Source organism: Copadichromis virginalis, linkage group LG12 (assembly GCF_057382275.1).
Source record: "Copadichromis virginalis isolate Kocher_CV1m ecotype Utaka linkage group LG12, C_Virginalis_male_GT1.1, whole genome shotgun sequence".
Classification (NCBI taxonomy): domain Eukaryota; kingdom Metazoa; phylum Chordata; class Actinopteri; order Cichliformes; family Cichlidae; genus Copadichromis; species Copadichromis virginalis.
The window spans coordinates 32,615,754-32,675,108 of record NC_140629.1 but is presented as its reverse complement, the minus strand read 5'-3'; the positions used below and the strand labels follow the sequence as shown (position 1 = coordinate 32,675,108).

The 59,355-nt window shown below is 39.3% G+C and overlaps 5 protein-coding genes across 5 annotated transcripts; 2 read left to right on the top strand and 3 right to left on the bottom strand.

The window, feature by feature from the left end:
• Positions 1-1,495: 1,495 nt before the first annotated feature.
• LOC146697417 (gamma-crystallin M2-like) lies at positions 1,496-3,142 on the bottom strand. The gene is made up of 3 exons (XM_085476146.1): positions 2,764-3,142; positions 1,860-2,102; positions 1,496-1,774 (listed from the first exon to the last, which is right to left on the bottom strand). Exons 1-3 carry the CDS (start codon positions 2,794-2,796, stop codon positions 1,496-1,498), a joined length of 555 nt encoding a protein of 184 aa, XP_085332272.1. The 5' UTR covers positions 2,797-3,142.
• Positions 3,143-4,412: 1,270 nt separating this feature from the next.
• Positions 4,413-10,615, top strand: inpp5e (inositol polyphosphate-5-phosphatase E). The gene is made up of 11 exons (XM_085476144.1): positions 4,413-4,501; positions 5,010-5,882; positions 6,562-6,685; positions 6,774-6,871; positions 6,975-7,099; positions 7,682-7,801; positions 7,926-8,033; positions 8,495-8,656; positions 8,960-9,075; positions 9,196-9,332; positions 10,386-10,615. The coding sequence occupies exons 2-11, from the start codon at positions 5,080-5,082 to the stop codon at positions 10,516-10,518; spliced, it is 1,926 nt and encodes a 641-aa protein (XP_085332270.1). The 5' UTR covers positions 4,413-4,501; positions 5,010-5,079; the 3' UTR covers positions 10,519-10,615.
• A 2,861-nt stretch (positions 10,616-13,476) lies between these two features.
• On the bottom strand, positions 13,477-19,486 carry pmpca (peptidase, mitochondrial processing subunit alpha). The gene is made up of 13 exons (XM_085476143.1): positions 19,404-19,486; positions 17,691-17,893; positions 17,514-17,593; positions 17,346-17,428; positions 17,149-17,243; positions 16,965-17,065; positions 16,139-16,402; positions 15,909-16,001; positions 15,711-15,829; positions 15,539-15,629; positions 14,566-14,628; positions 14,335-14,479; positions 13,477-14,252 (listed from the first exon to the last, which is right to left on the bottom strand). Exons 1-13 carry the CDS (start codon positions 19,448-19,450, stop codon positions 14,083-14,085), a joined length of 1,554 nt encoding a protein of 517 aa, XP_085332269.1. The 5' UTR covers positions 19,451-19,486; the 3' UTR covers positions 13,477-14,082.
• Positions 19,487-29,426: 9,940 nt separating this feature from the next.
• LOC146697414 (uncharacterized) lies at positions 29,427-42,528 on the top strand. The gene is made up of 18 exons (XM_085476142.1): positions 29,427-29,586; positions 30,375-30,526; positions 31,249-31,402; positions 31,598-31,790; positions 32,230-32,324; positions 32,482-32,668; positions 32,914-33,011; positions 33,173-33,326; positions 33,410-33,528; positions 34,746-34,913; positions 35,321-35,434; positions 35,863-35,909; positions 36,163-36,277; positions 37,106-38,153; positions 38,263-38,417; positions 39,156-39,225; positions 39,315-39,516; positions 40,787-42,528. The coding sequence occupies exons 1-18, from the start codon at positions 29,442-29,444 to the stop codon at positions 41,276-41,278; spliced, it is 3,708 nt and encodes a 1,235-aa protein (XP_085332268.1). The 5' UTR covers positions 29,427-29,441; the 3' UTR covers positions 41,279-42,528.
• A 4,204-nt stretch (positions 42,529-46,732) lies between these two features.
• Positions 46,733-58,518, bottom strand: ptgs1 (prostaglandin-endoperoxide synthase 1). Its single transcript, XM_085476141.1, has 11 exons — positions 58,404-58,518; positions 58,237-58,323; positions 55,683-55,799; positions 54,947-55,087; positions 54,534-54,677; positions 54,281-54,462; positions 54,094-54,177; positions 52,045-52,291; positions 50,700-50,986; positions 50,116-50,263; positions 46,733-47,523 (listed from the first exon to the last, which is right to left on the bottom strand). The coding sequence occupies exons 1-11, from the start codon at positions 58,408-58,410 to the stop codon at positions 47,174-47,176; spliced, it is 1,794 nt and encodes a 597-aa protein (XP_085332267.1). The 5' UTR covers positions 58,411-58,518; the 3' UTR covers positions 46,733-47,173.
• Positions 58,519-59,355: the final 837 nt, after the last annotated feature.

Below are 59,355 nucleotides of genomic sequence, written 5' to 3'. Positions count from 1 at the left end.
ATGTGCATATTGTTATTATGTAGCTGCTGTATATACACTGTGCTTTCAGGGTGCTTACCTGTATGCCTGCTCTATTCTTTTGCTCTAATGAGAACAGGACTGAGGGAAACAGTCTTGCAGAAACAAACCTAGGTGGTCCAACAATAACATTTGGATCTAATAACAACTCACGCTGAAACCTAACTGGTACAATGTAAATATAATCAGAGAATTTCAGCTATGCAAGTATTTACATGCCATTGTCCAAGTTTACTATAGAAGACTCTAGACACAACTGTTTTAGTTCTACTCAGAGTGAGACTAAACTTCCTTTATTTCAACAATTGCAACTATTGTTTTATAAACAACAAAGCTGCAGATCAGCATCATGTATTATGATTTCTCTGCTATTAAACAAAATGCTTTACAGATAGTTACAGGCCCAGAAATTTACAGTGACTCTAAATGAAGGCCTCCTTCTTACAGCATGCTCAGAAACACTTACTGCTCTTTACAAGCATAAGTACTCAGTGTGTGTTTTGGTTCTGTGGAAAGATAGTCTTCACAAAGGGTGAAGTCTACAAATACTGTAAAAAACTAAAGTATCCTTCTAGAAGAAATCAAAAATGTCATACCAGTAACCTATAAGCCTGTAAGTTAAATCTGTATTCTTTCTAATGGCCAGCAGAGGGCGACTCTTCTGGTTACAAAGAAGACTGTTTACAACCAGAGAAAATGAATGTTCTTACCCTCAATAAACACTTTTCTAAAGTGCTCATGCTCTCAGTCTCTAGCTTGAAGCCTTAATGAATAGAATATGATGTTCATTTTTTTTTTTTAATTTGAGTCCCAGTTAGAGTAGAGGGGTCAAAAAAGCAAACTATGCTTTGGGTCTCTGTTGTATCAAACTGAAATGTCTCAGGGTTTCTCTTATTTAGCCCCCCTGGTGAAAAGGCTAGGCTCAAGACCAGAATATAACTAAACAATAAATGTCTACTTCCATCTTTAATATACAGTCTATGTTTTGGTTTTTTTGGGGTTTGTTTTGCCTTTTAATTTTTAATTATTTTTTTTGATAGATGCAGTGAAGAGTGACAGGAAAGCAGAGGGAGAGAGAGGGGAAGACATGTGGCAATGGTCATATTTGAACCTGGGCCTGCCGATTTCAGCCATTTGGCTCATCCCAGTGAGCTAAATTTGGGCCCCACAGTCTATGGCTATTAATGTAAAAAGATATGAAAAGAAGGTTATAAGAGGTTCACTGTGACAGTGAAGTTGTGGTACATATAAGTGAACATTTTGTGCTAAAAGGTTGCACAAATTTCACTTGTAGTTGATTTTTGAAAGAATGTGGTTTGAAAATAAGAATAAAAAGCAAATGACTTGCTTCTTCTGAATTACTGAAACGTTAGAATTTCTGAATGAACGTAAGTACTCAAAATCTACTCAAAATAATCCATGACTTAAACACACCAGTAGTTCAGTTCATGACAGCTTTATTTAGTGCAAAGACAGCCTAGTAGCAGGAGTCATTGATGCGCCTCATGCTCATGAACCTCATGCCGCTGAATCCCATGTTCATGAAGCTCCTGTACTCTCCAGGCCTCATGTACATCATTCTGCCTCTGTAGTGGGGCTGCTCGTACATCAGCCAGTGGCCATCCATCACATTGCAGGACATGCAGTTGGACATGCGGTAACGGTCCATGATGTTATCACAGTCGTCCATCAGCTCATACATCTGACCACCAAAGTTCTCTCTCTCGTAGATCCTCATCCTGTAGGATCCCCTGTACTGTGAGGCAGAAGACAAATGGATTTAACTCAGAGTATTTTAATGATGTCATCCAGGGTAAATGACGACTGGCGTAAAATCTTACCATGGGGATCATACGGCAGGACCTGATGCAGTCGTTCATCCCCATCATGCTCATGTAGTCAGAATATTCACCCCTCCTCAGGAAGTACTGGTTGCCCATGTAGTTGGTGCGGTCGTACACCATGAAGCAGCCTCTCTCAACCCTGCAGGAGTGGCACCTGCTCAGGTAGGAGGACATGTCAGGGCAGTCGTTCATGACCTCATAGGAACGACCCAGGAAGTTCCTGTCCTCGTAGAAGATGATCTGAGGAGAGAGAGGAAACGAGCACATGTGAGGCATTTAATTTTTGAAGCTGAAAGAATTGGTGAGTTCAACAGTAGTGCTGTTAAGTAGAAAGTTCAGGTGCAGCTTTAAACTTCTAATGAGGAATAAATCAATTTAGACATTTATACCTTTCTGTTAACTCTTAATGTGTCAGCTCCATGTCTGAATGAGCGATCTATGATTTTTCTATAAAGGTAACTAATCTAGTTTTATCAGGTCAGACCCAGCAGCAGTATAAATCATTTATACAAGAAGTGCACACATTTGAATCCACAGAGTCAGATGGGCACTCAAAGCACAGCAAAGTTCTCTTACTGAGCTGTTCAGCTCATGAGAGAAGCTCTTAACAGAAGCTAATATGTACATAGTGACATTTTATCTCGCAAAGTCTGTTTCTATTTTGTTGGCTTAGAATTTTAGAGCTTTTTTACTAGAAGAAATATCTGCAAGCTGTAGTTACTGAACCAAACAAGCACAGGCTCTGGCTGGAAAGCAAAAATAGGACTCAGAGATGCTTTAAAGCGGAGGAAAATTATACGATACACCATTCGTGCCACACCTCATGATTGGTTGCTGTTACAAATATAAATATTATATTTTTATAAACACATGTTTAAGACCTTAAAGGCAATTCTCTTACCCTGCTCATCATGTTCATTCCAGTGGTAGTCATATTGCTGATTATTGGGCTGCTGGCTGAGCTGCTGGTTGAGCTGCTGGTTGCTGCTGATGTTTCTGCTCTTGCACCAAACTGTATCCTACCTGGTTTAACCCTTTCCTTTTATACTAGACCCGACCGCACCAGCCCATTGTCCAAACCTCCTGAGTCAGCAGCTGTGTCATAGACATGCACTGAATATGAAGGGTTTTGTCCACATTTCCAGGGGCCAGCGAGCTTAGAAAATCCATTCAGCTGCGGTTCTCGTACATCACAGGGTCAGGGAATGGGTGAAAGGGTTAACAATCGGAGGTCACACCTTGACATTGTTTATTCAGTGTGACTTACACTGTTTTGTCAGCAGCAGCGTTTTTCTGCCGTTTCTTTGTGCTATTTGTAAAGTGACTGACTTTAACGTGTTGTAGTGAATGGAAAAGCTTTTGTCTTTTCATGAAAACACCCAGACAAGCATTTTTTTTTTCAATCAACTGAGCTAAACTAATGACGGCAAAATAAGTTACTTAAAGAACAGAGGATCTTGGATATTAGCAATGTAGTGCACAATAATATTGAGCGATTGAGTAAATAAAAGTCAGAAGTTTAAGTTCAGAGTCCATAAACGTAATTCTTTATCATCTGACTATGGCCAAATAACTAGTAAATGTATCTGACTGGATTATAATTTAAAGCATTATAATTTATAGCCCCATAGTATGTTTCTTTAAAAAAATCTTTGTAAGCTGACTAATACTTTTAAATACATCATTCAAATATATACTGGATATATATATATATATATATATATATATATATATATATATATATATATATATATATATATATATATATATGATCTAAGCTTTGATCTGAGCAGATCAAAGCTTAGGTCATCTTTAGGTCTACTCGCTGAGAACAAAGGCTATGCTCTTGATTGTGATGTGAGGCAAAGTGGACAAATTGTAAGAGAATTAGAAATTAAATTGTAGCTGCAAATATCTACTCAATCGTATTACACTACACTGATTAAAATAGGCATGTTTTATGACATTTTGATGAGGGGTGGGCATGTTACTTGTGCTTCCTGACCTTTGTTCTCTGTCATTTTTATAAAACACCCATGAGTCTTTTGATGTCAATTATATAACATTTTTTTCTTGGCATTTTAAATGATATATTTAGAGAGCCAAAGCAAAAAAAGTGGTGCTCAAAAGAGGAAGGGAGTAGGAGCGCAGGATGGACTTTGGATTTGAGCAGTGTTGTCAATAACTTTGGTGATGTTCTGAGAGGTGAGTTGCCTTGTCTTTTTGTTTTTTAAGTATTACTAATACTTATCTTTTGAAAATGTGCACTCACAGTGTTACAGAGTTCTAATGCCAGCACATTGAGCTACAGTGTAAATTTAGTAAAAATTAGCCTCTTAGTAGGCTAATTTAGGTCAGATGTCTGTTGCCTGGAGTCCTCTCTCCTCGTATAAGAAGAAGCTCCCTGGAAATTATTCGAAGATGTGTAAGCTGCAGAAATGAGAAAGCAGGTGGTTATCCTAGTAGTTGACGCACAGGTATGGAAGTAATACCCCTTCTTAGCACACAGGGGCGCTGTGATACATGCTGAGTTCAGACTGCGACTCTCTTGGTAACAGAAATCTGTGTTGTCAAGCGTTGCTAAGGAAGTCACGGAGCTACTTTTAGTCAGTCTCCCTGACACCAACAGTGCACAAAAGGTAGCTTTACTTTCAGCCTGATAAAAGAGACATAAATTGTTAGTGCAAACGACAGAAACTACCAAAGTTATCCGTTTGTTAATGTGGTCACAGAAACGTACGCTTTAGGCAATAGTTAGCACAGCTTTAGCATTTTAGCTTTGTTAGCTGCAGCTGCAGGTTGTTATCCAGTGAAGAGAAAAGCTTAACAGATGACATTGTTGTGTATGTAAACGTGATTTAGATGATGGCTTAAGTAGAATTGTTAAAGTAGACTTTAACGGGACTTTTCGTTCAGCATTAAAGTTGTTGAAACAAGCAGTAATTGCGTTAGCTCATGTGCTTTGTCTTTTTTAGCTACAGCTCTTGCTTTTAATTGCTTGAAATCAAAAATGTTTGTTGTTTCCACTGATTGGGTATTTGATGCAGTAACCCTCTGCCGTGGCTGATATCAGAACGTATATCAGACAGTAAAGTGATCGTTTGAAGGCCATGTCAGTAAAACAAACTCCGCCGTGTGTCTGAACAGGTCTTGTGCCACTTGAAAATGAGAGCGCTTCATCCACCTCACCACAGCTGGACTCAGACATGAGAAGAGGATGACTGAGGATGGAGAGGACGGCCCCCTCCATCACTCCTGTGAGGCTCCTGGTAAAGGAGACTCAATTGCCAATGACAGCAGCAAACTCAATACCTCCATAGTAGATGTAAAATCCACCAACGGGCACAAGGATGACCTTAGGCTTAGAAACACAGGGGAAGGGATCAGTCCGTATCAGCCCCGCCCCCCCTTGCTACCCAGACTGTCGAAGTCCAGCAAAAGCATTTCATTGGAGGAGACTGTGAGAACCAGGAGGCTGAGAAACAGCCAAGAGAGTCTGAGCGACCCAGCTGAGACTGGCTCCTCCACAGACTCGCTTAAAGAGGATGAAACTGTTGTAGCTCCAAGTGGGTTCGTTATCCAGGGTACAGCTGCAGTGAGGAATGAGCGGGATCCCAGTGCGAGACCCCATTCTGCTGTTCCAACTGGATCCCCAGCCTTCCGGGACAGAGGGAGTAGTCTTTCTGACTATGAAAGGAGACCCCGCAGCCAGCAGAGCGACCTTACAGTCCAGCAGTGGAGGGCCGCCAAGGTGCGCCTGTCTCCGGTGCAACCCACCGGACCACTGCCTGCTCTGGAGAAGAGCTTTGCGTCAGCCACTTTGAGGGCAGCTAATAGGATTGACAGGGATTGTTTGGATTATGCCATGCCGGCCAGAGAGAAGCTTGGAGAAAGGCTCCACAGGAACCTGAGCGACAGCCGGCTTTTGGAGAACATGGGGTCGGATAGTGCCTCTGTCAACTCCATGAGGTCCACCTACAGCGTACTCAGCCCCATCAGACCGCAGGATATGAGGAACAGGTAGGTTTAGCAGGTAATATAAAGATGCACCTGTAGTCATCATCCTTGTGCTGGATTTGAAGGCTCTATTGTAAGATGTCCTGTAGATTAAAGTAACTGCACTCAGCTTCCTGTTAAACTGTAGTTACTTACCAGTCTCTTTCAAGGGTATTAAGCTAGTGACACTTAAAAACAAAAGAAGTAAGATGGGGTGTGTTTTTGTTTTGTTTTTGTTTTTTTGTCTGGATGAGCCCTTTCTAAGCTCACCCACTTTATACTCATATTACCCTTCTATTTTTCCTTTATTACAGTACACTTTAGCTCCAAAACCCCCACGCTCCCCTGCAAGCTGTGTTAGATTTAATTCATCTTTCATCATTCATCTTTCATTCCTCTTTCCAAACTAAATTTGAAATGTTTACACGTTAGTCTGCGATACTTTGTGGTAAAGAAATCAACATCTGAGCTGCTTTAGCTAAAAATGCACAAATAAGAATAAACAGCCTCCATTACTGGAGCAAAGAAGAACATAGGTGTGAGGAGATTCAGCAGGGTTTTTGACAGGATGAGTGGTAAAATGGTTCTTAGTCCACTGCTTTAATACTTATAAAGATAAATTATTGACCTGACCTCAGAGATAGCAGCCTTACAGCTGTGATTAAACTCGATATATGTGCTGATTTTACTTTTCGTCATCCAGGAGTTTTATGGAGGGCAGCGTGCTGGGTAGTGGTGCCTTGCTTGGGGCTGAGGAGCTGGACCGCCTCTTCCCCGACAGGAGAGTTGGCATCTACATCGCCACTTGGAACATGCAAGGAGAGAAGGTGGGAGGATGTTGTGACCTGCAGCATCTCTCACAAAGGTTTTTCTGATGGAGAAACTGAATCATAACCAAATTCCTGCCATTTTCAGGGCCTTCCAGTCAACTTAGATGATCTCCTCCTTCCAACAGACTCTGAATTTGCACAAGACTTTTATGTTATTGGGGTCCAGGAGGGCTGTCCTGACAGGTGGATCATTTAATGTTTTAAATAAAAGCCGGTTATTATGATGAATTACTCCGTAATGGCTTTCATTTTCCGCTTACTAATATGTAACTTTGTTTGTGTGCAGGAGGGAGTGGGAGACCAGACTTCAGGAGAGTCTGGGACCTTACTATGTCATGTTATATGCAGCTTCACATGGTGTTTTATATCTCACTGTATTTGTCAGAAGAGACCTCATCTGGTTCTGCTCAGGTCTGTCCTACTCTACGTATTAGTTCAGGAGGGATGGTGATTATGAAATGATATTTCTAAATTGCTCATATTTCTGTGGTGACTTGTGTATTTAATAGCATGTTGTCTTAAAGACAGGGTTTCTGGAGGTATTAAATGATTAAAATTGATTTCTTGTTCCTCAAAACAGGCTTTAAAAGGTTTAAATAGTCTTTAATTCAGATAGGTCTTTTATACTGTTGAATTAATTTTCTTAACTAATCAATTATTTGAGCTTTAAAATCTGAAAAAAATAATCAAAGCTAAGCTGTGAATGTTTAGTTTTCTAGATTAAACCTTTCTATAATATACTTAAAATGCTGTTTACAAGTCGATATGAATATCAAAACACTTGAAAAGATCCTTTAGTTTCAACTTACAACTCTCGACTGATATCCTTGTTGCTTTGGATGAAATGCTCCACCTACTATAACTGGCCAGAGGATTGTGACAAGGATTTTGTTGTAGTGACATGTTGATTTGTGTGCACAGACATGAACCACCTGAAAAGCGCTATACAAATACACGCCATTTACCTTTCTTCTTCTTTATTTTTTTGCACAGAGGCGGAGCACGCCACAGTCACAACGAGGATCATCTCGCAGATCAAGACCAAAGGCGCAGTGGGGATTGCCTTCACCTTTTTTGGCACTTCTTTCCTTTTCGTTACTTCCCATTTTACCTGTTAGTAGCAGCTTTTCCAAGTCAGAGAAGCTTTTTTTTACACTGCACATTAGTGTATTGCATTTAAACCCTACAGCCGGCCAATGTTGCACATTTCTAATGTGTTTTTCTGTTTTTCTCCCAGCCGGTGATGCCAAAGTCTACGAGAGAATACTTGATTACAACAAGATTGTCGAGGCTCTAGCTCTTCCAAAAGGCCTTCCAGATACCAACCCGTACCGCTCCACACCATGTAAGACTCTCTGAAGCTACTTTGTGTGAATAATTTAAAATGTTAAAGCTATTTGGATGGTTTATGCATCAGAATACTTAATCTTTTAAAGATGTAACAGTATAAAAGTGGCATGCATTCATTCTGATAAGACAAATAATCTTAAAACATTGCATTCATTTTCTAATTGTCCTTCTTTTTCAATCAAATCACAACATGATTGATTGCAACAACTGTAATTAGATTAAACATTCCTAGACACCTAGGTTTAGGATTATTTGCAGGAGGAAGGAATAAGCGGTCTGGCTAATGTACAGGAAGGTTTTTCTCTATAAATATAACAATCTATTTTTGTATTTGTTTCCATGGCCATCTTTGTACCAGCAGTTACTGATGATCTATATGTGGTTAAAATCTTAGTGCTTATAACACTAATTGCCAGTATTCAGTGAAAATTGATGGAATATAATTTTTCACTGCAGCTGACGTCACTACAAGATTCGATCAGGTCTTCTGGTTTGGAGACTTTAACTTTCGGCTGGATAAAGACCGGAGTGAGGTGGAGGCCATCATAAGCTCCACAGTAGGTGGCGATATGAGCCCTCTGCTGGAGCACGATCAGCTCTCCAAGGAAATGAAGGAAGGTATGCACATAGGAAGCCAAAGCGTCAACATTTGCAAAAACTCAGAAAGTTGATTTTGTTCATCTGGACGTCGCGCTTTCAGTGGGAGAAACATTTTGTCACTTCAGACTGAAAAAGTGGCTTGGCTGAGTGATGAAAATGATTTTCCCACAGGAAATGCAACGACTGGATGAGCAGAACCAACTTTCTTGGATTTTCTTCCCTACATGATTTTTTATGCATCTAAACAGTTGCAAAAGTTTTTATAGAAATAGGTTGTTGTTTTCCATTGATTCTTATCCTGTGAGTTGTTTGTCCCTCCAGGGTCAATCTTTAAAGGTTTCCAAGAGGCATCAATACACTTCTTACCCACGTACAAATTTGACATTGGTCGCGATGTCTATGACACCACTTCTAAACAGAGAACACCTTCATACACAGTAAGTAGAACAAAGACGTGTCGCACATGACAAAAGATAAACGCCTTAAGTTTTTTAAAAACACTTTGTTATTTCTATTAAAGTGGCTCTCAAACACATAGAACCTCTCTGTGTTCACAGGACAGGATCCTATTCAGGAGCAGGCAGGCTAATGACATAAAAACACTCATGTATACCAGCTGCTCAAACATCAAGACCTCGGACCACCGGCCTGTCATTGGTGTCTTTCAGGTCAAACTCAGGCCAGGAAGAGACAAGTGAGTCCCACTAACATTCACACATACACCTTAGTGCTGTAGTCCTTTTCAATTAAATTTAATTTCACATAAAGTTGGAATTTAATAGCCTGAAAGAAGGCATAAGTAAAAGTTGCCTTTTACTATGACCTATTTGACTGAGAGCCTTCACTCTCAGCGGTGTCACGTTTGGGCCTAGCACTTGTTTCTAGAGAGTCACTGGTGTAGGCATGTGTGGAGACTTATTGAGATTAGGCGCTGGCACAGGGTCTAGGGAAAAGAGATAAGAGCTTTTTTTTTGGTTCCCACTCCTGTTATCCCATTCAAGTTTTCAACAAGTAACACAATTTATGAAGTAATATGTTAGATCAGATTCAGATGGGTTTTTTAGTGACACCAAATCACAGTAGTAGTCAGTCTCAAGCTCTTTGTATTGTAAGGTTAAGAGCTCTGCATCAGTAGAAACCCAAGAATCTCCTTTGACTAAGCATTTAGAAAATAAAGGAAGAAAAAGTCATCCCCAAGCAGAAGCAGCCTTGAGAAGACAGAACAGAGTAAAATAGAGAGAGAATGAAACACAAACAGGATGAAACTACGTGCAGCAGTGACATATAAAGGGGGAGAGTAAGAGAGTCCCCCAGAGGCTCCAGGCTTTAGTGATGTAATAAACTGTGCTGTCGTGGATTTTCGTAGGTAGTGCAAAGGTTATCATTGTGAAAGAATCCTGACAATCTTTAGCTGTGGTCACAAAACAGTAGCTCTGTGTCATACAAATTTGATGGCCTACCCAGGTTTATTAAGTTCATGTTGCACTGTGTGGGTTGCAGTTAAATTAAAGTCCATCCATCCATCCATCTTCATCCGCTTTGTCCGGGGCCGGGTCGCGGGGGCAGCAGCCTAAGCAAAGGGTTAAATTAAAGTGTTGCTGAAATATTACAATGTAAAAATCCATGCCTTAAATGATGGTTCTTTTTCACTGGACTGCAATTGATCATTTGGTAAACGATCAGTTGTGCTTTATGCATTTTGACTTTCTAACACCTGTAATGTTGTATTTGCTTGTATTTTTGTCAGCATTCCTCTGTGTGCCGGACAGTTTGACCGAAGCTTGTACTTGGAAGGTATCAGGAGGAGGCGGATCACCAGAGAAATAAAGACAAAGGAGGCCATGAAGAACCAAAGCAGCACGATCTGCACCATCTCTTAAAACCCATTAAGGAACACTCTGGACCAGATCAGGCTGGATTGGATCAGACCTGTGCCAGAAACAGGAAGGCCAGAAAGGACAAAAAGGAAAAACCAAAGTTGTCTTAACTACACAAATCCCAGCTGTGGTCGAGGTAACTGAGGTGCAGCTGTGTCCCGAAGAAGCTGGCTAGACTCGAGGGCAGGGATCTCGAGGTCATGCAGATATCAGCATTCTGGCCTTTATTTATTCTGCCCCCTGTACTCAAACATAACTAGGGAAGGGGGGTCTCCCTTTGTGGCTTAAAGTTCAGTCACATGCTCCAGTGTGGACTGATAAGACCTTACAGACAGTAACAATACCTATTTTCTCTCTATTTTTTGTAGCCGTTTAAGAAGCATCATATACTATAATACTCTGTTTTTCTGAATGCTATACCAGTGTTCAAATGCCTTGTGATTTTTGTCATGAAGTAATGTACTAAACATAACTACAGCACACTTTTAGGTGTCCGTTTTGTGGGGGAGTTTTGAGGATCAGGTCAAATATAGACTCTGAAGAGCATGTTGCACCTTGTTAAGAGCTACTGTTAAATTCAGGGAAATTACAGTTATTTGATGCTTTTATTCAATATTTCTTAAAGGAACTCACTTGCTATAAAAAAAACGTTTGAGCATTTTAATGATATTACTACTATATTACTACCATTATTGCTACCTTTTGTGTGATTAGGCCAAGTGAACCTTTGCAACACTAAACGCAATGCCTTACCTCTCATCTTATTACTGTGTAAACTGTCCATGTACTGTATGTAGCAGCACATTAATCATCTGCATTCCCAGCATGAAGAGCATTCTGTTTTTTAAAAAAAAGTGCCTGTGGGTATTGTTTTTACATCATCGGGACCTCTTATCCATAACTGTATCTTTTTATGTCACCTGATGTAACATCCCATAATAAAGGTTTGAAAACACCTTTGTTTGTTGGATACATTTTGCCCATAACAGATGTATTTAAGTGTGGGGGAGCACAATGTGTTGCAATGTTATCAACTTAATATAGTAGTTATAATACTGTGTTAAATCTAAGGTGAAGCTGAGCACCAGCTTCCAGAGCTTAAAGATGAAGCCTGTGTGGGAATCCCCAAAACTGCAGTTTCTCCAATGGCCACTTGAGGGTGCTTCTTAAACTGAGTCAAAAATAGTTGTCCCTTTGTCACTAACAAAGGTTAAAGTTAGGGGCATGATGTACAGGCTTACAGCCTCTTGTCAACAATCATGTAGTAAAAAGAAAGTGTGAAATAACTCATGTTTTATAGTCTAGATTCTTCAAAATAGCTATTCTTTTCTTTGATTACTGCTCTGCACACTCTTGGCATTCTCTCGACGAGCTTCATGTGATAGTCAGCTGAAATGGTTTTCCACTTGTTGGCCCTTTTCCCGTCACTCTGCAGTCCATCAGATCCCAACCCATCTAGACTGGGTTTAGGTCAGGTGACTGTAAAGGCCAAGCCATTTGGTGCAGCACTCCATCACTTTCCTTCTTGGTCAAATAGCCCTTACGCAGCCCATAGGTGTGTTTGGGGTGACTGTCCTGTTGAAAAATAAATGATGGTCCAACTAAACGCAAACCTGAGATGGGATGGCATGTTGCTACAAAATGCTGTGGTAGCCAATCTGGTTCAACGTACCTTCAGCTTTGAAAAAATCCCCAACAGTGTACCAGCAAAGCACCTCCAATCCATCACACCTCCACGCTTCACAGTGGGAACCATGCATGTAGAGACCATCTTTTGATCTTTTCTGTGTCGCAGAAAGACACAGCAGGTGTAACCAAAGATCTCAGATTTGGACTCGAGCAGTCTCCTCTGAACAGTTAATGTAGAGATGTGTCTTCCACTGACTCTGTGAGGCATTTATCTGGGCTCTAATTTGAGGTGCTGTTAACATGATTTTCTGAGGCTGGTGACGCAAATGAATTTATCCTCAGGAGCAGAGGTGACTCTTGGTCTTCCTTTCCTGGGGTGGTCCTCAAGAGTTTCATCGTAGCGCTTGATGGTTTTTGCGACTGCACTTGGGGACACATTCAAAGTTTTAGCAATTTTTCGTACTCACTGACCTTCAGTTCTTAAAGTAATGATGGACTGTTGTTTCTCTTTACTTAGCTGACTGGTTCTTGCCATATTATGAATTTTAAGTTGTCACAGCTGTTAGCTGTGTACAAACCTTACTTCTGCACAACACAACTGATGGTCCCAAACCCACTGAGAAGGCAAGAAATTACACATATGAACCCTGACAAGGCACACCTGTGAAGTGAAAACTATTTCAGGTGACTACATCATGAAGCTTATTGAGAGAAGGCCAAGGTTTGCAGTGTTGTCAACAAAGAAAAGGGTGACTACTTTGAGGAATTAGGGTGACCAACCATCCTCCTTTTTTGCACTTGTTGACTTGTAAAAGCCTATATGATATTTTTTATTTTACCATTCATTAACGGCACAGAGAAGGCATTGTTTTCTTTAAACAAACAGTATTATTAAAGTTCTTCATGACTGGGCCAAGTGTCCACTTTTTGGGAAACCAAAATATGGTCACCCTACTAAAATATAAAACATATTTAGAGTTAATTATCTGCATTTCTTTGCTTCATAATTCCATATATTTTGTTTTATATATTTGATGTCTTCAATGTGTATCTACAATATAGAAAGTAGTAAGAACAAAAAAAAAACATTAAATGAGAGGTTGTGTTCAAAGTTTTGACTCTTAGATTGTGCGTTTCTGTGAGAATATCCATGAAACACAGACAAAAAAATAATCAAGTCAACATATGTAGACAATCACTGCAGGTCAAACACTCAGACTATAACCTGCTTTTTCTATTCTTTGCCCTTATGTGGTCGTCACACAGCTGTGGCTCTTCATAACCAATGTGATTTGCAAAGCATTCAGCGTAACAGTAAAAACAAACACCACACTTGTTTAACCATCTTTTTACTGTACAATACACGAATCACAATTTCAGTCTGGAGGACAAGCAGTCAAGTCAGTGACTGATCCAAAAATCTCCATTTTGTTTTTAATCATATATTATGTAACTTTCTGCTGTCTCTGTACCTATAAAAGGACATTATGAAGTCTTGTCGTATAAATAACAGTTTAATCCACTGACTCTGGAATAAAGAATTTTTAGAGAGCTGCGATCTGCAAAGAAAGTAATGGTGGAATAAAAAAAACGAAAGAGTTTTAGGGGCATCCAGAACACAGTCTACTCTGAGTGGCTCTGTGACACTCATGGGGTTTTTAAATGGGAACCTTACATGATAATTTTGTGTTTCTTTAAAAGCAAACTCCTGCAAACCTCCCATAAAAATAATGAATTATTGACTTCCTGGCAACAAAACAAAAATACAGTTGTATACAGACTAGGATTACTGTAGAGTACAATGTGTCATTTCTTTAAAATCACCCCTTCTCTCAGAGGTATTTGTCACCCTTCACAGTAAGCTGTGGTGATTTCCGTGTTCGGAGGGAACACTAGTGTAATCTTCAAGTCCAGTTTATGTAAAGTGATGATGCGGGTCTATCTGAAGAGGCGGTATGTGCGGGGCAGACGTCCGTCCTTGCTGGACAAGGCGGCCTGGATGTGTTCGTACGAGGGCAGCTCCATGAGATCTCCAAGCGCTGCGACAGCTGGCTTACTGCGCAGCATCTTGGTGGTCACTCTTTTAATGTCACCAGGTGTCACGCTGCCTGAAAATTATTTGAATATTATCGTCACACAAATTTAGATGACTTGCAAAGAAAATAACACAAAAATCCTTCCAGTACTCACTTATTAGATGACAGAGCTCATGTGGCAGCTTTCTCTTTCCTGTGGAGAGAACCTGACGACCAACGTCTTCAAAAATAACCGGCCGTGATTCAAGGTTCATCATCAACATGGACTTAAGCTGAGTCTTTGCCCTCTCCAGCTCCATCTGGGCACATAAGGGAAATTTATTAAAAGAACTGTGTAATTTTTATTCTGCTAAATGATGATGACAAAGCTTGTGGCGATCATTACCTCTCCTGCACTGCCGCCCATCTGAATGAACTCTCTGGTGATTATTTCCACCATTTCTCTCACCTGGAAATGAATAAATGAAATAAGAAATAAGAAAAAGAACCACAAAAAACATGACAAACTATTCACTGGAGGTGAACTTTTCCCAAATATACACTCAGCTCCTTACAGGGAGAAAAAAGCAAGAGCACATTACCCATTCATCCTCTCTTTACTGGCTTCCTGCCACTTTTAGAATTTAGTTTTAGATTTTCACGGAGAAGCTGCATTCAGCTTTTATGCTCCTTATATCTGGAACAAACTCCCAGAAAGCCTCAGATCAGCTGAAACACTCAGTTTATTTAAATCCAGGTTGAAGACTCACCTGTTCTCAGCTGCATTTGAATAAAGCACCAAATCCACACTTTAAGCTTAAATTTCAAAACTTACATTTAACTACTGATTTTATCTACTGTTCTGATTTTATCTGTTTTGATTTTATATACTGTTTTGTTTGTTTGTTTGTTTGTTTGTTTGTTTGTTTGTTTGTTAATTAGTTAGTTTATTTGCTTGTTTTAATCAATTTTAAATCATGCTTTTTATTTGTTCTTGTTTCTAATGTCTCTGTAAAGCACTTTGAATCACCTTGTTGTTGAATTGTGCTATACAAATAAACTTGCCTTGCCTTGCCTTTATTGCTTGTTCTTAAGTCTTTGACCTTTGCCCCCTTTTTTATCTAAGCCTTTAAGCATCCACCCTCAAGTTAGGGCACTAAGGTTTTCTAATCAGAGGATTCTGGATGTTCCCAGGACAAGGTCAAAAACAGAGGGGATCGGGCCTTTCCAGTTGTAGGCTGTGTCCTGTGAAACCACCTACCCCAGAGCACCAGAGCTGCCAAAGCCTCATCAGAAAAAGTTTCAAAATTTAATTGAGAAATTTGTTACAGAATCCTAACAGATACTCTGCAGCTGTCCTGTATTGAGACTGTACCAACCTGTCTGGGGTCTGCACTAGCATGGATACACAGTAGGCCGCTGTCCTCGTAGCTATGATGGTAGGAGGTGGCGTTGTACATCCAATGATGTCTACAACAGATAACAAAAATTTAACAGTCGGTGACGACTAATTGGAATAGTTTTAGTACAATTTTCTTGTGAGACGCTCACCTGTTAAGGACGTTCAGGTACAGTCGGGTAAACATGCCTTTCCCGGGTCCTCCTGCAGAGAAGGAGCCGCCTCCACCCATCATCATGTTGAGCACAGCGAATGGGATAAAGTCATCCTCCTGTAAAGGGAACATTTTTACCCTTTAACATGTCTCAGGCCCCTGATTGGAGACTTTCCAAGACACTGCAAACACCCACCAGGTAGGAGCAGCTCTCCAGGCCGATCATGATGTGGGTAAGTTCTGGGATGGGGGTGGGGCCGAGGCTCACGTCTGACATATCCTTCTCCATCTAACAGAATAAAACACAATGTCCAACTTTTAAAGATCCGTTAAAAAGATCATTTGCTTTCTCCAGCAGAACGGAGGAATAATAACAAAAACAGGTATCTGCCAAACTTTGATTTTAAACAGAGCCTGGTTAATCACCTTGACGATGCCACCAGTGTACTGTGCTACAGAGAGGTCCACGTTGGGCGCTGAACTCGTTCCCCACACTGGTTTTACGTCCAGCAGGTATTTCCTGGCACTTTCGACCAGCTGCTCGTGCTCGATGCCCACTCCTGCCAGCACCATGCGCTCTGGACGGTAATAGTTACGCAGGTAACTGTGAAGCACATTCTTGTCAATCTTATCCACATTATCTGCAGGACAAAAACGAGGCAGTCCGACTGTGTTGCCTCGATACGCAGCCTGGAAACAAAACAACAAAGAAGGGTCACATATAGATTTAAAGATGAAAACAAACTAGGACTACTCACCATTGAGTTTGACATTAATGAGGTCAGAATATCTAAAAGTAATCCCTCTAACCCAATCAGACTTCAAATTACTCCAAACACTCATTTTCATAATTTTTGCCACTCCTGACTCTGTATGATATCAACAAGAGCGAAGCTCCTTAATGTGATTAACCCTGACATACAGAAGCCTTTTTCACTCCTTGTTCAAATCTTCTGTTTGCACGAGGCCTCCAATAAGAAGAAATTTGGCTTAAAGGAAGGGTGGACTCAAAGAGGGAAGAAGCAAAACAGCTTGGTTCAGACTGTGAGTGAATGGAGAGGCTGCACAAAAGCTCAGCTAAGGCAAATGGATCATTTTGGACTGTGAATCATGCAAAGTTACTCTATCAGAGTAGAAATGAGCATTGAAATTTTGACAGTGGATTTTGGTTTCATTAGTAATTCACTGATTAATAATAAAATGGGATGAATGGCTGGATGGACTAGCTAAGGAATAATGAGGCATAACTCACAGCATGGATCATCTCAGTGAGTAATGGCTCAGGATCTGGCCTCATGTTGAGATCTTCTAACTCAAAGCGCACCGCCATTCTGGTCATCTCGAGCTCTTCATCTGCACACAAAGAAACAGTTTGTATTACCGGTGGAGACTCTTGGACCGTTTGTGAGGACTGACCCTAAATTATATGTCCTTACCCAGCAGGCGAGGCTGCAGAACAGCATCAGACAGAAGACTGACCACTGTGTCCAGACCTTTCACTTCAGCAGACACTGCATACATTGTGGTGTCTCTGCAAAGCAAAACAACCAATCAACACACCTCAAATCAGCTGTGTGTTGTTTGCGTTTATCATTACATCATTCCACACTGAGACGGGAACTGTGTTAAATACCTGGATGTCTGGCAGTCACAGATCCCCCCGTGTTTCTCTAACGTAAGAAGGATTTCATCTTTACTCCCATACTGTGCAGTGGACTAAAGACATAAATGTTGTTGTCAGGTTTATTGCTCGCACCTCCACCTTTTTGGTCTTTTTCATTGGATTTTATTTAATACTTACAGAAAATGCAAGTTTTTCTAAGAAGTGTGCAATCCCACTTGGATACTTTGCTTCATGTCTGGATCCCGAATTAACCAAAACTAACAAAAGGAAGAAAGAGAGAGAATCTCACTTTATCCAGTTCTTGCAGGTGACAAAGAACTGTGAATATATCAGCACATCAAAGACACAACTTACCTCCAACTGTGCAGAATTCACCAAACTTGTTTTGGGAAGCAACTTTGAGGCCATTTTCTAGAGTGGTAATCTTGGTCTCATATTTTTCCTGACCATCCACTGAAGCGAACACTGGTTTGGGGATCCCAGGCAACGGTGTAGAGAGGGAGATATTTGGGTATCCGCCACCACTGCTGTATTTCCGGTAAGCTGCTATCCCATACCTTGGATGACAATAAAACAACTGCTATAAAAAAAAAAAAAAAAAAAAACCTCATCGACTTTTAAAAGCTGAATTTCAAAAGCCAACTTTTGAAAAAACTGCAGCTTATACAACATGACCAATAAATATTAACATTGCTGGGTTTAATTTTTGTACAACCTTTACATTGTACATAGCCCTTCTAGCCACAGCTACTTTAAAGACCTCACCAATTGGTCTTCTGACAAACAATGTGCCAATACAAAAATAAAAACAAACAGTACAACAAACAGCAATGAAAGAAGAAGAAGAAGAAAGTGTACTTTATTGGTCCCCGTGGGGAAAAAGAATAAAAAAGGAAAAGAAAAATCCAGCTTGCATGTTTTCCATACTCTTCAGAGGGAAACAGCCATTTTGCAAAGACATACTATTGTCTGCAGACTTTTTGGTCAGTAGGTGGTGATTTCATTACTGCTGATCTCTAGTCTGGACCAGGTTAGCTTTGCAGCATATTTTACCCAGTAAGAAAATGAAAATCGAATTACTTGATGAATTGTTGCAGCCCTAAATTCTAACAGCTGTAATCCTTTCAGTTTATGCATTTAACCCCCTCAAATATTACAATTTACACCAATTAAGTGAACACACAGGGAAAACTTTCGGTTAACTTAGCCAGCTGAAAACAAGCTTGACATGACTGCTTATCATGATTGCCAGTGTTAGGGTAAATGAATCCAGATAACATCACTTGAGTATACTGAAGTGGCTTCGTAGTACAGAGCCCTGGCCATGGTTAAGCTCCTCTAGCTGTGAGAAAACTCTGTTCTGATTGGCTGTCCATCATAAAAAGAACAGTGTGGGTTTTGTGTTTACAGCCACGCAACAGGGATCAGCATATTCACTGACATCATATAGCACCAAAAGTACGTAAAAACTCTCTGAAAATGACTATTTTCGCCTTTTGACTCAAACAGATTAGGTGCACATAGATACTATTATCGACTTCATTGTCCAAACGTGTTTGGAGCTTAAAAGTTTAACATTCCTCTTATAGCACTTCTATAATATCAGAATCTCAGCCACACAGTGATAAATTCAAAGTCAGCACGTATAATCCTCCACCATCCTCAGGCAAACGCACATTATTAAGTCCAGCAATCTATTCTCTTTTACCCAAATATGTCTCTTCGTATTCAAATTCTCAACAAAAACAGCCTAACTAGCACGTCTATTTAAAATATATTAAAACAAAGCAGAACAATTCTTTATCTCGGACATTACAGAAAGCCGCTAAAATAATGCCAAAGCTTAAGCGAGAGGAGCATTTTTAGCTTCATTAACGGGTTATGATGTAACTTAGCATCATGCTAGCTGCTAATTAACGGTGACGAGGACGTAGAGAATTTCTAAACCCGCAGGGATGAGCGGAAACGTCAGGTGGGAGACAGTGGGTGTATCGGTGCTGCTGCAGTCTGTTCGCGTTAAACTCCACATTAGCGACACTGTAAGAGCGTTTATTTAAAACGTGTTACCTCTGAACCCGACTCCAGGTTCTGCACCTCGACATGTGAGTCGCCATCCTGGATCCTCTGTGACGGATATCAACCCGGATGACGACGAAAGCTACTCGAAGCACTTCCGCTTTCAACCAGCTGACGGTTGTTGAACATGCAGCCCAGGGGCCAAAACCACACGATGTTACTGAATAATAAGAACATCACAGTGAAGTCATTAATAATTATTTAATAATCAGTTATAATTGTTAAATAAAAAACACTGCAATTTCAGCTAAGGGGGACAAACACATGTTTTAGGTTATTGTCATCCAAGTACATGACCCGTCCATTACCTCCTCAGTGTGGTGAAGTCACCCTGCAACCTTAACAGAAAAACAGCCCCGAAGCGTCATGTTTCCACCTCTGTGCTTGAGTGTGGGAATGGTGTGCTTTGGAAAATATTAAGCATTTCTCTTCCTCCAAACACGACAGGTCAAGCTGATGCCAGATAGTTTCATTTGACTACAGAACTTTCTTCCATGCTTTCTCTAAATCCTTTAGGTGTTCATTAAGTGTTTGTTGGGAAACTTAAGATTACCCTGTATATGTCCCTTCTTGGGCAGGTAGACCTTTGGTTGATATTCTGTTTTTCTCCATTAAAATGAAACAACCATAAAAATTACACTTAAAAATTCAACAAACTCAAATCAACATTGAGCAGAAATCCATTTTGAAAATTTATAGCACACCCCTGATCTAGAAGATTGACAGTACCTGTCTGGGGAGATAGTAACCCAGATTATTTTTTCTCTATGTACATTTTATAGATGTTCTGTAAATGCATCACACACAGGCAGTCATAAAGCAGAGTTTTGAAAACAGAACAGCTCCAAGTGTCGGCCGCCTCACAGGGCAGTCACAGCTGGCAGATCTGGGGTTGCAGCTTTCTCAAGAATTATCCATCCATCCATCCATCCATCCATCCATCCATCCATCCATCCATCCATCCATCCATCCATCCATCCATCCATCCATCCATTTTATGACAGCCTATCCATTGTCTTCCACTGGGTAGCAGCCAGAGGATGCACCACCCACCTCCTCCAGCTTGTCCAGGGGAACACCATGGTGTTCCCAGGCCAGCCAGGAGATATAGTCTGTGTGCCCTCGGCCTATCCCGATGGGACATGCTAAGAACACCTCAACTAGAGGTGTCCAAGAGGCATCCTAGTCAGAAGCCTGAAACACCTCAACTGGCTCCTATCGATGTGGAGGAATAGTGGCTCTACTCTGAGCCCCGTCTGGCTGGCCGAACTCACCTTATCTCTAAAGGAGAGAGTCCAGCCACACATCAGTGGCACGAGAAAGCTCATTTTGCTGCTCGTATCTGCGATCTCGTTCTTTCGGTCACTACACAAAGCTTGATTGACCATTTGATTTACCATCAAATGGTAAATCGAGAGCTTCACTTTTACGCTCAGCCCTCTCTTTTCCATGATGGGCTGGTACAGCGTCCGCATCATTGCAGCTGCAGCACAAGCCGTCAGTTAATTTCACACTCCACTCTCCCCTCACTTGTGAACAAAACCCCGAGATACTTAAACTCCTCCATTTGGGGCAATAACTCAAACCTTTTCCAGCTGAGGACCATGGCATCAGACTCAAAGGTTCTGATTCTCATTCCCGCAGCTTCACGCTCAGCTGTGAACCACTCCAGTGCAAGCTGGAGGCCACAACCTGATGAAGCCAACAGAACCACATCAGGTGAGAAAAGCAGAGACGAGATTCGGAGACCACCCAAGTGGAAGCCTTCCGCCACTTGGTTACGTCTAAAAATTCTGCCCATAAAAATTAGAAACACAATTGGTGACAAAGGGCAGCCCTGGCAGAGTCCAACACCCACCAGGAACACGTCCAACTTATTGCCACTGCCTGGGCAGTGTTCCGCTTGGCCTGTTGGTATATATCGGCTGCCTGCGAAGTTCTGCAGGCTAACCAAGCCCAATAGGACTCATTCTTCAGCCTGATGGTTCCCTTTACCTCTGGTGTCCACCATCTGGTTTGGGGGTTACCCCCAGGACAGCCATCAACCACCTTGTGGCCACAGCTCAGTGCAGCGTACCTAAATAGCATAAGTAAATAAAAAGTATTTTATTTATTTACAGGAAACCAAAAGCAACAAATACATAAATAAATAATCATTTGAGAACCAGTTTCGTTTTAGGCAAGCAAAGTAATGAAGAATTGTGAAAGAATTGTCTTTTTGGGGTGAAGGGACAAGTTAAAATTAAATTTATGTTAGGGTAAGATAAAGGGTTGGGCACTTAGCTGTAAAAGTTACAAATATAGCTAATGAGAATCCACAAATCTCACAAAGATAGCCAAATAAAGGAAGACACATTTAAAAGACCCCAAGAATACACTTGCCAAGTTTAAAGTGGATGGGACGAACTGTCATATAGACACAGAGATTTGTCTGACTATTAGTAGGTTTAAGGAGATAACTACTTACTGACTTAATTTCTTCAGTGCACTGCTCAAATTCACAGGTGCTTTTTGTTTTTGTTTTTTTTGTTTGTTTGGTTTTTTTGCTTTAGGATGAAGGTTTATTAACTCCAAACCAGCTCTATCCGTGTCTGTAATTTGGGCTCTAAGATCCAAAACAGAACAATTGATCCATTTGAGTGGGTAAGCGGGCCAAGAGCATTTAACTACCCATCAGTGAATCAATTCTGACACAGAAACAAGTCAGCTGCTCAATAACATTAACACTTCCACCTGACTTTAAAGCACTCTGCAGCTGAAGAGAGATTCAGCAGGACTGTGACCAGCAACAGCACATTTATTATTTGCCACAATGTTCTCCATTATGCATGTCACCGCAGTGCTTTGGATAATTTCTCTGTTTTCACACTCCGGCTCAGCTTACGAGCTCCAGGATACCATCCACACTCTGAAAGAAGAAAACCTCCACCTGCAGCACCAACTGGAGAACCTCACCAGGGCTCTCAGGGATTTGAAACATCTTCTGATTGAGCACTCCAAAGGTAAAAACAGAGCTTTCTTGTTACAAGTGGATAGAGTTTCAAAAATACAAAGTCTTAATAGATACTTTTATCAAATTTGAATATAGCTACTGGTGGGGAGCATGACCCTGAATATCTGCACGCCTGGAAGGAGTGGTCCCAACATGGTGAGCTCTCCAATTCTGGTTTTCAGAGCAGACTTTGTTGTAGCACTTAGTTGTCTCTATCCCAACAAAAAAACTCTGTACTGTGTCCTTTAGGGATAAGTGCTGAGACCCACCAAATGCTGGAGCAGGCCCTGTGTTTAAACGAGCTCCACGATGCAGCGGATCACATCTTCATCACTCCGGTTTTCCTCCTCCTCTCACCTGTTATGTTTCTGGCACTGCTGTCATGACTTTGACCAACAACCCAACAAACATATTAAACTTTCACACAGATATGACACCTTATAATAAGAAAATTTTCCTACATTAAAGTTCAGGATCAAAAATCAGATTGACTTTTAGATCTAAAATTGGACATAAATGAAATAAAGGTAGCCCTTGAGGATATATATGAATGCCTTGTACTAAGATGAATGGACAAATAACCATCTTATTCAACAACCTACACACATCTGCAGATTTACTCAGCTCAGGCTTTAACGACCAAAACAAAAGTCAAATGATGAAAAAAGGGATACCATGGTAACACAGTTAAAGCAGCATAAAAATGATAAGATAAATTTTGATAGATCTAATTTTAGATCTATCTACTGGGTCACACCCCTTTTGGCCTTAGATAAATCTAAAGATTTTAGTTTTAAGGTCATATTTCATCCTCCTGTATTTTTATATAGAAGCAGAGAAAGGGTACTGCACAGGTTGTATTTATTTATTGGTATATTTATTGTGTTTACAAACAGAAAATTACTTAAGAATGATGTGGAAATTTGTTTGGATAACATTTTAGACTAGATACAATCCCCTGCAATGAGTGGTATTTATTTTCTTGCAAATCTAATTGTCATTTGTTTGTGCTATTGTGCCCTTTTGTGTTTTGCAAAACAGTAACTTATGCACTGAAACAATATGGTTTATTATGCAGGTAATATGTGTTGTGAAATGTAATGTGATGTTCTATAGTTGTACTAAATGTAAAAAATACATTAAAAAAATATTAGAATTAATATGTATACAATACAAATTCTATATCTTGTTTGTGCAGACATGCAGTTTGGAAAGAAGAAATCCATCATCCTTCAGTCCTAAGGAAATACAATATATACAATACTTAAGTCAATAGCTCATGTATCAATATGTCATCACTTCAACTGTTATCAACATTTTTGCTCAGTGTTGAGCAAAGTCAGAGTGTCTTTTAGAATCTACATTAAACACAGTTCTGCCACAGTGGGAAAACTGGGACTATGAGAGTCTTTGGTGGATTTATGTGTTTGATGTTGTCCTGAATCCAACAGTGTTACATTTCACCCGCTACGTCTGCTTTGTCTGCTTAATTAAAATGACCCCTCCTGCATAGATTATAAATCGGTGCATTTGTACTTTCATTTCCATTTGATTATGCTGAATGGATTGCCAATTTACATTTGCAAGGACTTCATCTGGACCCAGTATTTGGCTGTAGACATGTCCTTGTGAATAAATGAGACAGAAGCCACCATATGGACAGTTTCTGTGTTGTTCTCCTTTTTTAATATAAAATATTGGTCACTTTGTGGATTAGGCAACATTAATAGTCTAAAGCTATGTTAGCAACTCTTAAGACATAAGTATCCTTTCAGGCTACTTATTCTTTTAAGTTTGAGGTTTAGCTGTTCACCACCTTAGTTTGGCCTGTTAGCATGCTAATTAGCACCAAATTTAAAGCTAAGGGTGATGAAAATGCATTTCCTGACGTATACCACTAAAAACATCAGGCAAATTCAAGGGATTACACACATAGTTAGGACTCAATTCCTTCCAGCTCCAAAATTTGTCTTTAAATCTTGAGTCCATCAAACAATCTGAGCATGTCTCACCAAATGGCAGAACTAATCATTTTAAAGCCATTTTTTGCATATAATATATGGTTGACTAAAATCAAAGGGAATTATTTCCCAAGTACTCAGATCCTCTACATAGGTTGATTGCATTCTGTTGCAACAGTCATTATCATTCTCATTAACCTACATTTAAGAGGGAGCAGTTCAACCACCTCTTGCATGTTAAACGAGCTAAATAGTGCTCTTTATTAAGTGTTGCTGTGACGTCAGCTTAGACAACATTGTGCCAGCAATGCTCAGAACTCAGACAGCAGCAAGCTGATTTCAGCAGGTATCTGAGAAGTGATTTACACATTTACAAAACAAGTGAAAGGCCCCTAGTTAATCTAAGGAGGAGATTAGGTACTGCGGAGTCCCGCTGAAGTAGCTTTAGTGAATCATTGACCTCTTTCTGCATCCCTCCTGGTATTTGGTGTGGATGGTAGCCACATGTGAAGCAAGGTGTTCATTCATTAGAATCAGTCGCTGTATTATACAGACACTGGTATAAGAAGTCAAACCTTTATAGTTGCAACTGATGTTTTATCACTTCAATTCTCTTTGAAGTGTTTTGAAGACAAAGTTGGAGAAGTGAGGTTGAAATGGTTTAGAGGAGGAGGAATAGTAGATATATTGGACAAATGATGTGAATTATGGAGCTACCAGGCAGGAAGAAAATTTAATGGATGGAGAGAAGGAGAACATGCAGAGGGTTGGTGTGAGCAAAGACGATGCAAGTGACAGGGTGAGATGGAGGCAGATAATCCAATGTAGTGACTCTTAAAGAGAGCAGCTGAAAGAAGAAATGGAAGAACAGAGATATAGAGTATTTAAGCTTATTTGGGAATCGACAGCATATTATAGTGGAAAAACTTTTACTTGTGCTCTACTCATGCAAAGTCTTTAAATCTATCCATCTGTTTTAATACCATAGCTACTATTTTTTATAATGTGTGGATATTTTTGCTTGACATTGTTCCTTGCACTAGTGTCATTTTATGATCATACTAATAATTTAAATAACTGGGGTTTTTGTCTCATTATAGCTGATGGCGTTGAATTAGAACACAGAGTATGTGTGTGTGTGTGCCAGATTGTGTGTGTTAAGTGGGTGTGGAGGGTGTCCAGAATATGTGAGCTGTTGCTTGCTGTTCACTCCCAGCTTGAAGCTCAGCAAATGTATCAGGAGAGAAAAGAGCAGAGGCACACAGAAACTGACTGAGAGCAAATTAATGGGCACCAGCGCAGAGAAAATTGTTCTAGAGTAAGTATCAGTTCTCTATATGAGCTTTCATTAACCCTGTGGTGGATACATTTTAATAGAAATCTTGTGAAAACAGCATGTGTGGGTATCCGAGGTTTATTTTTTACAACATGTACCTTTAAACTATCAAACTAGCTTTTAATATCAAAGCACATTAAAAGCTGCAATTTTGTAGTTTCTGAAAGTGCTTGTGCTGCACAACAGGTCCTGAATTTGTATGTCTATTGTATATCTACTGAAGGCATGGTCTTAAGTGTCAATAAGCAAAGAAAAAGATGAGATGTAGGCAGCAGGTAATAAAATAAATGGAATCATAACAATAAAAAAAGTAGGAATAGTGAATTAACTCATGGTATCATATTAAATCTACTGTATTTATTACATGTAATATGTAATTGTTGCTTTTCATAAACAATGCAAAGCTGTTTGTGTATTGCTTGTATGTCTCAGAACATGTGAATTACTGTTAAAAGATGAGCAAAAGTTATCATCTTGGAAGCTGATCATGTGATTTAACTTATGTCCATTTAAAACCATACTACAGTCACAGCTCCTCATACAAACCTGAGCTATAACATCTTATTTTACCAACCGTGAACTGACTGCTACATCATCACCTGGATCATTAATGTTTCTATGTAGTGCCACACAGTGCGGGGCCAAAAATCTCACTCTGGTGTCACTCAGTGGTGGTGACAGAAATTCAGTGTTTGTGCCAAATGTTGTCTGTAGAAAGGAAGCTTACAAGTGAGTGTGTGGGCTAGAAACATCTTAATGACATGCTAAACAGTGTAAATGATCTATTGTGAGCCTTGTGAGTCAAACAAATACACACCCCCGGGCTCTTAGCATTATGTGAGTATAAGCAGCCCGTAGCCCCGCTGAACTCACCAGCAGTGATGGCTAATGTACTAATGTCTGTTTTGTCATTGCTTTAAGCACATCATCACTGGTGATTTCTTTTGTTCTTCAGAAGCAATTGAGGTGATAATTATAAAACTAAATTTACTGATAGTTTTTTTTTTCTTCTTTTTTTTGGCATGTAGTACTGTTTGTCCATTCACACCGCTTTTGGTTTAAATTGTCCAGTATGGAGATATCAACTGTAGAGTGTAATGGAACCAGAAAGCACTCGCCTGGTTACTTACTGCTGAGCGGTTTCACTTAGTTTCAGTTTTCTTTCTAAGAAACGGGAAAGTAAGTCTGTGGCACAAAGCTGAACTGCAATTGCTAGCTTCCCGTTTTTTTTTTCCTCTTTTTTTGCAGTTGGTGGATCAGTTCGTAAAAATAAGCTCACTGACCACTTTATTAGGTACATTTTGCTTATACAGGGTCACATCCCTTTTGGCTTTAGAGCAGCCTTAACTCTTTGTTGCACAGATTCAATGAGGGGTTTGGAAACATTCCTTAAACATGCTGATGTAGATTGATTCATTCATTGATTCACCCTTGATTCATTCCAAGGGTGCTCTGTAGGTTCCAGATACAATTACTTCTTGAATCTTGAATCTACTGTGCAGGCCATTTGAGTACAGTGAGTCAATGTCATGTTCAAAGCAGTTTTTAAATGATTCGAGTTTTGTGACATGGTGTGTTAAACATGGCTGCTTTCAGACATGGTCAGTAACAATTCTCAGACAGGCTGTGGTGTTTGAACGATGCTCAGTTTGTGCGCCAGGAAATCTCCCCCACGCCATTACACCACCAGCCTGAACTGTTGATACAAGGCTTTCATATTTCTTATCCCAAATTCTGTCCCAAATGTCACAGAAGAAAATGAGATTCATCAGGTCATGATAATCTTCTATTGTCCAAATTTCGATAGCTCGAATAAATTGTACCGTCATTTTCCTGTTGTGCGTTTTCCTGTGTTGTGCGTTCAGAGATGCTCTTCTGCATCCTGTCATTTTACAGTAAGTGGTTATTTGAGTTACTATTGTCTTACTATCAGCGTCAAGCAGTCTGGCCATTCTGCTCTGACTTCTGGCATCAAAAAGGCATTTTTACCCAAGCAACTGCTGCTCATTGGATGTTTTCTCTTTTTTCTCTGCAAACCCTAGAGATGGTTGTGTGGGAGTTCCACAGTTTCTGAAATACGTAGACCAATCCATCTGCTTAGAACTATTATTTTGTGCAGCTAGATCAGGAATTGTGGAAAGAAACATTGTTGCTGAGTCTTCTTTTTTGGTGATTCTAGGAAAAATCCTAGAATACGATTTTCTGTGAACTCTCTCCAATGTCTCATCTGCTACTTTTTCATTGCGTTGTGTTCTTGACAAATTTGCAAAATCGGGCACTGTCAATATTATCATAGAACTGTTTTGATTTTTATTTCAAGTTAGTTGCTTCCTGATGCTTGTTCGCCGTTTGGTTTTCTTATGGCTCACTCTTCGGCAATAATTTAATGGCAGTAGACCAGACATCAAGCTCCGCTTAATCATTTGTATTTTTTAAAATGTATTTTCTGATTTTTTTTAATATATTCATGAGCAGTCTGCTTTTTATATACAGAGGTTGTCTTAAAAAATCATCCCCAAAATACTAATAAATGTATCCATTATTAGCTTTTTGACTTTGTCACTGTCTGGCTTTAACTATATACTATAATTGTTCTCTCGTGGAACTTCATCATCACATTCAAATAATAAAGGGTGAGCCCTTACATGGCCATACTGAGGATCATGAAAGCCTATACGATCAGACGGGTAGCTGTCCTCGCAGGGACCAATAACTGATCTTTACAGTACAAAGCTCCGCAGCCTCTTTTCATGTCACTTTCATTGAGTGGAGGGCCACGGTGCGAGCTCTATAAAGTGGCTGGGCCCATTCAAGGGACTAAAGAGGACAAAGCTGAGCTCACTGCGGCACCACAGACTCACAACCAAAATAGGAATGAAGCAGAGGGGGAAAGGGAGGGGAGGCTGTTAACAGAAAGAGAGGGAGAGAGGGAGGGATTTTAAATTAATCTGCTGAATATATTTACTGGAAACTGATGAGAAATGGTTCTATGCAACACCAGGTTCAGTCTCTGTGGTGTGTAGTGTATGAAAATAAAAGTCATATCACTGTGGAGAATCTCTGGAACACTATCATATATTTTTACATCAGATTGAACACTTAAAATCTGAGAATTACTGCCTTAAAATATGAATAAATATTCTGGTTATTTAAAAGTTGGAAGTATATGATGCTATGTACTACTGCCTGTTAATGGTAAGTGATGTCTTGGGTATGAGCTAACCCACTGTGTCTAACAATGGGTCATTATTTTAATACTAAATCAAAAGGACAACATTAATATAAAAGTTACACCATGTTAATATAACTGAGTAGGTTTACTCAGTTTTGTGTCAGTATATTTATCCAAACTGAACCTCATCCCTCATCCCCCCAAATTTTTTTACTGGTTGATAACTTTGTGTTATAAAAACCTATTTGATTGCTTTCTTGTGTGTCTGCATGTAGCTTAACAACAGCACTACAGAGCTGATAAAAACCCCTTCAGAACAACATAACCGTTTATAGTCACGTTTTGCTTCTGTCTCCTCCTTAAACTTAACCCTTTGCAGTTCGCGATACACAGCATGCATCGCCTCTGCTGCAGAGATGCTTTGAAGATCCTTTTTAGCGTGTCTGTTGCCAAATGAAGATCACACACCTCAGTGCTGCCAGTAAATGTGCAGTCTCCATCAGTGATAGTAAGTAAAGAGAAATAAGAGCTCCTTTATGTGTGCACACTCTTCCAGCTGACACCATGGATGAAGCTGCAGGATGGTCTCCGAGTGGCTCCCATGGAGCTCGGCAATAGGATGCAAGTGTGTGTCTCCATCTGTTTGCTCCCACAGATGACTTCCCATCTTTGCTTACTCATCCTGTCTGGCTTGGCAGTCTCATCCCAGTTTGGTGAGTCCATCTACTCTTTTGTTTTTATTGAGTTTGGCCACGAGATAAAGTCAAAAGAAGGGTTGTTGGTCAATAAAAATGCCACTAAATTAAAAAAAAATAACAAATTTTTTTATTAAAATGTTGAAATGTGGTAGCACTGTGCTTAAGTAAAGCTTAGATGTACTTGTGCTGTAGCCTGTTATGGCACTTTACACTTATTCTTCTTCCAGAGGATTATTTTACACTACATTTATAATGACTTTTAAACTTTTAAACAAAAAAGGAAACAATCATGCAACTGACATATTCTCTCATGAGAATATACTCTTAAATGTATATACTAATAATAAAACTACTACTACTAGTACTAATAGTTCCGGTTTTTTAAAGAAGATGCCTTTACCATCCTGTTCAAATATTGAAATTACTAATAAACTAAAGCTTTAACTTCTGGTTCAGCAACAGTGATACTATCAGCTGTGGGTAAAATTGATAAGTTGCTCACATTTTATCATCTGTATTTGCTGATTGAAGAAATACATCAGCAAATTAGCAATTTATTACTATTCAAGTAAGAAAATAACCATTAGTTGGTGTCCCCTGCAAAACAACATGGACACATCATTTATATCAAACTGATGATGCAGTGTAAGGCTTAACAGTTTTAGTTTAACATTCGCCTGACCATATCTGTGATATCAATACTTTTACTTAAGTAAATATTTTGAATACTTCCACTAGTGCTGGATAAAATATTGAGTAACATATTCAAAGCACACTGAATGGATACACTGTGTGTGTTCCAGGTTTGGAGGATGTTTTCTTCAGTCCGCAGGACCAGACAGTCAGAGAAGGAGAGGGAGTTTTCCTCCGGTGTGTATCAGGGGAGAGTTCACCTCCTGCAAGCATCACATGGCTCAAAGATGGAAAGGTGGTCACAAGAGGTAGACAGATTCAGGTAAAAAACAACTTCAGATTTTAGAAGGGCATCAAAGACTACTTTCTTGCAGAGTAGGACAAAAAGCAGTAAATATATCTGGTAGATATTAATGTAGTAACAGTCTCCATTAGACTCCAAGACAATAATCAGGCATAGAGTGGAGAACAGTTTTTACACTTTGCATTTCTTCTGCAGTTTAGAGAAATCCAGGCTAAAGAAAGGCCAATTTCATTCTCAAATTCATGTTTTTAACAGTTTTCTTGTGAATTTTAAAGCCATGGTTTGAGCCTCAACTTGATGGTTGGACATAAATTTCATGTGTAAGGCATCCACCTGCACTGCTGGAAACTACTATAATCAGATCAGGCTGTAGTTTCTCTCTTGGGCGTCTTCATTATATAAAAAAACTAATTGATTAGGAGTTTGATTACCCTGATTTTTCTTTTTCTTTTTTTTAAAACAGCATTTACTGAAACTGCTATAGCAATTTTTTTGTAGGTGCAAAATTTTCTGTCTGCAGAGCTTGTACACAGAACACAGTGCTGACTTAAATGCTGGGCAACCTTACAAATAGAAATTGATTTGAAGAACTCACAAACCTCAAGGAGACTCTGAAAGCCTCATGAGAAAAAACACTTTTTATTTCACTCAGGGCAAAAATAAAACAGAAAAATACACGTTGTTTCTTTTAACTTTGATATTGGACATATTTTCCATACTGTATGTGTCATCCTGCTCAGGGTGAATATGGAGGTGGGCACCAGAAGAAAACGTCAGGCACTCTTCATCTTTTCAACGTAACATTAGAAGATGAAGGGGTTTACGTTTGTGTCACACACAATCCTTCACTGAACATCAGCAAGAAGAGCAGACAAGCCAGACTTACTGTGCAGGGTGAGGCTTTTTCTTTAATTCACACTGACAAATTTTCAAATTGCAGCTGATCCAGGAGAGTTTATTAAATATAAATCCTGAGCTCTCTGGTTTTAACAAAAATACTGCTTTAATTAAAAAAAAACTAAACTAATTTATCATACTTGTGTGTGTTTGCAGAGGGTTAGTATCTTACTGTGACTGTCCGCCTTGCAGGGGTCCCTCGGAGGCTGCAGTTCATCCAGGGCCCTGACAACATCACTGTTGCTATAGGAACTGAAGTCTCCATGCACTGCAGTGTTCTCGGCTTCCCTGTTCCCATGGTGCACTGGTTCAAAGACGGGTGCCTCCTGATGAACTGCTCCGGCTCGTTCAGCCTCCAAAACAATGGACAGCTGCTCACATTCAGGTCCAACACTGCATGGCAGAACAGGAATATTAATTCTTTATTGTTTAACTCCAACTGTGGTTGACAGTTGATGATACAGTCAAAGATTTTGTCTTTTTTCTTCTGGTACAATTATAATAGTTTCTGGTTCTTACTGGTGCATAAAAGAAGGAAGGCTAAAGAGGAAGGATAAAGATTGGGTGTTTTAGAGAAAGAAGACATTTCTGTAAATATTCTGTATTCCCTGCAGGGTTGCCTCACAACAAGACTGTTGTGTTTGAATCTGCCACTGGGGGATTCCCTCCAGGAACTCTGGCTTCCTCCCACAGTTCAAATATTAATTAGTGTTTCTAAACTGGTTTCTAAACTGGCTAAGAAAAAAAAAAAGCAAACAAAATCAAAAAGAATCCTTAAATGTTAAAATTACATTTAAAATATTTTTTGTGTTTGTCTTCTCCAGAAATGTGAGCAAGGAGCATGAGGGCTCATATCACTGTGAAGCATCAAACCAGAAAGAGACAATCAGGTCGCAGCCAGCCTTCCTACTTCCAGCTGGTATTGTCAACTCTGAACTGTTTAACTCAAGCAAGTGAATTGCCTTGTTAAAACCGTTTAGGTTTCTGCTTCAGCAGATTCCATGCTGTAAAAATCAGCAAAATCCAATAAGAGCAGATGTCCAAACTTATTAGTGATTTACATTTTGTGTTTACAGAAATGGACTGGAGTTTTGTGCAGCAGCCCACAAATCTAACGGTGAAGAGCGGCAAAAATGTTACGGTAACCTGTAGGCCTCCGTACAGCAGACCAGCAGCGCAGGTGTCCTGGTTTAAAAACAACCGGCTTCTCACTCCCACTGAAAATGTAACAATGCTGCCCAGTGGAGACCTCTTCATCCACAGGTCTTTATTGTTCATGCCTCATTATATGACTAGATAAATTAAATATAACACAAAAATTGTGTATAAATTAAAACTGGTTGGGCCAAAACTTTTAAAAAAGTTTAGTTAATTTGCATTGTTTACGGTATGTTTAGCGCTTAACGTGAAGTCATAGAGTTATAAAATTGTGCCTGTAAATACAGCTCCAGGCAGCTGATTTTTGTTTTTAAAAGCTCTGCTGACCCTTTTCATAATTTTCTCTGTAGTGTGCAGGAGCACGATAGTGGCAGCTACTTCTGCAGGGCCTCAAACACCCATCTTCAAAGATTTCTTACCTCGAGACGAGCAACACTCAGTGTTTTGGGTATGACATCTGGCAGCCCTCCCTACTATCTCACTGGAAATGTATATATACATATATATATATATATATGTATATATATATATATATGTATATATACATATATATATATACATGTATAGGTGCATAATAATATTCCAGACAGTGCTTTCCCTTCCTGGCAGCCCCTCCATCCGTCAAGCTATGGCCCCAGGTATTGACGGTGCCTTTGGGTGCTCAGGTGGTGCTGGAATGTCAGGTGTCTGGCCACCCTTTACCGTCCATCAGCTGGATGAAAAGAGGCTACACCAAGCAGACAGGAGGCAAAATTGCATTGGGGTAAGTTATAGTGTTCTGACTTTTTGAAAATTTTGTATACAAGCAGTTCATAATATATGGCAGCTTTCATGTTTCCTATTCAGACAGAGAAATGCCACTCTCTACATCCAGTCAGTCCGGAGCTACGATGAGGGGGTGTATGTGTGCGAGGCATCCAACACACTGGGACAAAGCCATGGCACAGCACTCCTGAGAGTTGCTGGTAAATTTTAAACCTTGCTGTTTTGCAATGTATTTACTCCTCAGATCAATAGACGAGTCAAAGTCAAGTCAGGAGCATGTGCCTGATACTTACTAAGCATTTATACACTTTAGATCAGGGGTAGGCAACTCCAGGCCTCGAGTGCCGGTGTCCTGCAGGTTTTAGATCCCACCCTGGGTTAACACACATGAATCAAATGATTAGTTCATTAACAGACCTCTGGAGAACTTCAAGAAATGCTGAGGAGTCATTTAGCCCTTTAAATCAGCTGTGATGGATCATGGACAAATCTAAAACCTCCAGGATACCGGCACTCGAGGCCTGGAGTTGCCTACCCCTGCTTTAGATGTTGTGGTTGGTTCAATACTAAGTATGATGACAGATATGTTCTTGTTAATGCAAACCTTTTAGATCATAATGAAGGTGAGGATTTAGATATGAGTTTGGTCTGACCCACTGATAAGTGTACTAAATAAAGCAAACCCTAGCCTGGAAGGCAAAGGGATTGTTGTCCCTCTGCTTTATGCCCCTATTTAATATTGCTTTTAAGTTGCAGTGAATTTGTAATTCCCTATAAGGTATCTTCATATAGTGTACATAATATTATCAAAGCATGGGCGTGGTCCTCATTGGCAGATCAACAAGTGTGTGTGATCATTCATTTTAACATGTCAGCTGTACTGTGTTGTTTTGAGAGTGCAGGAAAACTAGGCTGCAAAAATGAAAAATCATGAATAATTATCTAATAGGTATTAAGCTGAAATGCATTAAAGAAAAGAAAAGAAAAAACCAGTTGCTATTATAGAAAAGTACATGCTCGCAACCAAGGTCCTTCTAAAAGAACTGAATTATACACAGGAAAGAAACTGAGAAATTCTTCTTGTGTAGTACAAACGTCTTACAAATTTGAAATTAAAGGACATGGAGATCACCTTGAAATCCAGTCTTGCAAATGTGATCAAAGTAACAGACCATTTGAATGAAATTGTCATTTTATTTGCCATCTGCACACATTGCTAGTTTCATAAACTAATTCTAAAGAGTCATAGTCCAGGTAGCAGAACATACCGTGTCCTCAAAATTTTACATAGTTACTAAAATCTTTATAGGGGAACAGTTCTTGTATGTGTTATTTCTTTAAGGCACTTCTATGATCTATGAGCTTTATGTGACTTTTTTGATATTGTCTTTTCAATTTTCCCCTCTGCTTGGGCCAGTGAGCCCTTTAATAGTGGTCTTTAAAGATCAGGTGACCTACACGATTGGGACTTTAGTGGTCCTGCCCTGCAGAGCAATGGGGATTCTCCCTATCACATACACCTGGACGAGGGGCAGAACAGAGCCACAGTCCCCTATCAGTACCACCGAAGGCAGACACATAGATGGTGAGTCTAGTTTGTCTGGAGTCATTCTGCATTACTTTTCATCATGAAAACAGAGTAACCGTTTCAGGCACAACGTCCCCTACTTCATAGGTATGTAGAAGAGAATAAAATCTGAATACGTTAATGTAACACATAGAACAACTTTATTGTTTGATGACCCTGATTAAGGCCACAGATCCAGTCAAGCAGTAGAGTTGTTCTATATACCACAAGTGTTGCTGCAGCTTGAACTTTCTCAACATTTATTTTAATCACCAGGTCCATCATTTGGAGTTGTTTTCAGCATATAAAATAAGTAGCATTCTCGGCAGAGATGGAAGTATACAGGAAATTTTTTTCTAATTTCTAAACGGTATGTGAGATCTCAGCTCTTTGTGTTTTATAATGTTTTGTCTTCTGGCCTGCAGAAGATGGGTCCCTGCATATTTCCAGTGTGCAGTACTCTGATGCAGGAGAGTATTACTGCACTGCTGAGAACCGAGCAGGACGACATCAGAAACGGATGATCCTCATCATCACAGGTGTGTTGATTTACCACCTCGTGTTATTTCTTCTCAGTGGCAATATTACTAAAATCATACCTGCATTTGGTATGCAATGGTAAAGCTCTATGAACAAAACTGAAGATGTAAAATGTATGAACAATTTGGCAATTTAATTGAAGTGACAGACTCCAATGTGTTGAGATCAAGGCTTTGTGAGGGGTCAGACTAGTTTTTTCAGGACATTGAGATGTTTTTCATGACTATCAGTGTATGTTTGGATCAGTATAATAAATGTGGGTCACTCAGATACTTCTCTCAGGGGAATTCGCAACTGTCTTCTGGTCATTTAGAGTGGGTGAAGTTCAGTGCATACTTAAACAACAAAATACTTCTTTGACCCCATATACCCAAGTTTCTTTTGCTTGTTGATTCTCTTTCATGTCATCCTTTGTCTTATGCTGAAGATCGACCTTCTGATAGAGGGAGACGGACAAGACTGGTTTTGTCTGCTGTGAGTATTGAGGATGTGGAAGTCTTTGCTTATGTATTTTGTTCTCAAATCATTTTGCTAGACCTTGGTTTTATTTTCATAAGCAGTTCCAGTGTAGAAGCTGCAAATTCTCTAAGTGCATTTTTTTGCACAGATCATGTGATGGTCATGCATTGTTTACCCCTGTTTATTATTTGGTGTATGGACTTATTCGTTTTTGACTGTGTCAAATGTGTCTCCTCTGAAAATAATCAGTGTTTTGAATATTTTTTAGAGCACCAGCGATAATGAACAACGTCCAGCTTCCAAGTGGAGCGACTCAGTAGCCGAGCAGCGCTTTAAAACAACACGTTATCCACATGTACAGGAAAAGCATAATGAGACAACATGTATGTATTTAAAAAAAAAAATACTTAGCTCCAGTCATGTGTTGTGTAGGTCATTCAACATAACAAATATATAGTTACAAGTTAACAGGCTAAAACACGGTGCTATAAGGTTATAAGGTAAAATTAATATGGCTGAAAGCAGTGGTAAGGTCTCAGTCATACAGGCCTAGAGACCAGTCAGTGACTACCCCTGGCAACCACAGGTCACTAAGGAAAAATGTGTATTCCCAGATCAGCTGGTGAGTGGTTTTTGGAAGTTTTTAGTGGTTGCTGGCAGTTGCTAGGTAAAATTGGTCACAAAGAGGGATTCAGATCAGGCGATGGTAGAGTTAGAAGTTGGGTAACCAGAAGTTCTCACAAACTTTCCAGGATAAAGGTATCATTTCAATTTTGTGTCTGTTACCATTGCCACAAGACAAAAAAGATGTGTCAGGACATCCAAAAGCTAAAAAAAAAAGCTAAATGCCAAATAATCCTGCTATAAGAGCTGCAGGAGTTTTTTCTGCTCAGATTTCAAAATTGACATGGAAATATTTTGTTTAAAAAAGTAATAAATCATATTTTTGTGTCTGTGTTATGTTAATGCTACTTTATGATTCAGTTACAAGAAATATTAGTAAATATAAATGTAAAGCAACAATTATGAGAGGCATTATTCTGGTGCGCACGTTACTAATCGAACTGCTTACATTTTGTATGGCTGGATCCCTTCAGATGAAATCAGATTTTTTTTTCCTCTGAATGACACATAATAATAACACACAACATAAAATTGTTTAGGATATATTAAAGAAAATAAAGCACAAACTCTTTTTTTAATATTTACAGGTACCAACCCAGTCAGTGCAACTACACTTCCAACATTTTTAAGAAAAGCCGGGGCTGAGCTAGATATGCCATTGAGGACCCTTGCCCATGTTTTACATCACCATTTGAAACAGCCAACAACCAATTCTACCCAGTCGTTACTCAGTCAGATCAAGCCTCCTCTTCACCTGAACCTCCAATCAGAAGCTCTACACACCCAAGTACCAATGACCATTAAACCACATTTTATTTCACACAGTGAACCAGCTGCAACACAGAGCCTGGCACCTGAAGTAACCAGTGGAGTGTTGGTCGAAACCCTTCAGCATTCATTCAGTGAAAGTCGATCCCATTTGAGACAAATGCCATCAAAATTTCAGCATTCAGCCAGTAACAAGTTGTTTATAGTTCCCAGTTCTCAGGACCATTCTGTGCCTCAAGTTAATCAAATTGCAGAGACATCAGTAACTCAGCAACCATCTCAGCTACGTGTTACTGGACCTTTTGGCTTTCTAAAATCGGACCCCTTCATGGCAACTCCAACACCAAATCCTGTTACCCACGCTAAGATGAGACACTCCAATTCAGTCACCCTGACAGTTGCCTACAAAACATCATCATTTCAGCCTTTGCAACCTTCACCAACCCTCTCACAAACAACTCAAACTGATCCTCAACACTCCTCTACCTTAAGTTTTTTACCAAAGTTTCATCTTGAGCTTTCTACAATTCAGTATAATCTGCCTTCAACAGAACTTCCATCTTCTTTAATCCCCACGCCTCCAATATCCGAAATTCATCTTTCAACAACAACACCTTCAGCCAGTTCCAAACTTTCTCAAACCCAACCTGAATCATCTCCAACACAAAATTCACAGCTTCCATTCTCCACCATCCGCCCTTCAGATCAGTCACTCCATCCTTCATTGTTAGACGCTGAGGTAGTCCAACAGGTCAACAGGTCACATTGGCTGAATACTACTCATGAAAGTCATCCAGTTCAGCCAGAGCTCACAGACTGGTTGAAAAGGAACACTTCCCAGTCACCCATGACTAGCAATGATCCCAGGTAGGCAAAATAAAAATATGATAGATTGATAAATATTTCACCTGAGTTTATTACATTTAGGGAACAAAAGTAATAAAACATCAATAAGTCACTATCTTCTCCATTTCAGAGTGAAGCAGCAATCACCATCATGGCTGCCTGTGCTGGAAAAACATGACATCCCCATTGTGGTGGGAGTGGGTGTATCTTTGGCTTTCATCTTTATCACTGTTACCTTCTATTCTGTGGTACAAAAGAATGAACCCGCACCAACAAGCCGAGCAGGTCAGCAATCCGCCCTGCATGAAATGCTAGTGTCTTGGTTTTCCTAAAATCATGACCATATTTTGGCAAAATCGAAATGATTGGGGTGGTGAGGCTGCGACAGTCTGGTGATCTGTCCAGGGAGTACCCCACCTCTCACCCTATGGTAGCTGGGATAGACTCCAGCCCACCCTCGACCCTGCATTGGATAAGTGAAAGAGGATGGATCTTGATGGAATTGATAGAAAGTTATTAACCAACACTGCACTGGCTAGCAAGTGAGGTGCTAGTGTAACAAGTTGTAATTAACTGTGTATTAGAGTGCTAGGTTTGGCTAGTAAAATTAAACTATAATTTAGTTTATAGTTTAAATTTACTTAGGAAGTGAACATTTGTATTTTGACTTTCAATACATTGGGCATTTTAACATTGACTTGTTTATGAATTAACTCGCTTAAAGAGCCACCCTCAAGTGGCCATTTAAAGAACTGCAGGTTTTCCATATATACTTGGCTCAAACAAAAATGATATAACATAATAATAACTGAGCTCTACATGTGCTTTCAGATGAATTTTTAACACTGAACACAGTCTGGTTACCTCTTATATCTTTTTGCCAAGGTAAGCTAAATTAGCTTTATTTTAAACAGGTAATTGATCCACTTGTGTCACTCTACCAGAAAGCACATATGTAGAGCATTTTAACCCAAATGTTACTTTTTATTATTACGTCAAAACCACATTACATGTCTTTGACAGCTCAGAGGAATTTAGGTGTTCCCATACGACATGCTGAACGTCGAGCAGCAGGACGTACGTATGAAAACAGGTACTCTACTTCTCAGAATAGAAAAATAAATTATCCTTCACAACCCATCTTTCTGCATTCTAATACCAAGTGTTGTATGTCTTATGCAGAGCGTTTGAAGATGACGACTGTGTTGCAGTGATTGAACAGAGCCCCAACACATCAGAAACCAGAGCCAGACCCCCAGGGCCCAGCTTGGTTACGGTGCAGATGGAGAGCACGTTTGATGAACTACAAGAGGATACCCAGCGCTCTCTGGACAACCACTCAGTCACTGTAGAGACGTACCCTGAGCCTATTCTTGACATCAAGGTCTGGTAACACAGAAACACTTTACCATAAAAAAATGTATCCAGACATTTTTATCCGTGTTTAAGGGGAAGTTAAGAAAGTTACAAATTTATTGAGGCAACCCAATAGTATGGTGGTCAGCACCATTGTCCCACAGCAAGAAGGTCCTGGGATTGAATCCACCGAGCCACAGCAACAGCCTTTCTGTGTGGATCTTGGAGTGTGCATGTTCTCCGGCCTTCTGATAGACTAGATAGACTAGTGACCTATCCAAGGTGTGCCCCACCTCTCACCCTGTGACAGCTGGGATAGGGTCCAGAACAACCACTGATGATTCTTCTTCTTCTTTGGACTTCTTAGGCGGTCAACACAGCAGATCATCTGCCTCTATCTCAGCCCATCCCTTACATCCTCCAACCTTCTTTATGTCCTCTTTCACTACCTCCATGAATTTTCTCTAGGGTCTTCCCCTTTTCTTCCTGCCTGACAGCTCCATATTAACATAAAATACTAACATATTTTGCTTACTATATTGACTATCCCTCCTCTGCACATATCCAAACTATCTCACCCTACCCTCTCTAACTTTGTCTCCAAACTGGTCAACCTGAGCTGTCCCTCCAATATACTCATTTCAAATTTTGTCCTGGTAACTCTCAGTCAAAATTTGAGCATCTTCACGTCTACCACCTCTCGCTCTGCCTCTTGTCTTTTTGTCAGTGCTTTCCCTCTTGGCAATGATAATTTTATTTAAATAGCACATATGCTTTACATAGAAGATAAAAACCTGATTGCTGCCTCTTGCTGCGATCCTTCTGTCACAAATCACCCCTGAAACTCATCTCAACCCACTCCATCCAGCCTGGATAACTGGAAGAGGATGGTTGGATGGGTCACACTGTTAATGATAAATATTAGAAATTATTATATTTAGTTATGAAAACAGCATATCCAGCTTCGTTTATTTAACTAACAACTGTGGCATACTATATAACCTATAGGGGGAGCTAAAACCCTATATAAGTGTACAAACGGTCACAGTTTGCACAGTTTAATAAAAAGAACAAACCATTAAGATAATAAAAAAAAGTACTGCACTGAAAACAGTGCTGATGTCTCCATTTAATTTAAACTGGCACATGCAAGGACTAAACCAACAGCCTTATAGTAATAAAATGCTCAATCATCAGAGTTGTCTTTAAAGATAACAATGTGGCAACAGTGTAATGATTTCACTGCATTTTAAACATTTTTCCCTATGTTATTATTAACAAATCCTCTCTACTTTCAGATTGATCCTTCTCTGGAGGAGGAGAAAGGGTGCAGTTTGTCCCAGCCCAGCATTCAGGTGCACTGTACTGAGGATTGGACCAGTAACAGAGGAGACAACCAAAGCCCATGCCAGGACACGTTGCCTCCTCCCTCACCCTTAATCTCCCGTTCTCCTTCCCCATCACCACCATCCAGGCGGGAGGAAAGCGTGCACTCTTCTTTAACACTGCAGAGTGCTGAGCCATGCGTTGCACCTATCCACCACAGTCTCAGCATTTCACATGGCAACCCTCCACTGTTGCTGTCTCACAACGTCTCTGTGGGCCTCACCACAGTAGCTGTTGATGTCCATTTTTACCCTGCAGCTACTGCTCCAATGGCAGTAGGGACTAGTACTCACATTAATTCAGTTTCAAACTCCTCAGCAGTGACTGCACCTCTTTTTAGCCCCACGTTAGCTAACAGCCAGGAGAATGATCAGTCAGCTTCCAGGCTGCATCAGTGTAAATAGCTACATTATAGGACAAATCATCTTCAGTGCTGGCACACATTAAGTGAAATGGGAACAAAGCTTTGGCTAGCTTGATGGTGTGGAGATAGGAATGCATAGATTACTAACGGGCTGTCTAGCTGATCCAAATCACATTTAAGAGTGTTTTACACCAGTGGTGATAAGCAGAATATTATATTTCTCTTGGAGTTCATTTAGAGATTTTTTCTGTGTGAAAAAAAAAAAAAACAAATGTGAAAAAAAGTGATGCAGACCAGAGTCAAACACCTATAGGTGTGAAAATGCCGCAAGTGACAAAGTGAGGAAAGTTGCAGCAAAAGACAAAGTAATATGACACCTGAGTAATTTGCAAAAGAACACATTATAATAACTCAGTTCTCTTTGCCATTAAGTATGAAACTAGAACCAGCAGAAAGGCCAGCTAAACTTGCTATAGATAATGATGTGCCATCATCAGTAGTTGCTGATGAAACCCCAGTTTATCAGTTCACCTTACACATCTGTGCAGTGTCACAGGTGCTATTCATAGCAATTGTGCAAAACAGTTTTTTATGTTTGTGCAAGGATTTAACACACCTAGATTAAATCTGTTAAATATTGACGAGTAGAGGTAAGTGTTAGCAGATTTCCCAGTTTCTAGTTGTCATAACCAAACAGTGCTAATGTTTTCTTGGCTTTAGCTGCATACTTGATGCATGAGTGGAATCCTCATGCACACTTTTTGCCAAGGAATACAAATACATTTCCCAAAATGAATGTAAAACAGCTGACTAAGGAAGCAAATATTCAGTATTAGCATTCACATTGTTTTTCTTAATATATGTATTTATTAGCTTTAGGGCACAATTTATGTGTTATACTTAATTGGCTACGTTTACTGTCAGGTTGTTTTGTTTTGTTCTTTAACCCTGAAAGAGAAAATGTATATGTAGTATGAATTTATCTGTTTTACAGGCCTAAATGGATGTAGGGTAGTTTGAGTAAAAATACTGTAATTTGTGTCTTTTTCTGTTAAACAGCCAAGGATACATGCTTTGCAATTTTTTTGTGATCCAGTCCTGCAAACCTGTTTTGGTTCATGACTCATCATTATGTTGAGGTTGACTGTTACACCTTTTTGAAACCAAAGGATGGTAACTGGTATGTCAGTGAACATGTAGGCAGTACACCAAAAATAGTTACACTGGAGGAGCACCTTCATGCTGTTAAAATGTTAGTTGCATTACTTTATTAAAACGCTGTAACTGTCACCATGTGCTTCATGAGTCCATATCCTGTATGCACTGTGTGTCCACTCTGACAAGATGCTAGCAAGAAGCTTTCTGCACACCATGATATTGTTTTCATATCTTTCGGCAAGGAGACAGTAGTCATTCAAAGTTTATCTGGAACTGTTTAGGTAAAAAATTATGCTTAAAGGGCAACAGAAAAAGAAAAACATGCAAATACATTGTTAAAAAAAATATGAAAAGACACATTATAAAGAGCATGAGGGAGAAGACGAAAAATTATTTAAAAAAAAAAAAGGAAAAGGGAAGATCCACAAAGTCAACAGATTCAACACAGTTAAGAAACTTCTTGAGACAGACTGTGTGGTGCAATTTTCTGGTCTTGCTCTGCAACAATGGCCACTGAGGATCTCTGCCACCTTGTTGCAGCAACACAGTGCTAATCAAGCCTCAATTCTTCCCTCTTCGTAGTGAACAATGATTGTATATGAAAAACCATACAAAAAAGTGACTTTAGATATATGCTGCAATTTTTATAGAATCAATAACTTTCAACAGTGATCAAAGGAGCTGCCAAACCAAGATGATTAAAAACAAGCCTCGATCCTTATAGCTTAACCTGTAAAATATTCATGATTTTTATATGTGAAATTTGATTTTTAAACTGGTTAACAAAATATTTTCTGATCTTGTTATAATAAATAAAATCTGTGTGTCTTTGATAGCTAACTCATCCCACAGGGTCAGGACTGGAGTAACCAAAAGTACATCCAAAAAGACCCCTGAAGGTTCTTATCTATTGCAGGCAGTATGACATCAAAATGTTGCCTCGCAGCCAATCAACAATGAGGAAAAATGATCAGTATTAAGCATTTATGCTTTATACTATTATTATTTCGTGACAGTAACATTTAATTTGTATTCACAGAAGTTGAATTATGCATGCTGTATTATGATGTCATCTCATTGCCCTGCAGCCACCTAACAACAGATGAAAACGACTTGTTTTTAGCCTTTATGCACCTTTAACACCTTATTGTACGTATTGTACTATTTTCATTTTACGACAAAAACATCTCCTTTATATCCACATCTAATTTATGTCATCAATGGGCAAATTTTTAAAAGCATATTATTAAAATCTACCGCTCCTATTCATCAGTGCAAAAAGGCCCAACACTAATGTAGTATGGGCATGTGCTAGCAATAATAATATACAGAAAATATCCATCCATCCAGCCTCTTCTGCTTATCCTTGTCAGGGTCACAGGGTGGGGCTGGAGCCTGTCCCAGCTACCAGAAAGCGAGAGGCAGGGTACACCCTGGACAGGTCGCCAGCCTGTCGCAAGGCTAACACATAGAGAGATGTACATCCACACCTATTGCTGCTTTAGAATTACCAATTAACCTAACCTCACTAACTGCAGGTCTTTGGACTGTGGGAGGAAGCAGGCGAGAACCCACGCAAACACGTGGAGAACCTGCAAACTCCCCACAGAAAGGCCCCGGCCAGGTGGTGGAATCGAGCTTACAGAAGATATATATACAGAAATATCCTATCTAATATAAATAAATCGTTAATTGTTAAGCAGCTGTTCACTCTAGAGAAATCTAACCATATGACATGTTAAAAGTACCATCAAAGTAATACTCTGTGTGGAAAAATACAGCATGTCTGAAAGGTTACATAAGCCAGTATGGAGCTTTTCATTCAGTAAGTTCAGGTTGATACACAGAAGTAGCAGCGTCCTATTACTATAAATAACTTTGAATTCAGTGTTAGTTATAGTAATATAAATAACTATTTATAATTATTTATCATATTGTTTGAACCTCAGTTATTGCTCAGTTATTCAGCTTGGGTACTGTTATGATACAGCAGTTCTTTTCTCAAAGCAAAGAACTTTTAAATCTAACCACTAAATTCACACATGAAACAGAAGTAACTCTGGCCACCTTTTATGGGGTAAAAACCACAGCAGAGTGGAAGTACGTTTCTCACAAGACGAGACGCTACCCTCTGCATCCTGTCAGCCATCGTGTGCAAACAGAACACCTTAGACCTGTGGCGATAGCATGCAAGACTGCAACTTAAAAGCTCATTTAGACAGTAGCAACTTGTAATGTGTTACTGCAATGTCATGAGGGGTTTTGTGGTATGTTCATCGAAGCTTTAGATGTGTTTATTATCGTTATGTTTTGACTTCTGTTTGATTTTACTGCTGTTGGAATCATTTTAATTTTAAATTATTGCTAGGATTGAGATTTTTGGTTGATTCTAGTTTTTTGAAGGATTACATATTTGAGTCATGATTTCGTTTCTGTGGAATATGCAGCCCCTTCTTCCTTCTGTCTTTCTGTATCAGTTTTACTGTCCTCCTGTTCTATCTCAGTGAGTCTGTGTTAAGCTTCATGTTTTAATACTTCACTTTGATGCTCTGTGTTAGTTTTACTTCCTCCTTTGTGATTGTCCCAATTGTCTTCATCTGTGTTTAACTTCTTTCCCTTGTTTCTCATTCTCCAAGTTATCTATCCACCTGGGTTTCGCTGAGAAATCAGCCACACAGGGAACAAGACTGTTGATCATCTGTTAATCTGTTTCTCTCTGGTTAAAGTGGCAAAGTGAATGTCTTTGCCTCTTTTCATGACACGTTGGCTGCTGCTGTGACCCTTAATGACTCACGTGATTGCAGTTGACCTACTGTTGGTGATTTTCAGTCTGATGGATAGACTGCAGGGCCAGGTGCATCTCTCGGGTGTCAGGTCTTTGCTAGATTTAGTTTTTTTCATTTTTAAAGACTATTTTAAACTGTTAATCTGCTATATATGTTTTTAGGCCTGCTGTTTTTTTCCTTTGTCCTTCATTTGGGAGACTTCGCAAGTTTTCAGGCAATAGTCCTTTGGGAAAAATCCAAAGATTTTATGCAATGAAATGGTATTGGGCTGCTAATAATGAAGTGCCTGAAGATACCATTTAAAATTGTTTCTTTGCTGAGTTGTCTGCTATGTATAAGTATGTATATGACACAAAACTGTTTCATCGTTTGGGTTCGGTTCCTTTTTTATGCTTGAATGGTTCATAGGTCAGTGTTAAGCTTTCAGCAAAAAAACAAAAAAACCCACCTAACCTCAAGGTTTTCTGTTTCAAAATGATACAAGAAAGTCTGGCTTCTTGGAGGCATAATATAAACAACTGAGAGGTGGCCTGTGACCTTTGCACAGTACTGTATGATTCATTTACAGGCTTTCATTTTACTGCCAGAAATGCAGTTTGATTCGGTAAAACTACTTTTGTTTGTGAGCGCCTGCAAAATCACGTGTTTATCTGAACAAACTGGAACTTGAAACAATCTATGTGTTCATTTAAAAAAAAAAAAACATCTAAGGACTTGCACAGAGAACCACAGAATGAAGTTACACCCCAAGTATCAATATGCACAAACTGCTTCAGAGCAGATTTTATGTGCCTAAATGTACTGAGGATGTCTTTAAATCTTGAGAAAGAGGAATAAAATGTCATGGTGATAAAACTTATATTATGGTTGATGCTGTCTGTCAGTCTATACTATTTATTGCCACAGAGAATCGAAAACAGAAGTAATAGAAATTACTTTGCATTATCAGGAAATACATTTATAAAATGTAACCCATTAATCTTGGCCTTTGAAAAGATTTAAATCAACTTTTACTCAGGGTTTAATTAAGTCAAGCTTTCTTACTTCATAGAGGTGAATCCTACAATAGGTATAGTAGCACCAGACCCCGTAGGTAATGACAGACAGGTCAGTGTTAGTCAGTGTTGCCAGGATTAAAAAGAAAGCAACCCTCCACCTGTGGCACACACTTCCTGAAAACCAGAGGCTGGGTGATCTTGGCTTGTTTTAATAGGAGTTTAAATTTTGCTTGCTGTGACTTTTTTCTTGTCATACTGACCACTCAAAGAAATTTTGACTATAAATCACATTCTAACCGTATCTTCATACAGCACTTCATAAACTATCCATAGCTAATTTAGACTCAATGGTTAACCTAACATCCATGACTTTGGACTCTGCAAAGAGGATAAAGTACCCGAAGAAAGCAGGCAAACAGGAACATGCAAACTCCCCACAGAACGTCCACATTGCGATTTTATCCAAAAGCTTCCTTCACTCACCACTCCACCAACACGCAGCCTGTGATTTTTAATCTACTCAAGAAAGAAACACACATAGTTTGCCAAAACACTTTGATTTATTCGTAAAATCTCCTGTTATTATTGAATGACAGTGTTTCTCAGAGATTAAAAGCTCATTTTGATCAAAAATAACACATCAATCTTTGGTGTCTCTCACATTTATTTTTTGCACTTTAAAAATACACAAGTTTTCCTTCTTTTTAAAATGTAAAAAATATAATCTTATTCAAAAGCCTGCAAATTAAAGCATGTAAAAAAAAAAAAGAAATCAAGGTTTAGAGGAACTGTGGTGCTGAGTATCAAGTCATATATGGGTCACCAGATCCGATTCGATGGTTTGTCATCTTTATTTCTATGAGGTAGACCTCCCTAAATTTTTGGCACATCATTCACTGCTGGCAGGGTTACACCTACTGAGTATTAAAATCATCCTTTCTCAGTAAAAGCCAAAAAACTCTGCCTGAGTAGGATAATAATTCAGGTCGGAATTCAAAGTTCAGTGGACGGTTTCCTCGGTTTTGCCTCGTCCTCATTGCGCGGCACATGGAAGTCCACATATGGACACCATTTGCTGTTGAGACACACCAGTTTTTTCAGAGTGGCCGTCTTGACGATATTAAAGCCGGTTTCTCCTCCAAAGGTGCTGGGCTTCCAGTATTCAGGCGAGCAGATTGGGTTTCCAAGCAGGCCTTTCAGTGAAAAGGGAGCACCCATCTCCACCATGCTCTCTCCAAAAATGGCATTAGGACGGATTTTCTCTAGCATTATGCCTGGGTAAAACTCCAGGGCGTCTATGTCACCATAGAGCTCTTCTAAACCTCGGGCTATTTCAGTGTTGTCTGTTTGGAAACAGAAAAATGGCAGGAAATTACTGCAGTGGTTTCATTTAATTCTTGTGTTGCTATAAATGTAAAATAAAAAGAGTGATTTTCTGTTGCTGAACCAATTTTATGTACACTTACCATAGTCTTAATGCCAACAGTTCGAAACTAGTCAAACACTGATTTCATTAGCTACTGGTGCGTTCATTTAATTGTATATAAACATTCATACAAGCACGAAACCCTCAAAATCCACTGATTCTCCAGCAATCTACATGAGGCAACTCAAATTACTCAACATACACTAAATGGTTGTACTGTAAAATTTCAGGCACACATTTAAGTTAGTTTAAATAATTTTTTCATCCAGCACTATCAGCTGAATATTTCTGCTGCTTTGGTTTATAATTTATATTTTTCTTGTCAAAAAGTGTATCCTGCCTCTCACTCAGCTGGGACTACTGCAAAAGGTTTTATTAAAGAAGTTTCAAAAGTGAGTATTTGCTTATATAACACTTTTCTACTCTAGTTGAGCACTATATCCTTTTATAAGCACTTTCTTCTAAAGTGTTTTTTATCTAACACCCACATTTACACTTCAGTGAATGCAGGTTTCTTTCCCAAGGACACTTTGGCATGCAAACTGGAGAGTGGAGCAGCCAGGGATCAAACAACCAACCTTCTAATTATTAGATGAGCTGCTCTACCTCCTGAAGTACAGCCACCCCAACTACTAAGTATCACAATAGAATCAAATTATCATTCTATATGGGATGTGTGAATTTACTGATCATATGTTCAACACAGGAAAAATAAATATATCTAGTAATGCTGTGTGAAAATGCAGACAGTGCCTTGAAAAGCACAGTCCAGTGCTGTTTACACATATGTGCTATGCTGCTGTGTGGTTGACGAAAATGCATGCATACAGTGGGGCAAAAAAGTATTTAGTCAGCCACCGATTGTGCAAGTTCCCCCACCTAAAATGATGACAGAGGTCAGTAATTTGCACCAGAGGTACACTTCAACTGTGAGAGACAGAATGTGAAAAAAAAAAATCCATGAATCCACATGGTAGGATTTGTAAAGCATTTATTCGTAAATCAGGGTGGAAAATAAGTATTTGGTCAATAACAAAAATACAACTCAATACTTTGTAACATAACCTTTGTTGGCAATAACAGAGGTCAAACGTTTACTATAGGTCTTTACCAGGTTTGCGCACACAGTAGCTGGTATTTTGGCCCATTCCTCCATGCAGATCTTCTCGAGAGCAGTGATGTTTTGGGGCTGTCGCCGAGCAACACGGACTTTCAACTCCCGCCACAGATTTTCTATGGGGTTGAGGTCTGGAGACTGGCTAGGCCACTCCAGGACTTTCAAATGCTTCTTACGGAGCCACTCCTTTGTTGCCCGGGCGGTGTGTTTTGGATCATTGTCATGTTGGAAGACCCAGCCTCGTTTCATCTTCAAAGTTCTCACTGATGGAAGGAGGTTTTGGCTCAAAATCTCACGATACATGGCCCCATTCATTCTGTCCTTAACACGGATCAGTCGTCCTGTCCCCTTGGCAGAAAAACAGCCCCATAGCATGATGTTTCCACCCCCATGCTTCACAGTAGGTATGGTGTTCTTGGGATGCAACTCAGTATTCTTCTTTCTCCAAACACGACGAGTTGAGTTTATACCAAAAAGTTCTACTTTGGTTTCATCTGACCACATGACATTCTCCCAATCCTCTGCTGTATCATCCATGTGCTCTCTGGCAAACTTCAGACGGGCCTGGACATGCACTGGCTTCAGCAGCGGAACACATCTGGCACTGCGGGATTTGATTCCCTGCCGTTGTAGTGTGTTACTGATGGTGACCTTTGTTACTTTGGTCCCAGGTCTCTGCAGGTCATTCACCAGGTCCCCCCGTGTGGTTCTGGGATCTTTGCTCACCGTTCTCATGGTCATTTTGACCCCACGGGATGAGATCTTGCGTGGAGCCCCAGATCGAGGGAGATTATCAGTGGTCTTGTATGTCTTCCATTTTCTGATGATTGCTCCCACAGTTGATTTTTTCACACCAAGCTGCTTGCCTATTGTAGATTCACTCTTCCCAGTCTGGTGCAGGTCTACAATACTTTTCCTGGTGTCCTTCGAAAGCTCTTTGGTCTTGGCCATGGCGGAGTTTGGAGTCTGACTGTTTGAGGCTGTGGACAGGTGTCTTTTATACAGATGATGAGTTCAAACAGGTGCCATTCATACAGGTAACGAGTGGGGGACAGAAAAGCTTCTTACAGAAGACGTTACAGGTCTGTGAGAGCCAGAGATTTTCCTTGTTTGAGGTGACCAAATACTTATTTTCCACCCTGATTTACGAATAAATTCTTTACAAATCCTACCATGTGGATTCATGGATTTTTTTTTCACATTCTGTCTCTCACAGTTGAAGTGTACCTCTGGTGCAAATTACTGACCTCTGTCATCATTTTAAGTGGGGGAACTTGCACAATCGGTGGCTGACTAAATACTTTTTTGCCCCACTGTATATTGCATTTTGTGTCACATATGTGTAATGAGTAACAAAGGGGGCATGCATGTGTTCATATTTCTTTAACTTACCAGTTAATTCACCAAAGGACGTGTAAGGCTTCAGGTTAAACCTCTTCCTATATTCATTGAAAGGCTGCACACGTGTAGCTCTGGATTCTCTGATGACCATTTCTGCAACTTTAAGCACCACTTGATGAGAGTTGTGACCTCCTCCTATCTAAAAGTGTGAATATAAGCCACAAAAATGTTTTTTCATGAGCAGTGAGTGACAAACTCTGCTGTTCCATGACAGCTTGCAACACATTCTCAGCCTTGCAACACACAGAAGTACTATACCACTTTGCATTAATCTAATGCTGCTAAAAGACATAACTTGATAGCATTATCACTAATCTCAATTTAGGAAGTAATTGAGAGTTATGAAATGTAGACGTTCAGTGTTTGTGAAAATGTATTGCACTGCATCATCTGTCATAAGTAGCTGCAGTTTCATAACACAGTGAGAACCGATGATTATTGTGATTTATCTTTATTTATAAAACGATAAAGTGTATGAGGCTGATGGTGCTGCTTTCTGTTAACTGATTGACAGCAGCAATGATAAAAATATACATGACCCGTTTCCCGTTTTCTGACTTCTATAATTCTGTTACCTGTCCTGCAATCTGTCGAGAGAATGCATCCACCAGCCTTTCCACCCCGTAATGCATCAGGAGGGAAGTGTTGTATAAAAACTGAGAGTATGGTATTTCTTCTCCCTCTATGACAATGCTGTCGGGCATCAGAGGGTGCCAGTGGTACAGGTGGCAGAACTCCAGGGCGATTCGATTGCTGTACTGGAAACGTGTATTGAAGAGCAGCTCTGGGTCAAACTTCAAGTCCAGCATGTAGCCACTCAGGTGCTGCACATACTCTTCTATTATAATGTTGATGATCTCACCTGAGGGAGAAATACAAAAATTAGCTTAGATTTGTGGAAAAATAATATTATTTATCTTCATGTTTAGTAATTAACGAAACACTGAAACAGTGAACAGTGTCAAATTCATAAGTGGTTTGTTGGTGAATAAATGGCGTCTTCTTGTGGTTTGAACAACAAAACAGTGATCGGCAGACACATCAAACAAAGCCAGAAAAAGAACAGCAACCGTGCACATGTAGTGATCGTGGCATCACCTTCTCAAAGCAGAGCACAAACCTTTAAATTTACAACCTCAAACTTCAAATCTCACAGCTCTAAGGCTGAAGCACTGCCATAAACAGGACACAGCAAATGACTTTAATAAACATTAAAATAACTCTTAGACCTGCCTTTTGTTGTATACTGAGAGTATATGGACATTTTTCTGATTTATGCCTCAGAATTGAATCAGAAAACACCCAAGCTCATATGTGGCCTTTTATCTTAATATATGTGTATCATATGAAAAATGTACTGGCCAAGAGCCTGAAATATGTTTTGTGCTGAGTAACTGTTTTGGTGTGTGGCCCTTTCACTCAAGTAAAATCATAATCCTGCTCAGGTGATAAAATTGATGACACAATAATATTTCTATACATAATTTAAGGTATAAATTAGGTTTGACTTAACATTTTGACTTAATGTAGACAAGTGATAATTACTTTGCATAGTCCCTAAAATGACAAGCTAAAATATAACCTTTCATTCAAGTGCTTCATCCAGGCTGTACAGAATTGCATACTATTCAACTGATTCAATCATATTCAAGCAGAGCCATTTAGGACATTTAGCTATGAATGTCTGCAGAAAACTTCATATCAGTCTGATTTACCAGCAGCGGTTCAACAATAGTCACAAACTGTAGCCAATTACCGCTGTAGCCAAAAAGGAAACAAAAAAACAAAAGATATCAACTCACAGACAAGTAGCTGATAAAGATGTACAAAAAGTGAAAAGACTAGTGTTTTGAATTTACTGTGTTTCACTTACTTTGTGTGTTTCAATCATTCTCTGATTAAATATTTACTTTTACTCACCAATAATGATGAGTCTGGCTGTCTGGAAAAGCTGCTCATCATCCCAGGTGGGATGTTCTGCCTTTAGGATGTCACAGACTCTGTTATGTTCCCGCAGCCATATGGTGGCATACATGGTTAGACCCGGCAGAATGCCAAATACCTCCTGACCGATGGCCAGACGCTTGTCTGCTGGGATGTTTTCAGGATACACCATGTGCACTGGGACCTCAGACACTGTAGGAGGGTACACCTCACCATTTACCAGCTGTGGGTGGAAGAAGAGTTAATTCCAGTGATTTCTTTACTATGTTTACCGACTATATTATAGAAATTAACATATACTAGTGGAATTCATGTAAAATAAAATTAAAAAACAAAAACAAAAATCTGATGGACTATATTTGTAAAGCAACAACATCAAGCTGTTAGATGAAGATGGGTAAAATAAAGAGGCTTCTTAAACTGTTCTGAAGACATGCTGATAAGGTGGCAGTGAAAAAATGGTCACCGATTGAAATTTTGTTTTAACCACTTACCACAGGCATCTAGAAAATCCAACACGATGTTCTCACAAGTTAACATGCTAAAGGAAGTGCAAGCAATCTATATCTGACTCAGTGAACATATACAACACAGAGCTCTGGAGAGTTTTCTTAAAGATGAGGAGGTAAATTTGAATGTAGTATGTTACCCGTATTAGGTACCAACCCTTACAAGATATTGCTGAAACTTACAGGTATTACTTTTTTAAACATTTTACTTGAAAAATAAATATGACTGACTGGAGTTAATAAGTTCAGCATTTGGAAGAAATTTTTTGCTTGTCTGGTACATTAGATCAGATTAACCTCCAAGACTGTCGGTGGTCATGGTTCTCACGGTGACAGTGTAAATCTCATCTGTGATGTTATACTCACTCTAACCACCTAAATTCAAAAGTGTAAGACTCAAAACCCAATGTCTAATTTTCTAACATATAAGGCTGACAGATTTTCACCTTAAAAAGGACGAGACTCAGAAATCTAAAAAATGTCTGAAAGACCTAAAGACATAAAAAGATAAAGCTTGACATGTTAGACAGCTCAGCTAATTTAGGTTAGGCCAACATTTCGGTTATATTGCCATCTTGTTGCTGTGGCATGGTCTTGATAGCACTTATAATTTTTCTGCTTTTTCATGTGGGTGAAGAAATTTTCTTTAAAAAAAATACACGTGTATGTGTGGACAAAGCTTCATTTTCTGGTGAGAACACCAAGTGAGCATTATATTCCTCATGCTTTCTGAAGGTCATTATCCTTAAAAATCTGAGGAAACTGGGCAAGTGGAAAACAGAAGAAGTGTCAGGCTCAAAAAACAAAAGTCATGTCCTTTAAAAACTAGGGGGAAAAAGAAAGGAAAAAAAATCCAACAAAGATCTAATACAGGACTATCCACTGTTTGCTGAAGCCTCATCAGAACTAGTCTCAGTGTGTGGCTGTCAAGAAGCCATTCTTAAAGGGAGGAAAGGCTGATCTATGCCAAACTGCCAAAGAACTGGACGGAATATCTGTGGCAACAGGTCGTATGGAGCAGTTACTGCTAATTAGAAGTTTTTGGTTCAAACCTTCGCCAATATGTATGGAGGAGGTCAGATGAGAGATACAACAAGTATCTACACCCCTCTGTAAAGCATGGTGGATGCTCTTTCATGGTCTGGGGCTCAACCAGTGGTTTTGGAGATTTCATGAAAATTGATGAAACTATGAACACAGAGATGTTCCACAATATGGAAACAATGGTATTCCTGTTCAAGTATTATTGGAAGTTAATTAAAAAACTAAGCTAAATAGGTTTTTGTTTTCATTCAAGTTTTTAAAAAAATCTTTTTTCTAAATGAAATTAAGTATTTAACTGTGAGTATATAACTATGAATGTATATGACAGTGTTTACAGGTTTGTAGATAGGTGTATGCGTTTAGCTAGTCATACTAATTATGTATGCAAGAAAGCTCAAGCACTTTCTTTTTTCTCTCTAACTTTTTATAAGGTTCTCCCTTTAGTGTTTATATGCAGCTATGTCAGACACACCTGATACTTCAGCTTTCCATCTTTATGAAGCCGAAGTTGATGTTGTCTCACAAGATCTTCTCCATAGATGTTGCTTGCGTCTACCTGTGTGGGTAAAAGAAAAAGAAAGAGGAAAAAAGGCTTACATTTGGTGTAATGAAATGATGTACAACACACATCTTTGTTATGTAGAATGTCAGAAACTCACACCATGCCCCAAACCCTTGGTGAAGCCCCCCTGAACTTTATGGTCTGTCTTGAAGAACTGGTGCGTGAAGTGTTGAGCCATAAAAGCAAACATCAAATTGGTTCCCTGAGGATTTGGCCTAAACTTCTGTCTCTTGAAAAACCTCTCAACTAAGACTTTGGCATCAGGAAGAACAGGTTTACCTGCAGAGAAAGAAACTCTTGAAGCTTTCCACAGAAACACAGTTATGTCTCTTTAGCTGTGTAGGTCTCACCTTTAGCACCCATAGGCAAAGGGCAGTCTTCAGGTATAGGAGGAAGGATCCGAGTGTAGTAGGAGATATTAGAGTAGGACTCCCAGTTAATGTATCCATATTTGGTATTGTAGGTGGGAGGGCTTGGAATAAGGTCACTCCTGACTTTAGGAATAAATGTCAAAGTCATAGGTAAAATGTCTTTATTAGATACATAAATTTAGCTTTATGAACTCTTCTTATATCTTGCAGGCTTTGTTATTTGCAGCTGTTTATCTGGAAATAGGAAATTGTCAAATCCCTATAATGTGAATTTTGAATGAGTTTTATGTGTCATGAGATTTTCTGGGACCTTCTCATTGGTAAAGGAATTATCTAAACATTTTATAGTCTGCTGACTGAGTAACTCATTTAAGAACGTTTATTTCACCTACCTGTCAACACTAATCTCATGAAGGTGTCTCGTAGGAAAGAGTTGTTTATCAGGCTCCAAAACCACGGGAAGTGAGTAAGGATGAAGTGAGTCACGGAAGGACTGGGTTTCAGCATGAGTCGAATTCTGGTCCAAAACTCCGCTACGCATAAAAAAATAAAAGTAAAAATAAAAAAAAACAAAAACAAAAACAAAACTGTTTTTCATCCTTTAAATGCCAATTGTAAGCCATTTATAAATATATCACTAATGCCTGTATTAATGGGAAACAAATAAATGTATATGTATAACTTTTGTAACATTCGTTTTCTTTATTCATCACATCTAGCAGGTTTAGCCAAAAATCTATCTCTAAAACAACTTTCATAAAATCTAAGCAATGGAGTTGACATTTTGAAAATTGATGTTTCCGAATGTGACACATGCATGCCAACTTGATAAATATCAGTAAGAATCGCTTAACAAACAGGTTTTGCATTTTGTTTCTTTCAGTGACTCTGACTTCCTCCCTTCACACAAAACCTAAACCTACTCATCTCAACCAAAAACAAATATTGAGAAGATGGTTTCTAAATGCAAAACATCAGCTCTTTTATCTAGTTACTCATGAGTGTTTCCTTTTGACTTATCTATCATAGCTGTGCACAGATAGGATTATCTAAACAAAACTAAGATAAAGGGTTAGCTGTGTACTCCAGATCAACTTGCTCAGTTTGTAAAAAAAATGTTGTACTCACGAATAGTGCAGTTGTCTCCATAAAAGCCAGTGCGAGTGCAGTCACATTTGAAACTGTCTGTACCAAATCGCACACACACTCCTGCATGTTGACAAGGGTAGTAGCAACAGGGATTCACTGCAAACAAGAAAAAAAATCAATGAATAACTTGAAATAAAAAAAAAAAAAAGCTAAGCTAAATGATTCGTGGGGTGAGAGTGTGAGGGATACTTGGCTTATTAACATGAGGATATCTATATGAAGCAACGGTTGACATTCAAACAATTAAATGCATATACAGTGTTGTGAAAGATAAAGTTTTTGCATGACTCTATACAGATGGGGAAAATTAAGTGCATTAAGAGGTAACAGTAAGATGCTACTAATTACTGTAATTACTTCACTGTAGAGTAAAAATACCACTGAAACTTACAAATAAACCAGCAATTAATATCAGGGTTGGTGCGTCTCAGATCTTAGTAGTGAGCAGTTTTGTACATGTACTGTAGGTATGTCTGTAGAAGACATGGAGTTACAATATTTGGATGTTTTTTTATTACACTAAACAAAAGTCTTTAAATTACGGTTAATTAATTCTGAGAAACGGAACTAGACTTGAGCTTTATCTGCACCTACATTCAAATAGCTTCAGAAAACCCACTGAATATGATTTTAAAAGCCCATTTTAATTAGGCACAGACAGTGTGAACGTGCAGGATGAATTCAAATACAGCTGCATTTGTGCTTGTTAATGTATGCATGTCTCACTAAGCTTTTCACAGTCCTTAAGCTAAACATTTGCTGAACTCACTTCCCCAAAAATGTAACCAGAGGCATACAGCAAAAGAACCAAAAACAAAACATCAGTGAATTGGGGTGTCCTAGGACAATTAATAAAGGACAGAGTTTGCATTTAGCTTTTAACATAGAAAACATCCCATGTATGAACTGTGAAACTAAAGTTTGACTTAATGGTTTCTAAGCATATAATGTCTACGAATAAACCCAGCAACCTCACTGTGACTTTAACGCTTGCTGTAATATCGCTTCCTCCCCCCCCTTCCTGCTTGCAGAAGTTCAATGAGATAATGTGACACTGAAGCATTTTTTCCTCATTAGTTGGAAATGAGTGGATAGTTAAGCATGTCTACCCTTGAATGAACAACAGATAGACTTAGGCGTATCAGTGTGACTTTGTCAAAAAAGTGTGAGGTGGCTCTACACTATTTTTAACAATAAAGTTATTAAAATACTTTAACAATTTACAAAAATACTGCACAGGAAGTATAACGCATTACTCCCGCATGAGTTTGGCAGCACAAAGAACTTCCCCTTAGGTCACAAGGAGGTTGTACCATGTAAATTCTAATGCTATGAATTGTAAAAATCTACACAGTGGCAACAACATTAAATGTGCACACAATGATAGCGAAATGCGTTTTGTTAGTGCCATCGCTCTAAATGTCACCCTTTTCCCCAGTGTACTGGAGGAAAAAAGCAAGGTCTCCCCACGATCAATAAATTCATGTCCGAATAGTCAGTAATTTGCCCTGTGTACGTCTGTAAAGAAAATGCCCTTGTCTGAAACCAACAGGGGTCAACATTTGTGAGTTTAGGAAAAAGCCTTCTTTTCATCCCTCTGATCCAAAGTTGACCTAATTCATGATGGGTTATTAAATAATTCGTTTTTTCTTATGCATGGAAGCACATTCAAGATAAGAACATTTGGAGATTCCCTGTTTACTGTTGCTGACTATAGTAACTATGTTGCAAGAAGTTTAAATCTGTATGCCTTTGTTGACTTCCTTCCCAAATACCTTCCCTTATCTTGGCTTTCTAAACCATTTTTTCTTTCTTTCTTTGTGCAGAGTACCCTGCCAAATTTCACATGTGCATACAAAACCCTTCTCAACCATATATGAAACATACTAAACAGTGGAACTTAAAGCATTGTCAAGCTCTCAATAGTTCCTCCTGATCTGAAGCTCTCTCTGCACCCATCGTCTTCTGCTGTTGAATGAATGATGAATGAAAAAGGAAACAGATAATTTGCTAACCATCATGTGTGGGTAATGACTGTTACCATGCAACTGTGCTCTGCAGCACATCAATTAAAAGTCATGATAGAAGAATGGATGTTACTCAGAAATGCTGAGATACTTTCATAAATATTGTTTAATAAGCAAACCACTGGCAGAGAGAACACAATACGGGCAGCTTGAGATGTTTGTGAACAGCTGAAGTTTTGTGAGGTGTTACTTTCTGGCAGGAATACCAGGAGTATCAGTGCACTTTCCAATGTGAACTTTCCAGAGCCCTGCAGAGGAATGAATGGAAAAGCTAATTTTGGGTCCCTCAGGCCCCAGCTTTGACTCTTTATGTGCTAAATGTTTAATCAGCAAATATTAGAGTTGGTTTGGTGGTTGCTAATATGCTTGATTAACCTTCATGTAGAAAATGAACAGACTAACACAACAAGAAACGATATGGGAGAAATGATTGTTTACTGAAAATCAAAAGGTCATCAGGATAATCAATCATCATGTCCCATGTTGTAATTAAAGAAACTGCTTACCAACACTTGAGTCACCAGCACATGATGAACTCTCCAGCAGCAGCAACAGCAGCAGGGTGATGAACACCCAGATGAAGATGCTAAATGCTACAGAAGATAATAATAATAATGACACTGAGTTGATGTTTTAAAAACGAGCATTAAGTTTAGATAATTTTAGAACTTACCTTTCATGCTGAGCTAAATAAGAGTCTAAATGTTCTATTACAGTGTTATTCTGCTCTTTCTAATATGTTTGAGAAACAGAGATAGGCTGCTGTCTTCATAACGTGCCATTGAGACCATGCTGATGCAGCTTCACTGGCTTTATAATTAACTATCGGGAAATGGGCGGTAACAAAGCATCCTCCACTTCCTCTATTTAGAATTTCATAGAAAACCCACAGTGTACCACTGGCTTCAAAGCTTTCTGATTGGACAGTCTTACACAGACTGGCAGAAATTCTAACTTCAAAAACTGAAATAGACCCTTTATATATATATACATATGTGTGTGTATATATACACACACACATATGTATATATATATACCGTTCAGATCAATGCCGTGAAACCAAACCGCTTTGAGAAAGTTTCAAGGTGTTATATCCCCACCTGCTGGTAAATTTTATTTAGCACCGCATTGTGTGAACTAACAGGGGACATTAGCTCTGTAAAATCAACGCATACTGTGTATACAACCTTAACACCCTATTACGTTTCATTTCAGTGACAATTATGATGCAAAACTGTAGTCAAGCCACCATTGTTTTTTTTAATTAGCATACACAATTATTTGCACTTCCTGTTGTATGTTCTGTAGTCTAATTGCACCTATCAAAAGATAAATACCCTGCTAGAATTTGACAGCAAAATAGTTTGTTTTGTTTTTTCTAAAAACTTGAATTTGGGTGCATAGTTACTTTGTTAGCTGAAGCAACCCTAATCCTAACCCAGGATGTTTCACTCACTGAAGTATGACTAGGAAACAGTGGAGTCACAGGGGTGTAGTTTAAGATAAGATAAGATAAGATAGAACTTTATTAATCCCTCGGGTGGGTTCCTCTGGGAAATTCGACTTCCAAAAAGCACAGCAACGACCGAAGTTACAGTTACAGAATTGTTATATACATATACACA

Coding starts and splice junctions, on each gene's coding strand:
- LOC146697414 (XM_085476142.1), top strand. CDS start 29,442: ATGAAGCTGCAGGATGGTCTCCGAGTGGCTCCCATGGAGCTCGGCAAT. Junction 31,403..31,597: donor AGCCAGACTTACTGTGCAGG/GTGAGGCTTTTT, acceptor TCCGCCTTGCAG/GGGTCCCTCGGAGGCTGCAG. Junction 32,669..32,913: donor GGAGACCTCTTCATCCACAG/GTCTTTATTGTT, acceptor TTTTCTCTGTAG/TGTGCAGGAGCACGATAGTG.
- pmpca (XM_085476143.1), bottom strand. CDS start 19,450: ATGGCGACTCACATGTCGAGGTGCAGAACCTGGAGTCGGGTTCAGAG. Junction 17,066..17,148: donor TCTGCAGCCTCGCCTGCTGG/GTAAGGACATAT, acceptor CTTTGTGTGCAG/ATGAAGAGCTCGAGATGACC. Junction 15,830..15,908: donor TGGAGAGCTGCTCCTACCTG/GTGGGTGTTTGC, acceptor TTCCCTTTACAG/GAGGATGACTTTATCCCATT.
- LOC146697417 (XM_085476146.1), bottom strand. CDS start 2,796: ATGACTACCACTGGAATGAACATGATGAGCAGG. Junction 2,103..2,763: donor GAATGAACATGATGAGCAGG/GTAAGAGAATTG, acceptor CTCTCTCCTCAG/ATCATCTTCTACGAGGACAG. Junction 1,775..1,859: donor CCTGCCGTATGATCCCCATG/GTAAGATTTTAC, acceptor TCTGCCTCACAG/TACAGGGGATCCTACAGGAT.
- inpp5e (XM_085476144.1), top strand. CDS start 5,080: ATGACTGAGGATGGAGAGGACGGCCCCCTCCATCACTCCTGTGAGGCT. Junction 6,872..6,974: donor CAGGAGGGCTGTCCTGACAG/GTGGATCATTTA, acceptor GTTTGTGTGCAG/GAGGGAGTGGGAGACCAGAC. Junction 8,034..8,494: donor CCCGTACCGCTCCACACCAT/GTAAGACTCTCT, acceptor TTTTCACTGCAG/CTGACGTCACTACAAGATTC.
- ptgs1 (XM_085476141.1), bottom strand. Junction 50,987..52,044: donor AGCCAGACTCATCATTATTG/GTGAGTAAAAGT, acceptor TTTCTCCCTCAG/GTGAGATCATCAACATTATA. Junction 47,524..50,115: donor GTCCTTTGGTGAATTAACTG/GTAAGTTAAAGA, acceptor GTTTCCAAACAG/ACAACACTGAAATAGCCCGA.